The sequence below is a fragment of the Bos javanicus genome, chromosome 21 (genome assembly GCF_032452875.1).
Source record: "Bos javanicus breed banteng chromosome 21, ARS-OSU_banteng_1.0, whole genome shotgun sequence".
Lineage (NCBI taxonomy): Eukaryota > Metazoa > Chordata > Mammalia > Artiodactyla > Bovidae > Bos > Bos javanicus.
This window is the reverse complement of record NC_083888.1, coordinates 47,761,836-47,820,600: the sequence shown is the minus strand read 5'-3', so window position 1 is coordinate 47,820,600 and position 58,765 is coordinate 47,761,836. Positions and strand designations below refer to the sequence as shown.

At 43.4% G+C, this 58,765-nt stretch overlaps 1 protein-coding gene across 1 annotated transcript; it reads right to left on the bottom strand.

The window, feature by feature from the left end:
• Nucleotides 1–31,071: 31,071 nt before the first annotated feature.
• Nucleotides 31,072–35,965, bottom strand: SSTR1 (somatostatin receptor 1). The gene has a single exon (XM_061394969.1). It carries the CDS (start codon nucleotides 34,625–34,627, stop codon nucleotides 33,455–33,457), a length of 1,173 nt encoding a protein of 390 aa, XP_061250953.1. The 5' UTR covers nucleotides 34,628–35,965; the 3' UTR covers nucleotides 31,072–33,454.
• Nucleotides 35,966–58,765: the final 22,800 nt, after the last annotated feature.

Below are 58,765 nucleotides of genomic sequence, written 5' to 3'. Positions count from 1 at the left end.
TAGGCAGGAGTGGGATGATCAACCCTTTTATTTATGGTCTTGACATTTCTTTCAATGATTTGAGACTTCATCTCATTGTTATCTTTAAATTTCCTCTCTGAACTGCCTTTCCCTTTGGATTACTTACTTGTTAAGTCTCATAAAAGTGTTACTTGCTCAGTTGTGTCCAACTCTGCAAACCCATGGACTGTAGCCCTCCAGACTCCTCTATCTATGAAATTTTCCAGGCAAGAATCCTGGAGTAAGTAGCCTTTCCTTCTCCAGGGGATCTTCCCCACCCAGGGATCAAATCCGGGTTTCCTGCATTGCAGGCAGGTTATTAACTGTCTGAGCCACCAGGGAAGCCCCTCCATTAAGTCTGTCATCGTGGTTTAGTCACTCAGTGGTATCCAACTCTTTGCGACCCCATGGACTATAGCCCAACAGGCTCCTCTGTCCATGGAATTCTCCAGGTAAGAACACTGGAGTAGGTTGCCATTTCCTTCTTCAGGCGATGTTCCCAACCCAGGGATAAAACCCATGTCTCCTGCATTGCAGGCAGATTCTTTACCACTGAGCCACCAGGGAAGCCATTAAGTCTGCCCTATCCTAAATCACTGCCACAAACAGAAACCTTATTTCCTTGCTTTCCCCTTTTCCTCTTCATTTCTCTCCTCCTGGAGAGTTACCCCAGCCTGTTATCAGTGTGACCTTCATAACACACCACTGCATCATTCAGCTCTGTGGCTCGAAAGGATGCCAGGCTTTCTCCCTGACGTCCACACTCCTGAGCCTCACCCAGGGCCCCGAGACCTTATCGGGTTGCTTCCTGTTTTATTCTGTTTTTTTTTTTTTTTGCCAAACTGAGTTGCTTAGTGTTGGTTTATTGCAGCTCTGTAATTTTAACAGAAATTCCTTCTACCTGGAACGCCAGCTGGCCCGTGCTGAAATGTGTCCATAGTACAAATCCTAGTTTAAATGCTGCCTCCAGCAAGATATTTTCTCCAGTCACCTGAGGCTCAAACCAATTCTCTGAAATCTCTCATCACTTCATTTAAATCATTCTTATTTTAGCTACCAGTGTACATATTTTTCATCACCTCCACTACATTGTATGCTGTTGAACTGAAAAACTACACCTTACAAATTTTGTAAAAAAAAAAAAATTGCCTTTACATTGCAAGCTATAAATAGAGGTTTTCTAAATAAATTATAAATAGGCAGAAATGATAATAAATTTGTTTAAATGTATCAATTTTTATATTGAATAATCAAGATTCTACTCTTTTTAAATCCTTAACAATAATTTAGTAACTATTATTGTTGTTGTTCAGTCACTCAGTTGCGTCGGACTCTTTTTGACCCTGTGGACTGCAGAACTCCAAGCTTCCCTGTTCTTCACTATCTCCTGGAGTTTGCTCAAACTCATGTCCTTTGAGTCAGTGATGCCATCCAACCATCTCATCCTCTGTCACTGTAGTAACTATATTATGTATTATATTTACTCAAAGCTCTCCCAGATTCCTTATAAAAGTTTTCACTTCATGATATATATGTATTAACTCAGACAAGTTTGAGATCAGGTTCTCTGATATGTATTCCAAAAAGTCTGACTTTCTCATATCCACATATACCCTCCAACATCGCTAAGAACGGAAACACTCTTCCTCCCCAGACCATCTCTTTTCTTATAAAGACATGCCTAAAAGATGAGACATCCAGAGGACATCCGTTTCTCCTAAAATCCTCCAACACCTGCCTGCTTCACGCCCAACATCCTCCCCTCTGAAGATCAGTGTCAGATGTCCTGATAGCTCCAACAGCAGTTTTGCCATTGTTTGGGGGAGTAAAGGTGGGAGCAAATCCAAGGCAGACAGTGACCCCTAACCTAACGGATACATGGCAATGGGCTTGGTCCCTGGGGATAAAATCCCCTGGCAGAAGGACTTAGCCAACAAGATAGTCCCACAGCTGTAACTTGGGGAGAACAGGGTCTCTGGGCACACTGGCTTCAGACACTTCAGAGTCTGTGGAGCTAGGATCTTTAGTGCTCCCAGCCAGCAATACCAGTCCAGACTCAATAACCCAACAAATTCATGATCCAAAGGTTAGAAAAGCAGAAAACAGAAATTAAATTTAAAACAATTTACACATCTGTACTCCTTTTGCTCTCACCCAAAGCCTCCCCTGTTACTGTCTCTTCTTGATCGCCCACTTTTTCACCACCCTCATGTCCCTCTGTTTCATTTCTTGAACCCAAAGACAGACTTACAGATTAAAACTGGAAGCAAGTGAGGAGAATGCTGGTGAATATTTCCAAGCCTTCGAAGCTGAAGGCAGACCTCTGCTCTCGTCGAGACTGCCTTTTGGTCTCAGTGCCAGGACCACAGGTGGTGTGGGGGGTGGCTATGGCTCTGTGCGTCCATGGTCAGGGCCCCAGACCACCAGTCTTCCCAGTGATCTGACTCAGAGTGCCTCCTGCTTCTGCAGGGCTTTATCTTCCCTCTTACTCTCAGGCAAGGTTGATAGAATTAAGAGCACATAGCTCTCTCCTTTTCACTTACCACGATTTTAGTGAATTAATTAATTTGTATGTATTTGTCATCTGTATCACTTTTAATATATAGGTGTGTAAGGGCAGAGACCACGTCTGCCTGTTTTTTTCCACATCCACAGTGTCAGGCATGTAAATGGTACTAAGTCCTTATTGAATAAATGGAGGAATAGGTAGATGGTTTGAAACACAGCTGAAGGGCAGGGCGGGTGGGCGGAGATACTTTTGCTGATCTCTTCTGAATACATTTGCATTTGACTATATATACACAGGTACATGCACACATCTTTTATCTCTATAGCTCTTTAGAAGTTGCCTATGTGCCTCTTCTCTAGACCTCTGTAGTGGCAACCATGCCATTCTTTCAGGGATGCATTCCTTCTGACACTCTCTGTCTGTGCTCCATAGCTCCGTCATGTCTGACTCTTTGTGACCACAGGGACTGTAGCCCTCCAGGCTCTTCTATCCATGGAATTTTTCCAGGCAAGAACACTGGAGTGGGTTGCCATTTCATAATCCAAAGAATCTTCCCAACCCAGGGATCGAACTCTTGTCTCTAGGGTCTCCTGCATTGGCAGGAAGATTCTTTACCACTGAGCCACCAGGGAAGCCCTCTTTAGCCCTCCAGTTATCCTCTGCCCTGCCCTTCCTTTGGATACTCTGGCATCTTCCTGTCCCTTATTATACATTAGTCCTTACAGACAGTCCAGGAGATTCATTAGCAGAAGAGTACATGGGAGGGCAAGGCCCACTTGACAGTGTATTGAGGACTTGTCCTGCTTACCATAACATATGCTGGAAAAGATCAAAGCTGAGCAGAGGTCTGTTTGGGTCTTTCACAGAATGTGGCTCCCCAGGCTACATCTTCATTACCGACAACACCTGCTCTCCAGGCCTCAGCTGCCTGCTCCACATTCTCCTGTAGAGTTCCTCCCCCAGGGCAGATTCAACAGGGCCTCAAATTAAACTCATCACAGGTGTCTTTTGTAACATTTACCTCTAAAGATACAGTGCTTATTTTGGAATTCTAGGCTGGAAACCTCAAATGCCCTTTTCAATCAATTTTTTCTTTTTTTTAAAGATTTCTTTTATATGGACCATTTTCAAAGTCTTTATTTAATTTGTTACAATAATATTTCTGTTTTATGTTTTGTTTTTTTGCCACAAGACAAGTGGGATTCTAGCCTCCCAGTCAGAGATCGAACCTGCACCCCCTGCATTGATTGGAAGGCAAAGTCTTAAACTGGCCAGCCAGGGACATCCCTTCATTTCTTTCTTTAACCTTTAAATTCTCCATCACCAATTCCTGTTGATCCTCCCTTTGAAATATGCATCAGATCTGCCCTTTTGTATTGAGGTCTACCATTGCCATCCCAGCCTAGATTTTTATCACTGTAATCCCAATTTACTCATTTTTTAAAATTTAATATTTATATCTAAACTCACTTAGCAAACCAGTTTAATCTTTCTGCGGCTCCCTTTAAAAAAAAAAAGCAAAACAGCTTATGCTTCTTATTTTCTAGCACATGAAGACCCAAAAATCCATGACCAACTACTCAAAGTGTGGTCCCACGCTATGTACTGGTCCAATCTTGTGTCCCAAGATTCTTGTAGACACCCATCAGGCTTACCTCATATTCCCCAGGGAAACAACAAAGACGTATTAAGCACATGGTTTGTGCCAGGCCCAGTGATTGGCACTGGAGGGAGATAAGGTAGGATCCAAGACAGACTTGATCCCTGTCTTCACGAACCCTGAAGTCTACCTCGGGATTTTCCTTCCTTCTCCAGGTCTGCCAGTAGGGCACTGCTACTGAACATACACTCCTTTGCCATCATACTGCTGACTCTTCATATACTCAGCCAAAGAAGAGCTTCCCTGGTGGCTCAGTGGTAGAGAATCACCTGCCAAAGCAGGAGACATGGATTCTATCTGATCCAGGAGGATCCCACATTCCTCGAAGCAACTAAGCCCATGCACCACAACTATTGAGGCTGTGCTCTAGAGCCCAGGAACCACATCTACTGAAGGCTGGGCACCCTAGAGTCCAGGCTCCACAACAAGAGAGAGGCTCCACTTGCCGCAACTAGAGAAAAGCCTGCACAGCAATGAAGACGTGGCACAGCCAAAAATTTTTTTAAATTATTAAAAAAAAACCAAAGAGTATTTATTAGCCTTGTCATTTGGGGAGGGCACCATGCTAGGCAAGGGAAACTTCAAGTCTGGAAGTTAGAGATTACATCTTCAGGACACACCCAGCACAATGCCTGGATGTGGGTAAGTAGTCCAAAACCTTTGACTTTTATATATATAAAAGTCAAAATATGGAAAATCCCATGGATGGAGGAGCCTGGTAGGCTGCAGTCCATGGGGTCGCAAAGAGTTAGACACGACTGAGCAACTTCACTTTCACCTTTCACTTTCATGCATTGGAGAAGGAAATGGCAACCCACTCCAGTGTTCTTGCCTGGAGAATCCCAGGGACGGGGGAGTCTGGTGGGCTGCCGTCTATGGGGTCACACAGAGTCGGACACGACTGAAGCCACTTAGCAGCAGCAGCTGCAGCATATACATATATATGTATATATACTTTTTGTCCATGCCCCAAGGCTAGTGCCCTGACCAGGGATCAATCTGTGCCCCCTGCATTGGAAATGCAGAGTCCTAACCACTGGACCACCAGGGAAGTCCCTCTATACCTTTTAAAATGAATGACACATAATAAAAGGTTATAAACAGAGCAATCTGAATTCAGAGGAGAGAGAAAGCAGAATGTTGAGGAGTCTGCAGAAGGCTGTGCTTTGAAGGATGTGGGCTATGCACAGAGCAAGGCGTGGGAGAACATTCCAAGCAAGTGAGGTGCCGACTGCCCCAACTACCTGCCCTCTCTGTTTCCATAGTGATGGAGTATACACAGCCCTGCTGGCCCTTGAACTAGGACTATCCGTGCAACAATGTTCTCATCCATAACATGTGAGCAGAAATCATGGGTACAGCGTCCACAGCATCTGCTTTAAAATCAGAGGGGGATACTTTATGCTGTGGAATAAACAGCACAAGGTTATTTCTTGCTCACAAAAGTCTGTTGCAAGCCCAGGGGCTTTTTCACATTCACTCAGGATTCCTGCAGGTTTCCATATCAGATTGTTAACAGTGAGGCCAAATTGAACGTCAGAATTTGGGGCAGAGAAAGGTTTATCACAAGGCCATGCAAGGAGACATGGTGGCTCATGCCTTGAAAAGTCTAGAGCTCCCCAAAGAGTTTCAGCAAAGCATTTTTAAAGGGCAGTTGAAGGGCATAGGTTGCAGGCTACGTGGTCGGCTGTGCACAGTTCTCTGACTGACCGATGGTGAGGCAGCAGGGTGGTGTCCCAGGGGTTTACATCATCAGTCCTTAGGCTCCAGGAGACCTGGGGTATGTGCTTATAGTCTTGAAGAACTTCTTCTATTTGGTGGGGGGTTTTCATATCTGCAAAACAGTTCAAGAAATTTGCATCAAATACTAGTATCTAGGTACTTTGAGAGGAGCTAAAGCAGAGGAGATGGGGGAAGGCCTGTCTCAGGAAGGCCCCATAAGGTCCTACTCTGTACTTAGTAGCTCAGTCTTGTCTGACTCTTTGTGACCCCATGGACTGTAGCCTGCCCGGCTCCTCTGTCCATGGGATTTTCCAGGAAAGAATACTGGAGTGGGTTGCCATGCCCTCCTCCAAGGCATGTCCCTCCAATGGACATTCCCAACCCAGGGATCAAACCCAGGTCTCCCGCATTGCAGGCAGATGCTTTACCCTCTGAGCCACCAGGGAAGCCTTCTCTGCTCAATCTTTGATTCTTTGATTCTCCTCAATCTCGAGGAAAACAGATTTTGAACAAGAAAAGGAATACAGGTTCAAATAAAAAAGTTAATCGTAAACTTGAGAAAGGTACCCCACAGGGTCCTGTCACATCTGCCCATCAACATGTGTTTTGGTCATCCTGGCAAGGGGAGCAGGGGCTGGAGAATCAAGCCCATCAATGGAAATCTTGGCAGGTAGGTAACTCATGCTACACTAGCTCCTGTCCCTCTGGTCAACACTAGTCACATGGCTGTGCCTAATCACACGAATGAAGAATTGTAATCTTCCATGTGCCTATCAACAGAAAAGAATTGGATACTAGTAAATACTGTAATGTATATTATACTTACACAAAATGAAGGTGCATGTCATCAATTAATGTCTAGTTTCTGAAGGCTGAGACACATGTATGCATTGACCAGTCTTTGACCATGAAAATGAGGAAACTGCCCTTGAGGATGGTGGAAACACAGGATGAAAGAAATTCAAGTTGATGAATGGTTTCATGGGACAGAATCACTATACCAACCTGGATCATCCACTTCCTGACAACTGTGGGAGAGAGAAATAAACTTCTATCAGGTTCAAGCCCCTGTGTCTTGAAGTCTCTCTCAGCAACTTAGCCGAAACTCCCAACCAATACAGGCAATGGCATTAACTGGAGTTAGTGTAAGTAAGGGAGTAGTATTGTTGCTTTAAAATAAACAAAAAGAATGACCAGGGAAAGTCCAATGCATGTAGCAGGGCACCCAAAGCCAGGGCTCTGGAACAAAACCAGAGGGATAGAGTGGAGAGGGAGGTGGGAGGGGGGTTTGGGATTGTGGCTGAGTCATATAAATGTATGGCAAAAACCATTATAATATTGTAAAGTAATTATCCTCCAATTAAAATAAAGAATTAATTTTTTTTAAAAAGGAACAGCAAGACACATCTGTCTGTTCCAACCCAATGATAAGCTTTGAGCTAGTATGAACTAAAAACAGAAAACTTTTTTCTGGTTTCTTTAAGATCTAGCATATTTCTACATTCAGAGGGTATTTTTTGTGGATAATTATTGGCTGATTGATAGTAGGAAGAAACAAAAATACGAGAAATCAAAGCTCTAGATCTAACTATACTGAAGGCAGTTGAGTCTCCAAAACATAGCACACAGCCTCCAAACTGAGAAGGACATATACCACCTTGACACAGAAAAAGGTTTAGACAGTCTTCTAACTGAAAAGGAAGGAACACTTCAGTGAAAACCATCCATTGCTCTATTGCTTCTCCAAAGGTACAATGTGAAATGGCTTTAACCCTTTGAGCCACTAGAGAAAAAGAGCATGACTACATAGGAGAAAGCATTTTTTGTTTGTCAAGTTTTATTTTATTTATATTATTATTATTTCTTTTGCTTTTTAAGTTGCAACAATAGAGAGTGGTTAAGGATTCTCAATGAAGACGTGTTTCTTTTGATTTTTCTTCATAAGTGATTTTCTCTTCCCCTTTTTAATGGTATGATTAGGGAAGGTATTTGTTTTGACAAGTAAGGTCATAATTACACCCAACAATTTTTTTATACTCCATTTAAACATGCAAAAGTTTCACCTGTTGGTTCATTAGAAATATTATATTAAAAATATTAATGTTATAGTAATAATAAAACAGACTATAGTGTCTTCTTAGTCAAGATTAACTGAAATATGCATCAGCCACAAGAGGGTTAATATCCTGACCTCATATCCAGATAAATGTCAGTGAAATGATAGCTTTCAAGAGGCTGCATGAAACAATCTAAAATAAAATGCAGAATTAGAGAACTGACAAAATAATTGGGGGAAAAGTAAAAATGAACATGATAATAAACAACATATTTATAACCAGAGTAACTCATAATGAGATATTTATATTTATTTTAATCTGATCATTACCCAATTTTTCTATAATGTTGGTTCTATAAACATTTATTTCACTAGCCTCATGATGAAATTATTATAAATATGACTTTAACCAAAATCGGTGGAGGAAAATCACGGATCCGAGGACAGTCTTGCCCCTTGCAGCCCCGGGTTGGGGTGCTGACCGTAGGAGAGGCAGTTCCAGGGTATCTGGGAAGGTAGTTGGGGTGATGCTGACTGAGGTGTGCACTTGACCCTGGAAATCAGAGCTGGATCTTGGGGAGGCTGGAATTCTAGTCCCTAACCCCGACCAACTGTGGAGCTTTGGTGTTGAGATACAAGGGGCCGAAGCTCACCCACTTACAAGCCAAGTCAAACAGGAAGAGGAATCAGAAAACTATTTCCTTTTAAACTAATGAAAGACAGGGCTGCCCTCGTGGCTCAGTGGTAAAGAATCTGCCTGCCAATGCGGGAGTCACGGGTTCCATCCCTGGTCCAGGAAGATCCCACATGCTGAGGGACAACTGAGCTCATCCACAACCACTGAGCCTGTGCTCTAGAGCCCACAAGCCACAACTACTCAACCCACGTGTCCTAGAGCCCGTGATCTGCCAGGAGAGATGCCACCAAAATGAGAAGCCTGTGAACCGCAACCAGAGGGTAGCCCCCACTCTCCACAAGTAGAGACAAGCCCGCACAGCAACGAAGACCCCGCACAGCCAAAAAACTAAGAAAAGATAGACATGTGTAGGCACCATGGCCCTGAAAATATGGAACCTGAATTAGACAACCCTGCCTCATGATACCCAGTCAGAAGCCCAACTAGCCAGCTGCGGGCCTCCCACAGCAAAGCCTAATCCCGCAAGCTTGAGGGGAGGATGAGCAGAAGGCACACGCCCTGTGACAGAGCCCCAGCTAAAGAGGGGCTGACGGCTGAACCCACACACCTAGCTCCTCTCCAACTCACTCCAATCAACTCGCTCGACCTCCAAGGGGAAATAAGAAGGCAGGAGTGCTTAGGAAAAATTCCCTTTTCAAAGAACGTGGAGGCGTGAAGAAGAGACCCCTCCCAAGGTGAGTCCCTCAGCTGTATAAACCTGAGTTTTCCATTTTTGAACTAATATCTCCAGTGTATCTTTTCACTCTAATATTTATGATTTTTAAAAGTCTTTGAGAGGCATGTATGTACCTAGGACTAGAGTATGAAGGACAGCACTCTTGTGGGTCACTTAGAATGGGGAAGGTGTTCCTGACCTAAGTATATGAAATGTATGCCATCATATGGCTTTATTATATTTCAACAAATATCTATTGAGTACCTTCTATGTGCCAGTGAACAGAGTAATTAAAAAAAACAGATCAGATCCCCACCTGTCTTCCCAGAGCTTACACTCTAGTGTGTTTGATGTATGGGTGCACGAATAGTTGTGTCCAACTCTTTGTGACCCCATGGACGGTAGCCCACCAGGCTCTTCTGTCCATGGAATTTCCCAGGCAAGAATACTGAATTGAGTTGCTATTTCTTACTCCAGGGGATCTTTCTGACCCAGGGATTGAACTCACATCTCTGGCATCTCCTGCACTGGCAGACAGATTCTTTACCACTAGCGCCGCCTGGGAAGCCCACACTCTAGGGAGGAGAGATATTAAATAAGCAAGCCCATGAAAGTACAATTACCAAATCAATAAGAGCTTTAAAGCAAGAAAAAGTGGAGGGTGGTAGTTGGAGGAAGGACAAGAAACAAACTTCCAGGCAGAAGGAATAGCAGGTGCAAAAGGCCCTGAGACTGGGATGGATACAGCACTTTTGAGATGTTAGATGAAGACTGGCCAAGAGTTCATTGAGGAAGAATCTGACTGACACAATTTGCATATGGTAGTACCAGGCAGGCAGGACATTATAGAATATGCCAAGGAGCTTGGATTTTATTCTGAGAGAATGAAAATCTAGTGAAGAAATTTAAGTTAGGGGAAAATATGCTCTAAATTATGACGCTAAAAATGACTAAACTCTGTGAAGAATAGATTTGGAAGCATTTAAGATCAATACCCCCATGAAGTCAGCGAAGGCAATGGCACCCCACTCCAGTACTCTTGCCTGGAAAATCCCATGGACGGAGGAGCCTAGTAGGCTGCAGTCCATGGGGTCGCTAAGAGTCAGACGCAACTGAGTGACTTCACTTTCAATTTTCACTTTCATGCATTGGAGAAACAAATAGCAACCCACTCCAGTGTTCTTGCCTGGAGAATCCCAGGGACGGGGGACCCTGGTGGGCTGCTGTCTATGGGGTCGCACAGAGTCGGACACGACTGAAGCAACTTAGCAGCAGCAGCACCCCAATGAAGTAATATAAGCCACCTGGCAAAGTCACAGAGGAGAAAGGACAGGGTGTCCTTTGGGGCTCTGGAGTGTAGCCCCAGAGCTCTCGTGTCACAGTCATCACTGGTAAGAGCTCTTGCCACCTACGTGGGTCATTAGAGCCAAGTTGGTTAATAACTGATGGTTGGTGAGATGATATTAACCTATCATTTTATATACTAGTGTTAACACTCTTTAGTGCTTCATTCAAAGGAGTAAAGGTGAATTTTTATCCAAGGGTCCCCCAAATAAAGTTCCTAATAGATATTCTCCCCAGTGACTCAGTGGTAAAGAATCCACCTGCAATGCAGGAACCACTGAGACCAAACTGGCTGTCTAAAGTGTATGTGCCTGGATAAAGTTCCTTTGTCTTGGTAAAAGAAGGGGTAGAAGAATTATTGGGGAGACGATTTTTTTAATTGAAGTATAGTTAATTTACAATCTTGTGTTAGTTTCGAGTGTACAGCAAACTGATTCAGTTTTATATATATATACACTTTTTTAGACTCTTTTCCTTTATAGGTTATTATAAGAAATTGATTACAGTTCCCTGTGCTACACAGTAGGTCCTTGTTTACCTATTTTATATAGAGTGGTGTACATGTTTTAATCCCCAACTCCTAATGTATCTGGGAGAAGATGGTTTTTATCTTGAGGTTGTACTTCAGACCTTGAGTTAGTTACCTTTATAAGCAATAGCTAGAGGTAACACCTCATTTTACCTCACTGTGCATGAGTGTTAAGTCACTTTAGTCATGTCTGGCTCTTTGCGACCCCATGTAGCCCACCAGGCTCCTCTGTCCATGGGGATTCTCCAGCAAGAATACTGGAGTGGGTTGCCATGCTCTCCACCAAAGGATCTGCCCATCCCAGAGATCGAACCCACGTCTCTCACATCTCCTGCATTGGCCAACAAGTTCTTAACCACTGGCTGTCCCCAAAGTACTATTGAGTCACCAATGGCAAAAAAAAAAAAAAAGTGCCTATAAAGTAGAAAAATAAAGAAATAAACAAAAGTGAGAGCCTTTGTTTACTACCTTGAGCTCCTCCTTAAAGGAAGCACTGCTAGGACAGCACTCCTGCAAGACAGGTCACCGGACTCTAGGCTCCTGGAAGCTACAGGTGGGAGGTTACCTCTGGTCGTTCCCAGTCCTGAGACCGCCTACAAGGAACCCCGACTCCGTTTATTTAACTCATTCACTGAATACTTAGAGTGCCTCCAATGATCCAGGCATCAGTCAAGAAAAAATGTTTTGGTTTTTTTTCCTGCAAAGAAACACAGCTTAACTGACTTTAGAGAAAAGGGAGTTTATGGGTTCATGTAACTCAAAAGTGCAGAGTAAACAAAGCCAGCTTCAGTCAATACTGGAGACTAACGCTCCAATGGTTTGAGCGGGGGCGGGGGGGGATCCATTCTTGGTTCTGTTTTCTTCCATGTTCCCTGCATTCTCATGAGTAGCTCTCCTTAGAGCTGATGGTCCCCAGGCTGGCTCACAGTATAACAACTAAAGTGAAAGCTGACTTTCCCCTTCACAGTAGGAACAAAACCCCTAAGATTGCCTCGAATTAGACCACCATGTGCAGATCTGAACCAATCACTGACAGAAGGGGGCTGGCCAGTGACCTGTGTCACTTTGACCCATCGAACTTAAGTCATGTCCTTATCCACATGGGGCAAAGCGGGGAGGTTCATCACCATCCAAACAGCATGGCCCAAATTAGAAGACTGCAAAGAATGTGGCTTGGTGATTCCCTAAAGACACCTTTGTTAGAAGAAAGATGATAGCAAGGCAATAGATATCCACAAAGTATTTAAACTTCAGTGACACGAGGTACAAAACAAGCTTGCCCTCACAAACAATGCAGGAAAAGCATGATTCCACCACGCAATGCCATACATAAGGTAATTACGCTGATCACACATCTTGGCTAACCAAGGCAGTCATAGTTTACGCCTGGTGTCCCAGCATAATTATTAACAATGGACTGCCTTTGTCTCAAAAATGCCCTGGTTTGGACAATGTGTTTTGTGGCCACTCTAACAGTAACTGATGTATCTTCAAATGTGCATGAAAGAAGGACAAAGGGATGACTGACTGGGAGAGAGGGGGCAGCAGTGGATTGGAAAGGCTTCATAAGGAGGGCAGTGCTTTCCCTGCACATTGAAGAATGTGTTGAAATGCTCCAGAGGCTCTAGATGCTAAGCAAGTCCAAGCACCAGGAAAGGTGAGGAGGTATGAACAATCATTTGGGGTGGAGGAATTGCTCCCACACCTCTGTGATCCAACAGGATCAAAGATGTGCAGAGGAAAGGGTTGGGGCAAAGGACAGGAAAGGTGAGCCAGGTAACTGGCCTCTGACCAAAAGAAGAAGCACCACATAAAATAAAATGAGGGACTTCCCTGCCGGATCAGTGGTTGAGAATCCACTGGCCAGTGCAGGGGACACAGGTTCGATGCCTGGTCCTGGAAGATCCCACATGCCATAAGCAGCTAAGCCTGTACGCTTAGAGCCTGTGATCCATGATGAGAAAAGCCTCAGCAGTGAGCAGCCAGCACACTGCAACAATGAGCAGCCCACGCTCGCCCCAACTAGAGAAAGCCTACACACAGCAACGAAGACCCATAAATATAATAATATAAATAATTTTTACAAAAATAAAATGAATTATCCAAGCTTATCAAGTCTGGCAGTAAGCTAGACTTCCATGGTTTAGAATAGAAAGACAAAAATCTTCCTTTGATTTCTGGTCCCTTGAAACACTCTGGAAGTATGCTGAACCTGAGAAGTGAATTTAGAAGCTTGTTTCACCTCACTTAGATTCATAACACCTGCTGCTGAAGATGTACCCTGGACTCAGAAGATGAAAAATGTCCTCTGTCAGGCCCAGACATATGTCACTGGTTTGGATCATATGTCATCTGTGCCTCAGGTAATCACGAACGCGAAAGGAAGAAACAAACAGTTGTGTTGTATAATATGTTTTCTGCTTATCCTCCTTGTGAGATACATTATTTCAAAAGGACAGATAGAAATGGATATATCATAGGGTATCAACAGAGCCAATACATTTGGCTTAAGAGAAGTGTGTATTTTAAGTTGTTCCTATAAATTTTACCCCAGATATAATGATAATTTTGCATTATTAGCTTCACACAGCCAAAGAGAATGTTCATTCTTTAGTGTTAAATTGTTATGTTCACAATTTGAGAGGGAAAAGGAAATTATAAATATGCAATGTAATCTATGGGAATGTAACTTCTTCCTAGTCTAGTATTTTCTAGTAATTGCTTCACAATTCTTCATACCTCCCTACAATGTCAAAGTTTCATACAAGCAAATCTTAAAATGAATAATGGAGTTGAATATACTATAATTTCAAACACTTGTGTGTTAAACAGCTAGTTATTCTCTAGAGTACCTCTGAGAATGGGTGAAGTTAAATGTCTTTATGTAATATAATGAAAATGAAACATGAGTGTTAAACTCTAATCAATCCTATCCCTTTCTAGCTATAGCTGTTGGGGGAACAGATATTATAGTGTCCACATGATATCACTTATTTAGATACAAAGAGAATAACTTAGTCATTAATACTGATAACCCTGGGGCTTCCCAGGTGGAGGTAGTGGTAAAGAACCCACCTGCCAAAGCAGGAGACAAGAGAGATGACGGTTCAGTCCCTGGGTCGGGAAGATCCTCTGGAGGAGGGCATGGCAGCCCACTCCAGTAAATTCTTGCCTGGAGAGTCCCCGTGGACAGAGGAGCCTGGCAGGCTACTGTCCATAGGGTTGCAAAGAGTCAGACACGACTGAAGCAACTTAGCAGGTCTGCACGCACAGATAACCCTTGGGCTTCGGTAGTGAGGTGGGTGTCCCTGTCCTCTCTGTACGTGTCCCTCCGGAAGCCTTCAGTCATCTTTGCAGTTCACGTCAGACTATCTCACCTGTCTTGTGGCTGCCATCTGCGGACCTCTTGGTACCTTCCTTTGTTCACAGAAGATGTCAGTATGTGAATCTGTCATCTTTTCTGCTCCTCAAGCTATTATCTTTATTGATGTCTTCAAGATCCTTGAGAAAAACTCATTGCTCACATGGCCTTGCCCCTCCTCACCTTCAGTGTCCTTTCCCCCTATCTTCTAACACCACCCACCCCCACAGGTAGACCCTGGACCTTGGTATCACTGACTACTGTACTGTCCCTGAGTTTTATATCCGATTGTTAAACCTGACTCCCCTTCACATTCTCTCATCCCTACTCCGGCTGTGCTTTGATCACACCAAGTTCTCTAAATCATCAGTCTTTACTCTTGTTCATTCTTCATGATCTCTCTCACTTTTCTTTATTCCTTATTCAACTATATCATCCTATATCTATGTGCTTTTTTATTGGGGTATTGTTGCTTCACAGTGTTGTGTTAGTTGCTGCTGTACAACAAAGTGAATTAGCTAAATGTATAATACCTATATCTCTTCCCTCTTGGACCTCCCTTCCACCTACCACCCCATCCCACCCATCACAGAGCACCAGCAGCTTCCCATTAGCCGTATATATGCCAATCCCAATCTCCCCGTTCATCCCACCACCCCGCCACCTCCTGGGTCCACACATCTGTTTTCTATATCTGCATCTCTATTCCTTCCCTGCAAATATGTCCATCTGTACCATTTTTCTAGATTTCACATATGTGACTTAATATATGGTACTTGGTTTTTTTTTCTTGCTGACTTACTTCACTCTGTATGACAGTCTCTAGGTCCATTCACTTTTCAAAAGTTAACTCTCTTGCCCTCTTTTTCTTCCAGTTCACTTTCCCCCAGAGAACTCTAACCCTGGTTGTCCCACTAGCTCTTACTCCACACTGGCCGCAGAACAAGTCTGCAGAAAAGCATGTGCTTTCTGTCTACTGATTCCAGTTTAAATTCATGATCATGTATCCTTACTGGGTCTTCAGTACTGCTTGGTTACCTTAATACTTTAATAGATGCTCACTTCCCACTCTTCGCGATGAGCCCGTGTCATGATTTTCCTGTCTTCTCAAACCGCCAGTCTCCACCCCAGGGTGCAGCGCACCCTCGGTGCACCTGAATTCTCGTGCCTTCCTTTGTAAGAGAGGAGCGTGCCAGCTTCCACCAAAGTCACCACTTGGGCACAAGCTCTCCAGCCCGTGCTTTGCTATTCCAGGACCCTCTTCCTGGAATATTCCTGCTTTTCATCGCTTTATCCTTCTGGACTTAATTACTCCCACTAGCATAAACAAGTTCTCGATTCCTTCCTCCAGCTCCTGCTATGTTTTTCAGCTCCTTTTCAGAAGAAAACTTTCCAGAAGGGTTGACTGAAGTTGTCTCCATTTCCTCTCCATTCCTGTCTTTCCTCAGCCCACTCCAATTGGCCTTTATCCCCATTCCTTTGAAACTGTACTGTGTCGGGTCAACAACAACCTACGTTCTATCCAATTTAATGGTCCCTTGATCATCCTTTTCTTACTAGATTTCTCATAAGCGTTTGGCACAGGTGACAAATCTTTATGGAGACATTTTCCTCTCTTGACTTTCCTTTCTCACTGGCCACTTCTCCTCTCCTGCTCATCCTCTTCTGCCCAGTCCCAGTGTGTTCCCAGAATACGGCATTCCCATATTAGGTCCTCAGCTGGGAATTCCCTTTCCTTCAATATCCCACATGTCATTTAAGTCTTATTTAAATAGAAGCCCTGCAGAAGGACATTTTCTGACAACTTGATTTTAGTTTTCCAGAAACTCTATCTTGTCTATTGTAATAGCTCTTAACGTATTTGTTTATTGTCTCATCCCACTAAAAATTCCACAAAAGTAGGGAATTTGTCTATCCTGTTCACGGTTCTATGCAACTAAAAAGATTTCTTGTGTGAATGAAAAAATTAATATTGGCTTGCACAGTAAAAACTAGTACTTTTTCATTAACAACTACATCTTCTTTGCATTGCTATTATTGTCAAAACATTTGATGCCATGTGAATGGAAATTTTTTCACTCATCCTCAAAATAAGATTGGTTTTCTTTTCCATTTAAACTCGAAGAGGGTCTAGAATTCAATAAAGTTTTAGAAATCACTGCATTTACTTCAATCTTTATTTTTAAATACTAACTTAGGAACTGTAATGCTTATCCTTTATAGGTCAAGACCCACTCTTAAAAAAGAAAAGCTCTTCGCTAGCAGTGACAGTGTTATTGTTGTTGTTCAGTCACAAAGTCAGGTCCGACTCTTTTTTTTTAATATAAATTTATTTATTTTAATTGGAGGTTAATTACTGCAACCCCATGGACTGCAGCACACCAGGCTTCCCTGTCCTTTACCATCTCCTGGAGCTTGCTCAAACTTATGTCCATTGAGTCAGTGATGCCATCCAACCATCTCATCCTCTGTTGTCCCTTTCTCCTTTTGCCTTCAATCTTTCCCAGCATCAGGATCTTTTCCAGTGAGTCAACTCTTCACATCAGGTGGTCAAAGTATTGGAGCTTTAGCTTCAGCATCAGTCCTTCCAGTGAATATTCTGTGTTGACTTCCCTTAGGACTAACTGGTTTGATCTCCTTGCTGTCCAAGGGACTCTCAAGAATCTTCTCCAGCACCATAATTAAAAAGAATCAATTCTTCAGTGCTCAAACTCTCCCATCCATACCTGACTACTGGAAAAAACATAGCTTTGACTATATGGACTTTTGTCAGCAAATGATATCTCTGCTTTTTAATATGCTATGTGGGTCATAGCTTTTCTTCTAAAAGGAGTAAGCATCTTTTAATTTCATGGCTACAGTCACCATCTGCAGTGATTTTGGAGCCTAAGATTTCTCAGTAAATCATAGACAAATACACCACAAGGATGATTTTCTCTACTCCAAATTAAAGCTTAAATGTTAAGATTTAAACTTAAATATACTTATTGAAGTACAGTTCTAGATTATTTTTGTGGCATTGTTTAATGCAAAGCATATTAATAATATATATTCCATAAATTATGTGAATTCTTTCTTTAATTTATAACTTTGATTAATCATTTCTCTAACTCTGGACACTGAGATGGAAAATAAATTCTAGAAATGAGAATCTAGAAAACTTGAGTAAATTTTTAATTTAGTTTTTCTTCAACCAAAATTAAATCAACTAAAATAATCTGTCAATCATTAATTACACAATTCATGAAATCCAGAGCAATTTTTCATGATAACCTAAAGACTCATGTGCCCTTATAGAAACCAGAATTTGCTTAATAAAGATAACAACACAGGGTCATGCCAAATATCTCTCTTAATATGTGAAATAAATGTGTATTTCTCAACGTTGTCTCATTTTCACACCAAAGAACTGCTGCATCTGAGCACTATACACAGGACAACTAATATTCCACCCTAAAAAAGGCCTTTTTGGGCCAATATAGATGATGACTCGCACTGGTTTCATTAAAAAGTCAAATACCAAGGTAAAAATATATATATACTTTTAAGGATTTTTTTTTTCTCATAACTCCTCAGCGATGAAAAGTATTATTAACCAATATCACTTGTCTAGGGTTGTTACAATAGGGTTGTTAATCCACAGGTAGGGCATTAGTCCAGTGAGGAAATAAATTGAATACAATCTTTTCAAACAAGATACTAATTTAAGGATACATATTTACAAATTTGCTGTCAAAATTTGTCATTTTTCTGAAAGAAATGAAGCATGGTTGAGAACAAGCGATTAAAACAAAGATGCAAAATCAGGCTATTTACAAAGTCATGTTATCACTAATCTTTGATTTCTAAGAATAATATTTGAGCTTTTAACTTACTGGACATAATATGTGTTTTCTAACTCAGAAGTAGCCTTCAAATGGTGACAAAATATGATCATCAGTTCACTTCAGTTCAGTCGCTCAGTTGTGTCTTTGCGACCCCATGAATTAAAGCACGCCAGGCCTCCCTGTCCATCACCAACTCCCGGAGTTCACTCAGACTCACGTCCATCGAGTCAGTGATGCCATCCACCCATCTCATCCTCTGTCATCCCCTTCTCCTCCTGCCCCCAATCCCTCCCAGCATCAGAGTCTTTTCCAATGAGTCAACTCTTCACATGAGGTGGCCAAAGTACTGTAGTTTCAGCTTTAGCATCATTCCTTCCAAAGAAATCCCAGGGCTGATCTCCTTCAGAATGGACTGGTTAGATCTCCTTGCAGTCCAAGGGACTCGAAAGAGTCTTCTCCAACACCACAGTTCAAAAGCATCAATTCTTCGGTGCTCATATGATCATAAATAGGAGTAAATAGATGTGACTTTTGAAAAAATATATTCCAGTACTAAAAAGTCATTATATATTACCAAAGAATTGAGAAATAAATTAAATCAGATTCTTAAGTGCTTGTTTTCTTTCTGTAATATTTTTGACCAAAAAAAAAAAAAAAGATTTCCTATTTCTAGAGAGTTATTTGCAAAATGCCTTCTATTTCACACTATTTCGTCAATGTTTATTTTTCTAGTGTTATGCAGCTTATGGGAAACAAATGAAATACTACATTTATTTGAATTTTTATTCAGTGTTGAGTTATACTCTTATACCTCAGCTAAATATTGTTTTGATATATTAAATGTAGACCTCTACACCCTCCTTTTATAGTCTTATCTGTCATTTGATTTTTTTCCAAGTCATTAGTCCTTCATTTCATTTTTTCTATCATGGCTTTAAATATCCAGTGAGACCCTATGATTTTTATCTGAACACTAATAAACCACTTCTTTGAAGCAGCTTCTACTATAGCCAGGAAGTCATAATAAGGATAATAAGTCTAATAAGTCGTAATAAGGATAATGGAGCAATAGTCACTGTCTTCACCACCACATGATTCCTACCAGTCACAAGCACAGCTTCCTCAAGCCCCAGCACCGTCTCCATGTTAATAATGGTTAATGAACTAAAGTATTGAAGACACATACTCTCCGTTTGCTCAGGGATTTTGTATTGTATATGCTAATCATGTGAGAGAACTAGAGGAAGATGCAGTAGAAAAGGTTATGATTAAGAGTGTTATGTATTCTTCTTCTTTTTTTTTTTCCTGATTTAAATAACTGCTGAGGCACAAACCAAGACCCAAGGGAGCTACAGAAATTTACACATTTACAAAACTGGGTTCCCACGAAGAGAAGTGTCTTGCAGGAAGAATGTCAGGATGAATATTTCCCATCACATTTGAAAAGGATACCATTAAAAGAGGGGTTGGCAACAATGCTCTTGTACTTAGAAGAGCTACAGAAGGCTTCTAAAGAGCCACCGGAGTGCCAGGCAATTCTGATGATGGTGTGGTACAATTTGAAGGACTAGAGAAGGTCCCATATTACAAAATATACCTCCACCACTTAAAGGCTGATCTGCTGCTGCTGCTGCTGCTGCTGCTAAGTCGCTTCAGTCGTGTCCGACTCTGTGCGACCCCATAGACGGCAGCCCACCCGGCTGTCCCTTCCCTGGGATTCTCCAGGCAAGAACACTGGAGTGGGTTGCCATTTCCTTCTCCAATGCATGAAAGTGAAAAGTGAAAGTGAAGTCTCTCAGTCGTGTCCAACTCCTAGCGATCCTGTGGACTGCAGCCTACCAGGCTCCTCCATCCATGGGACCTTCCTGGCTAGAGTACTGGAGTGGGGTGCCATTGCCTTCTCTGAGAGGCTGATCATTGCACCTTAAATTTATTCACTGGAAATACAACACTTTCCTTTATGAAGTCTTTTAAATCTGTAGTTGAGATTCAATACCAGTTAGTGAAACCACCTGTATCAGAAACCTTGTTTCCAAATGATGCTTGGGCTTTATTTTCAAGTTTCCTAAACTGGGCATTAGGAATGTATGGTTTTCAAAGTCTTAAGTGTGCTCGCTGTGCAGCCAGGTTCAGGAACCATTGTTATTATCTCCCATTAGGAAGCCAGCATGCTTAGGATTAGGGAATTCATAATAAGCCAGTCATAACTTGTACTTTAGAAAGGATGGTTGAGGGATTTCATTGGTGGTCTAGCGGTTAAGAATCTGCCTTGCAATGCAGGGGATGTGGATTCAATCCCTGGTCAGGGAACTAAGGTCCCACATGCTGTGGGGCAACTAACCCCAAGTACCACAATGAAAGGTCCCTCGTGACACAACAAAGATTCCATGTGCCGCAACTAAGACCTGATGCAGCTTAAAAAAAAAAAAAAAAAAAGCTTGTATTAAAAAAATGATTTAAAAAGGAAAAAAAAAGGGGGGGGGGATGGTTGGTCAGTGAGAGTCCAGAAGACTAAAGGAAACCCTCAAGATTTAAGTAATGGCCCCAATTACCAAAATCAGTGACTTTAAGACTTTACATTGTCTTAATATATCCATCAATTTAATGTAATGGTATTTTGCTGAACGCTTAGAAAACTCATATGTGCCAAGTCTTATTCTGAGTACTCTACAAATATTCATTTATTTAATCTTCATAAAAACCCTATGATGTATGTTCTTTTATTAATATTTCCCCTGTTTTACAGATGAGGAAACTACAGCTAAGGTGAAGATATGAAGTCATTTACCCGAGCTATTAAGTGGATGAGCTTCACAACTCCATCTCCTAGTGCTGGGTCCTGTGACCGTTCAGATGGCAGGCTAGGCTCTGAGGAATCCAAGATGAATGGCTCAGAGGGAACTGTAGACTGCTGCTGCTAAGTCGCTTCAGTCGTGTCTGACTCTGTGTGACCCCATAGACGGCAGCCCACCAGGCTCCCCCGTCCCTGGGATTCTCCAGGCAAGAACAATGGAGTGGGCTGCCATTTCCTTCTCCAGTTCATGGAAGTGAAAAGTGAAAGTGAAGTTGCTCAGTCATGTCCGACTCTCTGCGACCCCATGGACTGCAGTCTACCAGGCTCCTCTGTCCAGGCAAGAGTACTGGAGTGGGGTGCCATTGCCTTCTCCGCAGACTGACTAATGGAATACAACTGAGAAATCAGGTTCCCGCCATCAGAGCTTTAGGAAGAGAGGTCAAGATTTAGGTCTTGCCCAAGCAAATCCTGGCTGACTTTATCTCTCCTCATGCTACTCACCATCTTTGTAAGAATTCGTCACTTGGCTTACCAAATGCGTCTCCTTGGCTTCCCCGGTGCTTTTTGCTAGAAAATAAATGATAGGAAAGCTTGAATATACATTCAAGTGGAGTTGGTTTTATTTCCTTTTGAAATGGGATGTAACTGGATATTGGTTGTGATGATTCTAGAGATTCTCATTTTGGAGAAGGTATTGCCATAGGAGTAGGATTGGAATGGGTGCAGTCATCAATTTAATTCTTTATAGATCCAGCCTTGGTTTGCAAATGAGATGAGAGATGCAGCTGCAGGTGAGAGAGCACTCATTTAAAAAAAAAAAAACAAAAAACTTGGCAGACCACAGCTTAAAAGTGTCCACAGCTGTTTGAAATTGTGCTTTGCCTATTTGCCTCTTTTGTTTTGCATGCTACTCCTGCTCATGGATTCAATGAGATAATTTACAAGAAGAATTTATAAGAAAATAAGTTGTTTTCTTTTTTATAAATCACTTTTTAATATTTGGGAAGAATTTTTTTCCTGAGTCTCTCATGTTTCCTTAACTAGACTCTATCATTTGACTAATTCAGGGTATTTTATTTAATTGGTATCCTGATAAATGACATGACCTCTAAATTGGCAGAGTACCAGATTAAAAGATTTAGTTTAATGCTTTTCAATTACTTTACACTATTGTTACAATGGAGCAGCTTACCAGTTTAAATAGAGAGGGAAAAAATTACAACTGTTAACTAATGTCCTAAAAGCGATTTGGGCTATTAGCAGGTGGTGCTAATGGTAGGGCCTCACCTACCAACACAGGAAACATAAAAGATCTGGGTTAAATCCCTGGGTGGGGAAGATCCCCTGGAGGAGAAAATGGCAAACCACTCCAGTATTCTTGACTGGAGAATCCCACGGACAGAGAAGCCTGGCAGGCTACAGTCTGTGGGGTTGCAAAGAGTCATACACTGCTGAAGCAACTTACCATGCATCTTATAATTGCTTTAATGTTACTTAATTGTATAATTCCTAATAATAGGAATATGTTTAGTGTATCTTCATAAGTGAAAAGAAAACTGTTTCTTGTTTTCATTGTTCTTGAACTATCATTATCTCTGATATTTATATAAATGAGGATTATTAAAGTGTATTAAAAATGCTGAAAAGACTGTCACTTTGCTAACATTATGGGACAGAAATTGTTTTTATTCCTATTTTTTAAATTAAGATATATGAGGCATGAGTGGATAACCTGCCCGAGGTTCCATAACCACTAATATTCAAAGCAAGGATTCTAACGTAGACATTCTGATTTTTAATTCCACCTACTTCATTACAGCTCTCTCTTGGAGCAGTTCTTGACATGGCCGCATTTAACTTAGAGGTGAAACTGGTGTTTCTCATATGCAATCTGATGGTCTCTGTGAGGAGAATTCGGTTCTTTAATATTTACCAATAATTTATTTCATTTCTTTTTCTCCTTAGGTACAGACTGTGAGTAGAGTGGAACATTTTGACATTTGATTTTGGACACTATGATTTGTAAAACTGGAGGCAATAGTCAGACTTTTCCCATTTCCATGTAGTTTGTGGAATTGAATCTGTGTGCCATTTAAAAGGATATTTTTTGTGTGTTTCTCTCTCTATATATATTTGTTTTGTAAGAGAAATAGAGACTTCCAGTTAATAGGAATCTTGGTGAAGACCCAATGAGATAGCATGCAAAGCATCTGGCAAAATGTATCACTTACAAAGTAGGTACTGAAAAAAATGCTACTTCTCTTTTCTTTCCTGCCTGCTCTGCTGCTGTATTTTAAATTCTGGACACTGACAGTTTTATGTAACTGCTATAAAATCTGAGGGGAACTGAAACTGTCAGTTTAATTCATGGGCGTTGGTTATCGTCCTGATGGTATTTCAGGCCCCAAATATGTAGCATACATATATTTGTTAGCTGCAGTAAAACAGAAGGGAATCCAAATATCTGGATATTATTTACTAATCATGGTACCCATTTCTGGCTGTGGTGGGCAATCTTATTTCTATTACCTAAAACTGTATTTAAAGCAAACATTTTCCCAATTGCTGATTATAGAATATAGCTTGAGCCAGCCTCCAGACCTTTGTATATCACTCCATGTTATTCATATGTGTTCCTGATCTCAATACGATCTTCAATATGCTTAACTGTATGCTCTGCATTACAGTGAAATGCCTTTATAAGTTGATCTTAAAATATATTTAAATAATGTTATTAATCTTATGGGAAGGCAATAAATTGTTACTAATCTGGATTGCTATCTAGTTATTCTCGTTCTAAAGATGTAGGATCTGATGCACAGGGTGATAAATTTTCTTGAGGTCATATGGAATCCATGAGTATAACTTGTGAAATACATTGAATTTCCCAAATAAATAATATGATGAGTATTCCTTATAATTTCATTACATAAATAAAAATGAATTTTGCTCAGCTTTCATATGTGCTTGTATTTAAAGAAATGAAGTAAAGTTTTGTATGTTTAAAGTATTTGATACTTAAATATATGACTAGATCAAACAGAAGACTTTTAAAACCTGAATCACTTATTTTCTACTTTCTCTTTCAGATATAATAGAATTTGATATCCATATATATATGTTGTTGTTCAGTTGCTCAGTTGTGTCCAACTCTTTGCAACCCTGTAGACTGCAGCACACCAGGCTTACCTGTCCTTCACCATCTCCCAGAGTTTGCTCAAACTCGTGTCCATTGAGTTAGTGATGCCATCCAACCATCTCATCCTCTGTCATCCCCTTCTCCTCCTGCCTTCAATGAGTCAACTCTTTGCATCAGGTGGCCAAACTATTGGAGCTTTAGATTCAGCACCAGTCCTTCCAATAAATATTCAGGACTAATTTCCTTTAGGATGGACTGGTTGGATCTCCTTGCAATCCAAGGGACTCTCAAGAGTCTTCTCCAGCACCACAGTTCAAAAGCATCAATTCTTTGGTGTCCTGCCATCTTTATGGTCCAACTCTCACCAAGTCTGTACATGACTACTGGAAAAACCATGCGTGTGTGCCAAGTCAGCTTCAGTCGGGTCCGACTCTTGCCCACCCCATGGACTGCAGCCCACCAGGCTCCTCTCTCCATAGGATTTTCCAGGTAATAATACTGGAGTAGATTGCCATGCTCTCCTCCAGGGGATCTTCCCCACCCAGGGATTGAGCCCAAATCTCTTCAGTCTCCTGCGTTGGCAGGTGGGTTCTTTACCACTACTGCCACCTGGGAAGCAGAGGTGGAAAAACCACAGCTTTGACTATACAGACGCTTGTCGGCAAAGTGCTATCTCTGCTTTTTAATATGCTATCTGATACATGCACACACACATATCTGGGTCCTAAATCTGTGCTAGACAGCTGTCGATTTTTATTTAATTTTATTTTTGCCACATAACGTATCTTTCATCATCTACTTGGGGTAATTGTATACAACTTTTCTTCTTGAGATCTGTCCCGTTGTCCCTCCCTCTTCTGTGAGGGACACTCCCAGCTCCAAAAGTAGAGTGTATCACCCAGGCCCAGCCAACCATAATCCCCAGGCCTAGCTAATGAGTGCAGTGGTATATACTATCAGGATCTGGAAGTTTAGTTTATTCTACTTACAAGTTAGTAAGTTGTTCTGTTGCTATTTCATAGAGGCCAGCAGAAGACACAAGATTTCTGGGTCAGAGACAGAGAACATTATAACTCAGGGTACAGCCGGTAAGCAACATGATTAGCAATAGTTCATCTGTCCTTGATTCTCACGGGGGTGAGGCAGTGTGAGCCCAAATGGATGCTGTGCAGTGATGGGCCTGGGTCACAGATGAGGAACACTGATCTTGGGGAAACCATCGAATTGTAGTAAGCAGTAATCGAGCCTTCTCTTTGCCTTTACTCAAGATCGCTTGCTAAAAACAAAACTCTGAGAAATAATCTAGGTAAAATTGGTCAGCGTCTCGTATTCTTGCGTACCCAGCAAGGAACACGGAGGATGAGGGACACATGGAGACATGCCTCTCAACAGATAAATGATCTGAGTCTAATCAGGGAGAAGCATTTGCACTCTTTCCCCTGAAATTTGAACCTGGAAAAATATCATTTCAGTTTTCTGCAGCTGTCTGTAATTACGCAGGAATAGCCAATCTGAGAATAGAGCCAAGACTGTGAAAGTCAGAGATGAGAAAAGGAAACTGAAAAAAAATATATTGTACTGAGTTACAGATCAAGTACACCATGAGTTCTTCGTTAAGAATTTTCAGTTATGTGAGCTAGTTAGGTTTTCATTCCAGTTTGGCATTCAACATGGGTTGTCTCATGATATCAGGTAAAGGAGGTATTATCGTCCTGATCTTACAGATGAGCACAATCTGAGTATGGAGATTACCTTGCCCATCATCACCCAATGAAGAAAGCAGAGCTACAGCTGCTGATGGCAAACTCCATGCTCTTAGCAGTTAAACTGGTAGTTCTCACACTTTTAAGTACTTTAGAAATACCAAGGTTCATCCCAGACCTAATGAATCAAGGTCTCTAACATAGAGCTTAGAGAATATGCATTTTCATAAGTTCTTGGGTGATTCTGATGCAGGGCTGTGGGCCACTTGTTAAGAAATGTTTGCTTTGGAAACAGATGTAATTTCAAGGATACAGCTGGCTGCCTGACCTTCTGATACTACGTCCTTATTAAAAACCCTTGCTTCTGGAAAATAACACCCGAAGCCTTGTCAGTGAGGTAAACTACAAATCAAAAGAAATCCTTTTCTGAGAAAAGCTCTATTGGGAGAGGTGAGGAAAGTCAAAAAAAGAGTAGTAGGCTGAAGGGAGAAGCATTAAGAAATGGGAACTTAAAAATGAAAAGGAGGTGGTGGGCAGAGGTTTGAAGCTCTATTTCACCAATTATTACCTAAGAAATTTCTTTTGGCTTCATTAATTAGGTTGTGTGTGTTTAAGTTCAGATTCCACACAGAGTTTATATAGGAGACCTGAGAGTCTATTGCAAAAGATGTGTAGACATCTGCTTGATTTGCTAGTTACAGTGGCTCACTGGACATGAAGGAGGATGTTTAACTTAATTATTGACTTTGAATAGACATTTTGCCACTGCTAATAATATTAGCTAGATTAATGAATTGTTCAAGGGTTATAGAGACAGAACACTATTGAGAGTTACTGTTCATCAATATTTGGACAACCTTTCCTAGAAGACTCTTGCCAGTCACATGTGTTATTGTAAAATATTTTCCTGCTTGCCTATGATGTCTTAGAATTTTTTTCTCTCCCTCTTTAAATGAAGTATTAGTTGTCTTTTGATACAGATATTATTGTGAAAGTCAGAACTTTTTCTGTACATGTTATTCTACAGCATCTCCATAGTATGTCTTCTTCCAAGTGGACTCTGATACATGGTAAGTCTTTCTTAAATTTTTAAGGCTGGGAGCACTGGAGGTCATCATCTGTGTCTGGTCTGGGCATGTAGGTGCTGAGGAGGGGCATAGAGTCAAATTCTACTGCAGAGATAATGTGGTAGCTGATGGCATTCCCTATTTCTCATTTTCTTTTATATTTTTTGTCCAATCAAAACAGAAGACTTGAATCAGTCTGGCTTAAAGAGGTATTTATTTTTAGAGTTTTAAGCTCATTATTATTCCAAAGAATTTTAGAAGCATGCCTGTAATCTCAGCCTTAAATAAGTATAATATTTCCAGCTTTAGGCCAAGAAGATTGCATTTGATATATGTTTTGACAATAGTTAAGTTCATCATCAAAGTGAATGTTTTACCAAAGGGCTTTTAAAAGCTGTAACTTCCTTTGCAATGATGTTTTTCTCCACCCAACAGTTTGACAAGCAGGTGTTTTGATATTTTTGTTTGAACTAGTTGCTTCTGTTCACATGCTTTCTCAACTATATCGTCATTGCAGAAACATTATCCTTTTTCTTATGGGTAAAATCAGTAGCTGGATTTTGCTTCCAGAAGTACACTTACCCCATCTCTAGATAGTCAGCAAAGCAGTAAATAATCACTTACAACATTATCTCAGCACTTGCCTCGCTCTTGGAAGCCATGCAACAATCCTGAACCTCTCTGCCTTCTTTTAACACCAACAAATGAAATGTGTTCAGTGAAAAGCAAGATACTCATCTGAATATGTGGAAGAGGTTCTTACGAGCTCAGAGGTGTATGGTGCAACGAGAGAGCAGCTTTGTGATACCTTGTTTTTAAAGCACACACCACTGTAACAATTATGTGATTGCCTATCAGTCATAACAATTAAGGACCTAACCTGTCTGATGTGGCACACTGGAATAAAGAAGGGATGAGCAAGATAAGATTGGCAACACATAACCCTTCTAATGAAGCATTTTTTCAAACACTGATATGAGTATGTCATCTCTATTAGTTGTTTAGAATAAACTGGGAATATATCACAATTTTTTAAAATTTATTTTCTATATTGTTCTCCAGGAGAACTCCTTGCTTTTTTATTTCTCAAGCCCAAACTATACATTCAGCATTTTTCAATCGTCACTGTTAAATTGGATGAGGCATCAAAGATTTTCAAATGTGATCCTATCTTGGGGTATTGTGGGAGAAGATGACCTCAGACATTCCACCCTGAGAACACGGAGGTCCCCAGGAAGAGAGAGCGTGGACATTAAACTGATACATTTTATGTTCCTCCATAAATCATGTTTCATTGCCTTGTCTCACCCTGAGGTGAGGCTCATCACCAACTTCTAGGCCATGCGAAAAGGCTTGGAAATAAAAGGAGGCTGTGGGGGTGGGGGTTGCACAGAGATTTGCCAAATTCTTTTTCTCCTGCCTCAATATATTAATGTGTGCATGCTCAGTCGCTCAGTCACGTCTGACTCTTTGCGACCCCATGAACTGCAGCTGCCAGGCTCCCCTGTCCATGGAATTTTCCAGGCAAGAATACTAAAGTGGGTTGCCATTTCCTACTCCAGGGATTTTCCCAACCCAGGGATGAAACCCACATCTCCTGCATTGGCAGGCAGATTCTTTACCTGGGAAGCCATCACAGGCTAAAACTAACTGCATCCCTATTACACTAGAGGAAAAGCACAGGGCTTGAGTCCTTTAGTCTTAGCAACACGTCAAAGGCTAATCAATCTAAAGGACTCAAGTCCTATGCTCTTTGTCTAATGTAACAGGGAGGCAGGGTGTATGGAATGTTTTTGATGAGTGAGGTTGACCTTTGTCAGGAGAAATGCAAAAGACCTGAGACAAAGCCACAGAAAAATTTACCAGCCCGAGGAGATCCTGAGGGTCACCAGTCTAGAGCCACTGGATTCCCTCTGGTCACTGAGCCAAGAGGCTCACCAAGAGGCTGCCTGCTGTGGCAAGGCCAGGCCACTGCTTGGCAGAGGCAGAGTCTTGGCAGAGACCCCAGACTGGGAGGCTATATGAGGACCCCTAAGACCCTGAGAGGGCTGTAGCCCAAAGGAGTTGAAGCATGACCCTCGCCAAGGTGAGAAGTCAGATCACAGGCTCCAGAAGCTGCAGATTGAAACAAACTGCAACCAGGATCATCCCAGTGGACAAATGCCCTCTTCCCAGAGATCAAAGGGCAGACAGGACCCCTTTCCCAAGGACCCCACCTCATTCCCTCCTCCGTTAGGACACGAAGCCTCTCCCAGTTCACTCTAAAGCCACTTTTAAGATAACAAAAGAGGAACGGGAACCCAGCGAAGAGACTGTTGAAACATGTTTAAATAAAATTTTGAAATTATCTGAAAATGGCTAAATTATCAGCTCAGCTGGATGTTTGAACAGTTATTTAATTTTTCGTCCCAGCTAACCGGCTGGAAGGGGCTTGGATGGTCAGATGAATTAAAACAAAAAGAACAGAATGTTTTCTCTGCACATCGGAGTTATGAGTTCAATTTGCCACCTTGCTATAGCTTTTAAAAATAGTGAAAAAGCAACAGTTCAGCTATTTTTAATCATACTGAGATTATGTGTAGAACTGTAAAGCCTAGAGTTACAAGGCAGTTGAAGGTATTTGAAGCCCACAACCCCCCCACCCTGGTTCTGGAATCACTGCTTGGAAAATACTCCTTTTCCCTTATTTTGCTGTGAAAATAAAATGTTTAAAAAAAAACAAACAAAAAACACTCCTTTAGTACCTTCTTAAATTCTTCCAGGGATGGAAACGGCCATCACTGAAAAAAGCACAAAATATGTCTTTCTGTACCATTTTTCTAGACTCCACATAGATGCATTACTATATGCTAGTTTTCTCTTTTTTACTTACTTCACTCTGTATGACAATCTCTAGGTCCATCCACATCTCTGCATATAGCACAATTTCATTCCTTTTTATGGCTGAGTAATATTGCATTGTGTATATGTACCACATCTTCTTTATCCATTCCTCTGCTGATGGACATTTAGGTTGTTTCCATGTCCTGGGCATTGTAAATAGTCCTGCAATGGACATTGGGGTGCATGGATCTTTTGGAATTATGGTTTTCTCCAGGTATATGCCCAGGAGTGGGATTGCAATGAAGTGGATGGCTGGTGAGGGCCTACTGTATAGCATGGGTGGGGGCGGGGAAGGAGGGGTACAATCTGTTTCTAAGACATGTATTGAGGTCACCTTAAAAATGCACTCCAGTATACATTAGGTGAGACAAATACTGTTTGATTCCACTTACACAAGGTACCTAGAATAGTCAAATTCATAGAGTCGGGAAGTCCATCAGTAGAAGCAATGGGCCAGAGGATGGGGGTGGGTGGGAAGGTGGGATGAGGAGTTAGTGTTTCCTGGGGACAGAATTGCCATTTAGGAAGGTGAGATGATGAGAGTTGCATAACAACATGATGCCATCAGAATGGTCCAGTTAAATATGGTTAAGATAGTATGTTTTCTATTGTGTGACTTTTCCACAATTAAAAATATTTTAAAACATCTTTCTTCAAGTTGAGATCTGATTTTTTGTATTTCCTTTATCCATTGCCCTTTGCAACATCTTTAGGACATCACTTTTTTTCCCTTTCCACTACCTTTCCCTGGGATGTAAATTAGCAATTACTTACTCCCACAGCAAAGTCTGAGGTCATAAATGAGGGCAGCCAGTAGTTTAATCTGTGAGACATTGTGATATCATCTAGTTCGTCTGGTAACCACAGCAAACTACAGAGAGTGCAACCATAGGGGAAGAAGGACACTTTTTCCTATTCATACTGACTCAGTTTTTTTCTTTCTCAGAACTAACAGACTTCAAAAAATAGGTAAAGTTATAACCTCAATCTTGGTAAAAATTCCAAAGGTAATCAGAAATCTTACTTTTTAATATCTAAATGAAACATAGAGCAACTAAGCCAATATGTGTGTGTCTTGAAGTAATCTGTTGAAACAGGAAGATTCAAATTGCAAAGTCAGACAACTTGCAACAACATAATACATTTGTTTATTTAGTTAATATTACAATGGAAACAGGTTAAGAGCACTAGATTTGTGTCCTCAGAAGAGGATAATGATCAAGACTTTTATTTGTAAATTTCATTGTCCTTAACTATTAAAAATCTATTTTCCAAAGGAGTAATAATATGCATGATTTTTAAATGACAGATCTAAACTTTCAAATTTATGACCCAAAGCATATTTGTTCATTAAATAAAACTTTAAAGGACATTGTAACTCCTGGTTACTGCTTTCAGGAAAGCACAATGTTCTCGAAGCAAATATACACAAAACATCTTTCCATAGTGATTTTCAACCATTGTGTATCATGTTGATGTAGGAACCTGAGAACCCCAGATGTTGAGAACTCCTGAGTGTTGTAATACACTCTGGTTTACTGAAACAGTCACAAACATGTATTTAATGCCTACTATGTATAAGCCAGCAATCTAAAGCAACCCAGGTAATACAAAGAAGTAAAATTATTGGTTTTTGCCCTGCTCAGGCTTCCAATGAAATTGGTCAGATAAAACACAGACACAAATTGATTTATTTTCAATGTCTTCAAAAGAAGTGCCGGTACTACCTAGATTGTATGTTAGAATCACCTATGCTGCGAACCTAGAAGAAGCAGGTACATAATTTATGCAAGGACATCCTCAGTGCCTGCTAAAGTCTATCTGAATCAGGCTGTGGAGTTCCAAGTTTGAGGGGAGGCTATTTGAACCCTCATATCTAAAAGTATTCTAGCCAGTCTCACACCTGTTGTTTGGCAACTGCTTCATGGACTTATGACAAGGGACCAAGATAAATGTATCTAGTATGTGAGTCTATTTTGATTTGAATATATGTATATATATACATATATATATTCAAATCATATGTCGGGTGATGTTGAAAGCTGGGACTTTCCACTCTGCATGGGAGGAGGCTAAACCACATTATTTAAAACAAGAGACTACATAAGAAAAGTAGGAACAATTCTGCAAACTTCACTGACGACAAGCCAAAACAGAAAGGCTAGAGGAAAGAATCAGAGAAGAGGGCCTAGCAAAAAGGAGAGGTTTTGAGGGGACCTTGGGGGTCCCCTGCCACCTCCGGGCCGGCCCCACCGCCAATATCCTGAAGAAAAGGCCCTGGGCTAGGGCAAGTAGAGAAAAGGAAAGCAGAGACCACGTTTTTCAAACACCACAAATAAATAAATAAATGTTAAGCAAGAGAATAACTTATTAGGCACCGCTTGACAGGCAGCAGCCCTCAGGGGTCGGGCAGGCCGCACCCTCTAGCCTGTAGGTGGCGGTGACACGGTCGGGATGGGCCGAGACTGGGAAGGCATCACCCGAGGTCCCCGCCCAGTGCCTGTTGTGACTCTTGGATGGGCACCTCCAGGAGCTAGGGTGAGGGAGAAGGCCGAGTGGAGCTGCACCCACGCTCCCGGGCGTCCCCCGGGGCAAGCGCACCCTGTCCCGCCTGGCCCCGGAAGTCCCCCTGCGCTTGGTCTTTGAAACCAAAAGCGCCCTTTGTGAACCAGGCCGGGAGGGTGACTTTCATTAAAGCCTTCCTCCCCCATCAAACTCCGGAATCTTTTTTAAAACCCCTAGTCACTTGTTCTCAGCTCCTTTTTGCTCCAAAGAGGGGGTCTGGATAGGATCGCAGAATGCCTGGGGGGCTCGAAGCGCGGGACCGATTTTACTAAGCACCTGGCTCCGCTCTGGGTGGATGGGGAGTCGGGGGTAGGTTTGGGGATGGGATGCGCGCACCTTCCTTCACTCGAGAGTGAGAGGAAAGGCCCGCTGCCTAGATCCTTCTCCAGTCCGAGTTCCCTGAAAAGAGGGCTGCGGAGAGGGAGAGCGAGGGTTCGCCAGGCTCCGCTAGGGGCATCAGGCAGAAACCTGGCGAGCGAGGGGCGCCGCAGGGCGCGGCTGAGGGCGAGCTGGGTTTTCCCGAGGGAAACCTGTGGCGGTAACCTTGGCTCAGCTTAAACAGAAACAACGGCTGACGGGGCTGAGGGTCCGGCCGAGTTGGAGACGTTTATAAGTTCACGACCTGCACCTGCAGGACCGGGCGGAAAGAAAGACCGAAATTGCCTTGGGCGGGGGGAGCATAGAGGGATGCAAAGATGCAAGCGCAGGGGAGGAAGAAGCGGAAGAGGGGCCCGCTAGTCTTCCAGCTTATAAACAAAGCTCCGGGTCCACGTTGTCTCGCGCCTTTCCCGAGTCTCCACCCGAAGCGCACAGTGGGCCCGAAGGCCCCACTTTTATTCTCGCACCCCGACGCCGGGGGTCCTTTCGCCTCTCGCATCTGGCCTCCCATTCTCCTCATCCTCCCCTTCTCTGGGCTCAAGGCCCCCCGGCTCGGACCCGGGGCTCAGAGGGTCGTGATCCTGGACGTGCAGGTGCCATTACGGAAGACGCCGCCGGACTCCAGGTTCTCGGGCTGGAAGTCCTCCACGCTGTAAGCGCGGCTCTTGAGGGCCGTGGCATAGTAGTCGACCGGCTCCTCGGCGGCGTTGTCCATCCAGCTGAGGCAAAGGATGCGCTGGAAAGAGCGCTTGAAGTTGTCTGAAAGGAAGCCGTAGAGGATGGGGTTGGCGCAGCTGTTGGCGTAACCGAGGATGACCGACAGCTGGCTCACCGTGGCGTCGTCCTGCTCCGCGAACACGTTGACTAGCTGCACCACATAGAAAGGCATCCAGCAGATGACAAACACCATCACCACCATCATCACCATCAGGGTGATCTTGCGCTCCGAGCGCTTGCGCTGCTGCCAGCCGGCCTTGAGGGCCACCATGCGCATTTTGGCGATGATGAGCACGTAGCACAAGCAGATGGCCCCGACGGGCAGCAGGAAGCCCATGAGGAAAGTGTACAACACGAAGCCCACCAGCCAGCGCTGGGCAGGCTCGGGCATGAGCATGTTGCAGGCCACCGTGCCGTCGCTGTTGGCCGCCGTGCGCGAGAAGACCACGATGGGCAGAATGACGAGCAGCGACAGCACCCACACGCCCAGATTCACCACCTTGGCCACGGTGGGCCGGCGGTAGCGTGCGGCCTTGATGGGGTGCACCACGGCCACGTAGCGGTCCACGCTAAGCACAGTCAGACAGTAGATGCTGGTGAACATGTTGACTGCGTCCACGCTGAGCACGAGGCGGCAGAGTAGCGCGCCGAAGGGCCAGTGGCGAAGCAATGTGGAGGTGACCAGGAAGGGCACGCTGAGCATGAGCAGCTCATCGGCGATGGCCAGGTTGAGGATGTAGATGTTGGTGGCCGTCTTCATCTTGGCGTAGCGCAGGATCACGTAGATGACCATGGAGTTCCCACAGAGCCCCACCAGGCACACCACGGAGTAGATGAAAGAGATGAGGATAGCGCTGCCCTGGCCCTCGCTCAAGGTCCCGTTCTGGGACGCGTTTCGCCCCGGTTCTTCCATCCCGTCTGCAGCGCCGGCCCCGGGGCCCCTGCTGCCGCCGCCTTCGCCGCAGCTGCCTGGGCTGGGGCTAGGAGAGGAGGGAGAGGAGGCGGTGCCATTGGGGAACATCTCAGCTGATGGGGGCCGGTGGGGCTGCCGGGGCTAGGACTTCTCCGGGAGACCCCCGCCGCTGGCGCCGTCACTCGGCACCCCGGCGGTCCGCCCGCAGCTCGCAGTCACCCGGCGCCTGGGGGAAGCGCTCAGCGACTGCAGGAAGCGCAGCTCCACCGCGGCCGGCGGAGCGCATCGCCCGGCAACTGCCGGTGCGCAGCCGCTCGCCGCTCCTGGGCGCCTGGGCACACGCGAGCGTGGAGAGGGGAGGCCGGGAGACTGGAGCCCGGAGCGGCACAGCCATTAACTGCCGCGGCTGTGGGCTGGCGAATGATTAATAGCCACCACCAGCGCGTCAGCAGCTACGAAAAGGGAGGGGGGCGGGGGGCGGGGGGCGGAGAAAGCGAGGAAGGTAGGCGATAGAGGTGTCTTATCACCCTTCGCCCAATTTTTCCTTCCCAGTTTTGAGCTCCAGTCGATTAGAGCAGCTCCTTCCGGGGTTCCCCTTTACCCATCCTTCAGGGAGACCTGGGGGGTGCCTCCGCTTTCCTGGAGGGTGGGTGGGGAACAAAGCTGTAGATGCTGTCCCATCCCACCGGGCTCCTAGCCAAAGCAAAACGTGAAGCCGACCTTAGGCACAGATGATGTCTGGAGTTCATCTCAGTTTCTCTCAGTTGCCGCCCCGCCCTGAGGGACCCCCAACTCCACGCGGATCCAATCGTCCGGAGCCCTAGCCACCGCCTCCCACCCCGCACCGCCCCCGCCTGCCCTTCCCCTCAGACCCGCTGCGGAATTCCTTACCCAGGGCGCGCTGTCTCCAGACCGACGCGCAGCTGGCCCGTGCAAAGTGCCGGTTCGGTCTGGTAAGCGCGGTGACGTTCTCCGTGCGGTCCCTCTCCTTTCTTGGGGCGGGACCCCAGCACAGGCGCCCACTCAGACTCTGAAGAGTCGCGGAAACTGACCCTAAGCCGCGAGCACGAGGAGGAGGAAGGACCGCAACCTTGCGTTAGGGGCTTCTGCCTTATAACCCCGCAGGCAGCTCTTGGCGGGCGGGAGTGTTCCGGGGCCCGGAGAAAACCCACTGCGAATCTCTTAATACAGCTGGTAGTGCCCAGAGCCCCCTGCGTCTGCCGAGCAACAGCGACTGCCGAAAGGAGGACGCGCTGCTGGGAGCGGAGGAGCCGGAGCCTAACCGCTCTCCCGCCCTCCCCCATCCAAACGTGCCAGGCGCGGTATTGAAAATCCATCTAGGTGTTCGCTGGGGATAGATACGGCTGCGCCGCCTGGAAAGGCTCCGCCCGCGTCCCTGCTGTACTTTGTACCCTGTAGAGTCGGCGGGCCCAGGGGAGGAGAGTGTGAAGGCCTGGGCGAGCAGGGGTGCCATTCGGGGTCCGGCCGTGCAGGTGATCGGACCTGTCACCAACTCCAGGAACAGCAGGAGGACGGACCTTGTTCAAGACTTACCGTGAAATACCTAAGATTTCAGCCTTTTTTGAGCCCCCTGGATGTGTGCCCCGGCTGCTGTTTACGTTCCTAAACCCTTAAGAGACAGAAATCGATGTAGGCACGCCTAAAGCTCGCTGACTTTATTTAGGAACTGAACAGTTAGTAAACGAACGAAAAACAGTTCAGTTATCATGACTTTTAACGATCTGTTAGGACTTCCCACTATCCCTAATCTGGGTTCCCTTGGGCTTTCCAATTCTTTCAGTCCAAAAAAGTATCACTCCAACTCCCCAGTTCTTTTCAAGATCCCCTTAAGTCCTTGTCTGAATCGTGTGGGTTCCTAGGAAAATTGACCTGCAGCATCCCAGTGCTGCGGGGGCTCTTTCAAGATTTAGCTTTGTGTCCAGTTTTTGTTAGTTCTTCCTCTCAACCAGGAAGCATCCACTGTCTTGTGAGTCTCATCATCCCTTCGATCAGTACCGTTTACAATAAGCAGAGGCAAATGTAAAGAGAAACTAAACTCCTCATCAAGGATATTTGTGCCAATGTGGAATGCAGAAATTGAAAGGGAAAAAAAAAGTATAATTTCTATTTTCCCCTCGCTTTATACAGGTATCATTTGCATATATGTTTTAGTTCTCAAAACTAAGTGCTCCTCAAAGGAAAAGAAAACCTTCTGTAGTGTATTTGTGCCAATGTGGAATGCAGAAATTGAAAGGGGAAAAAAAAGTATAATTTCTATTTTCCCCTCGCTTTATACACGTATCATTTGCATATATGTTTTAGTTCTCAAAACTAAGTGCTCCTCAAAGGAAAAGAAAACCTTCTGTAGTGTGTTGATTATAGCAATCAGAGATAAAAGAAAAGATGACAGACTCTCACAGGAGTGTGTGCAATGGACACTGAATTATTAATGAGAAATGTACTGGGAAGAAATTCAAAATTTCCTAAGAAATTTCCCAAGCTGTTTAACTCATTGCTTTACCTCAACAAATTACTTTATCTTAAGTAGCATGTGGAATTTGTGGTTACTTTTATTTCATTGTCCTTAAAAAATACAGCACATATGGAGAAAAAAATAAAAATGTTCATTGGGTTGTTTGTTGTTTTTTTATAATGGCTTTTATTTTTTTCTCCAGAAGAGCTTTTAACAAGCCAAACCTCATAATGATTTAAATGCCTCTTTGCTGATCACTGACTAAAGACACCTGGCTATTACTCAGGAGGCTGACATTTCCACCATCATCACCTAGACCCCTTGGTGTTGATCATGGCTGCTCCAGTGGCAGTGGGTGATGAGAGCCTGTGAAGCACAGCTCTACTGTTCAGGATCTCATATGTTTGTTTTGCAGTTCATCTTAGGGAAATCTCCTCTCAATTTACTGGTAACCTCACACACAAAAGAAAAGAAGACCTGATGTGAGCCTGCTTTTTTGTTTCTTTGTGAAGTAGTTTCTATGATGAATTTTTAATCCATGAAAAGAGGTAGACAGTGAGGTGTTACTTTACGCCCCCTAGGGTGGCTATAATAATTTTTTAAGGAAAAGAAAAATAACAAATGTTGACAAGCATATGGAGAAGTTAGACCCCTTATATGTTGCTGGTGGGCATAAAGAATGATGCAGCAACTTTAGAATACTTGATTCCTTTCCTCAAAAAGTTAAACTTAGAATTATCATATGACCCAGCAATTCCACTCCTAGATATTTACTCCCGCAAATTGAAAATAGACATTTGAACAAAAACTTGTACATGAATCTTCACACCAGGACTATTCATAATAGCCAAAAAGATGAATAGTACCAATATCCATCAACTGATGAATGGATAAAAAAAAGTGTGGTATATCCTTTTATGATCCATCCATAACAAGGAAAGTGAAGTAGGAAATGGCAAACCACTCCAGTATTCTTGCCTAGGGAATCCCATGGACAGAGGAGCCTGGCAGAAATACAGTCCATGGGGTCACAGAGCAGGCACGATTGAGCAGGCACTTAGCTTAAAAAGGTCTGAAATTTCAAAACATGCTACAACATAGACAAACCTTGAAAATATTATGCAGAGTAAAAGAAGCCAGGCACAAGTCACGTACTGCATGATTCCATTTATATGAAACATCCAGAACTAGCAAATTCAGAGAGACAGAGCAGTTTACAGGTTGGCCGTGGTTAAGGGGGAGAGAGAGGGGAAACAAAATGCTTCATGGATATTGAGTTTCTTTTTGGGGTTATGAAAACTTCTGGAACTAGATAGTGGTGGCATTTGTACAATGTTGTGGATGTACTAAAACCATTGAGTTGTACACTTCAAAATGGTTAAGATTATGAATTTTATGTCATGTGAATTTTACTTAAATAAAAAGAGAGTTTGAGATAGACAGGAGCCATGCCATGTTATCAAATCTTTTTAGCTATCTATTTCTTAACATTGTATCTGTGAGCTAATCCGGAACAAACAAAAACACCAAGCAAAAGTCAGCATGTTTCCGGGCTAAACAACATGTGTTTGGAGTTGCAACTGTTTTAAAATTACATTAAGAGAAGGAGCCTGGTTAGGAATCTGCCTTCCTCTCAGACCTCAATTTAATGTAAATGTTTCTTAAAGACACAAGAATGCTACTGTAGTCATTGGATCACTATAATGTGTAAAGAACACAGCCTATGTTTCATGTTCTGATTAAAAACTGCCCCCTTAATTTATTACATCTCTAAAGGCTTGAAAAAGCTTAGAATAAGCTTGTTTTCTCTGAAAGAGTCACCTGTCTTTCATTTCTCCCTTATTTGCTTACTATCTTTCCTATGCCTGTGTGATCTGAACGTTTCTCCATATGAGAGGAGAAAGAAGATGGCTTTCAAGAAGAGAATGAAAGTCCTTATTTAGGAAGTTGCACATTCTTAAGCAGACTGATTTTCTTCCCCCACCTCAATTCTCTCCTACAAGGCACACTCTACCGTGCTGTCAAGTACCAGGTGTACACTTTGATTACTGTGTTTATCACTTTGTACTATGATTTTTGTGTGTATGTACTTGTCTGTCCCCACTTCCCAATCTGCAAGCTTGTTCAGAACAGTGGCTACGTTTTATCTTTATATCTGCAACACCCAGCACAGTACCTGGAAAATTGCCTAGTACCTCCTTGTTCTTTTTTTCCCCATAGCATTCCATGGATATAGTACCTTCTTTTTTCTAATCCATGAACTGTAAACACAAAGAAATGAACTTTGGGTCTCTTGCAAGAAGAGCTTTAATATCGGTATAATATCACCATCTGTAGTAATTCCTTATACTTTTCAATCTTCTAATTTCAATTTGCATGTCCTATATCAACAATGATCATGCTGATGACTCATTCATTGATCATTCTTGGTCTTAAATTTGCTGGCAGAGAAAGGGCTCTGGAAAATGGGTAGTATGTACTTTAGTAGCTAATGATGGTTATTTAATAGTATCATGCAGTGCGAAAGCCATTATATGTGGAAGATTGTTTCTTTCTAATTGCGGCTCTGTGTCCCAGTTGGTTTGGTGAAATAGTAATTATCAGGAACTCAAATTCTGCTTCTGTCAAAATCGTTACTAATATGTTTTTTTTTTTTTTTCAATTGTAGCCCACGATGATCCTCAAAGGAGCTCCTGTAATCCATGCCAGTGGTAAAGGGGCTGGCTGGGGCCAAGGATTAAGGGAACAAACGCTTCCTGGAGCATACTCTGTACTGGCATCATCAGAATTGTGTTTACACACACCTGTCTGGGCAGATGGGCCCAAGCTGGCTATGAGGGGTGAGCACCACTCAGCAACATGACCCACAGAAGAGGTGTATGTCACTTAAAGACCATCTGTCATTAAGCAGTTAGCATGATGACAGTCTAATAAGAAAGTCACCAGAGTGCAACAGTAGCTAGAGGGCTAAGCAGCGATCCCAGGCATAATTTCCCAGCAAAGCCCCAACACTTCTCAACAGCCCCGGTGGCCTGTGGTTCAAATCATCACCAATCTCAGCAAACCCGCCTTAGCTGGATGATGATTTTCCTGTTGCCTCTTGTGAAACAGTAGGGCCTTGTCTTTTTTTGTGTGCTCTCAAAAACACACACGTGGTGCATGCATCTTTGCCTTCTGCTGGAGGCAGGAAGAGCAGGCGTGAGTGGCGAGCTCAGAGCCAGTGGGAGCCAGTGGGAGCCAGTGGGAGTGGTCCAGGAAGGGAAGCCTGCTCACTCCCTCCTCCTAAGGACCTGCAGCCTCCCCTACACCAGGCCCTGCCTCTGTACCCCCCTTTCTAGGCAATTGTGAGGGTGGGGATAGGGGCCAAAGCACTTTACCTAGACCTTGAGGAAGCAGTCTGTGCGACTGCCTGACTCTTCCTTTCCTGCTAGGAGAGACAGGTAAGAAGAATACACAGTCCAGGTAGGAACCCTGGCCTGAACAGAAGTTACCATTCTTTGACAGCTGTCTGGGTGAACTGAAATTTCACTACTTAAGCAATTAGCTATGGGTTTCCCTCATAGTTGGTAAAGAATCTGCCTACAATGCAGGAAACACAGGTTTGATTCCTGGGTCGGGAAGATCCTCTGGAGAAGGAAATGGCAACCCAATCCAGTAGTCTTGCCTAGAGAATCCCATAGACAGAGGAGCCTGGCAGGCTACAGTCAATGGGGTCACAAGAGTTGGACACAACGTAGCAACTAAACCACCACCACCATGCAACTAGCCAGAGCACTGGTTTCTGATACTATTTCCTACTTTTTTTTTTTTTTTATCATAGGAGTAATATTTAGACTATAGTAGAAAACAGACATAATCATGTAATTGTACTGTATAGGGCTGGGCTTCCCAGGTAACCCTAGAGGTAAAGAACCTGCCTGCCAAGGCAGGAGACGAAAGAGACAGTTCAGTCTCAGGGTTGGGAAGATCCCCTGGAGGAGGGTATGGCAACCCGCTCCAGTATTCTTGCCTGGAGAATCCCATGGACAGAGGAGTCTGGCGAGCTACAGTTCACGGGGTTGCAAAGAGTCGGACAGGACTGAAGCGACTTAGCATGCACACATTGTGTGTGGTCACTCTTGGTTCCCATTTCTTAGTGAGGAAGAACTGGAAATTAATATCAGAATTCCATTATGTATGAATAATGCTGTATTTTTAATCAAAACTAAGTAATTTATTCATTAATTTAACAAATGTTTATTGAGTGCGCACTGAGTAGCAGACACTGTCCTAGGCATTAGAGATACAGTGGCAGAGACAGAACTAGTTTCCAGTGGATTTCTAGCAAGGCAGGAGAGTCAACACTGGACAAATGGATGATGTAATTGCATTTAGTGATAAATTCTAAGAAGATAAGTAGGGACGAGGGGCCAGAGAGTGCTGGAGAGGTGGGTGTACTTGACCTAGGTTAGATCAAAAGGTCAGGGAAGGTGATGACAAGAACAGCCCCAGAGGATGAGAAGGTGAAGGAACACGCTTCGGTTACAGCCGCATGTGTGAAACGGCAGTGGTTCGGCTGACGTCCGTGTCAGGCACGCTTCAGTTACACCCCTGTACCCCTCCTTTGTTTTGTTTTGACTTCCTAAAGTGACAATAACTTAGAGAACACCTTTAGATCTCATCTGGACTTCTCTTTGAACCTGGTGAACCCCAGTGACTATTTCCACTGAGTTTTCCAGGAAAGTAGGCTAGGGAAACAACAGCCTCCGTAGAGCACTGCCCCTGCAAGCTTTCTCCTCTGGAGCTGTGCTCCTCATTACACGGGCATCTGTGAGTGGATAAGGAAGGAAAAGGCCAGGAGTTCAACATGTGTGAGAGCCAATGCTAGAACTGAGAAAACTTGAGCATCTCTTCTCAGTGAATTTGAAAAACTCCTTCCTGAGCGGTGAGGCACAACCACACATGCTCCGGATCATCTGCCAGTGAAGAGCATGGAGACCACTGCACTCATCCATGAGAAGGGGCCAGTGTGCTCACGCCCGCAACTTCAAAACAGATGAGAATGAGGATCTGCTTCAGACCAGAAGTGTATGCAGATAAGCATATTAGATGGTAGGTTGAAGGCAGGCAGGCTAGGGGGCTGGGGTGGGGAGGGGCAGTTTCTAGAACACGGGGGGTCAGGTGGGCTTGGTGTTATCCTCTGTAATCACACTTGATATGCAACTGTCTAACAATTCAGAGTGAAAACAAAATCCTGGTTTTCAGTCGTCACGTCTCTCTCATCAGTGATAGTGCAAAATTCACACATGAAATAACAAAGACTCAGGTGTTGATAATTAATGATTCGATGATGAATGATTAATCAACTCTGCACTTCCAAAAGAACACAGTCCCTATGACTTCCTGCCCAGAGGTCCCAAGCCCACTTTTGGGGCCTGTGTGGCTAACTGCATGGCAGGTACACATACCTCTAAGCTGGAGGGGAGGCCGAGGGATGACTGTCTGAGGGAAGATAAGGCAGATGAGGAACGAACTTGGATGTGGGGACCAGATGTGTCTACTCACTGGACAAGACAGAGCCAGGGGTGAAAACTCAAGTGGGCTGGGCTGCTGGTGGGCCAGGTTCCAGGGCAGAGCTCCTGAGGTGTGCAGGAGTCTACATTTGATTTACCAGATCATCAGAAAGGTAGGATGATAGCACATATTAATAGATTCTGAGCTGGATTTACAACTCTTAAGATAAGCCAACCAAAACAAAACAGTAAACAGTTGGGTCTCTGGGAAAACTGTGAACACAGATGTTCCACCCAGGCCACTGAACATGGAGAGCGGATGCCCCAGCAGCTATCGCATCCTTTTCTGCCCAGTCCCGTGGCCCTTCCCCATTCCAAAATAGAATTTGACTCCTACTCTAGTTGAAAAGCAACAGATTACATAAATAACCATTGACGCAAAGAAGTAACAGCCCAAAAGGAGGTTCAGGCCCTTGGAAGAATGATCAGGAGTGAGGTGTCCTGGAAGTATGGTTGACATCTGGGCCCCAAGTTTGCCAGTAATCAACAGCATGGCACAGCCTTAACAGTGAACATCTTTCATGGGGCAATGCATGCTAAGTTGTTTCAGTCACGTCCAACTCTTTTGTAACCCCGTGGACAGTAGCCTGCCAGGCTTCTCTGTCCATGGGATTCTCCAGGCAAGAATACTGCAGTGGGTTGCCATGCCCTCCTCCAAGAGATCTTCCCAACCCAGCGATCGAACCGGCATCTCCTAAGGCTCCTGCACTGGCAGGTAGGTTCTTTACCGCTACTGTCACCTTTGAAGCCCTGAGGGGGCAAAGGAGGCATTAAATATATTTCCTGTACGTAACACAATTGAACAGTAATTAAACACTAAAGCTATTGTTGCTGATGAATTTTCATAGACACAGAAAGATATTCAAAACATTGCTGTGTAAAAAATCTATTTCAAAAGTATATGAGCCCATTAAATACACACACACTCCCCAACTGAGTGTATGTCTGCAAAGGCCTGAAAGGACAATTACTAAGGCATTGAAAGTGATTATCATGAAGCAGTTCGGTTATGGATGTCTCATCTCCCTTTTGTACATAGAGATTTTCTAATTTTTCAGCCATGAGTGTGTATTGCTTTTGAATAAGATAAAAGTAATAAAAGCTTTTTTTTTTTAATTAAAAAAAAAAAAGACTCTAGGCCATAAAGTGGCTGCTCTATTTTATGGGGCATTTACCTATTTATTTCTTCCGTAATTATTTTTGCTTTCAGAAAAACACTGATAAATTTACTCTAGAAATTAACATATTGTGATGCAAATTCAATAGCAAACAAAATGCATCGGGTAGAAGGTGATAGAAGGAATGGAAACAGGAACTGGAGTAGTATACTGTCTTCCAGAAACCCCTATAGCCCCATGGCCACGTGGTCTCTCAAGTGTGCCTGAGTCTGCTGCACGCATCTCCTGGAATTGCTATTGTCATGTAAATCACAAGAGAATGTTTCTGAAAACAGGGTACAATTGTCTACTGCCAAACTTCTGAGTGTAAATCATGTATTTTCCATGAATTTAACCTTGTGCAGATTATTTAACCTGTTTGTGCCTCAGTTTCTTTTGTAAAGTGAAAATAATGCATCTACCTGAGATGATTGTTAAAGAACTAAATATGTTCAAAATGTTTAGAGCCATGTCCGGCATGTGGTAAGCATTAGCTAAGTATTTAGTAGCACAGGATTCCCCTGCTATCTGAAAGAAGAGCATTCCTTTGAAACCTTTCATAAGCTGAAATGGCATAAAGCAAAGAAGCAATTACCTTAAGACACATCTTGCTAACCGATGCACAAAATAAATCAAGATAAGACACAGGTGCTCACAGACACAATTCAAAGCTAGGGTGCCTGATGCTGGGATGTTGAGTGTAGTTCCCAGGGAAGGACTTTGGCAGTTGTTCCCCCTGTTCTTAGTCCTCTGGGTACATGGTGCCTCTACAACCATTTGTTGCAAAACAAATACTGAAAGCAATTATAGTTTTGCTTTTTGCCTTTTTTCATAGAAGCAAAAAATCCTTTGCAGATTCCTTTCCCTTACAAAAATAGGTACAAATACAGGTCTTTCATAAAGGTAATGTGGCATAAATTGAACTTTCAAAATGCAGGGGGTACCCGTATATTAGTAAAATTATGTCTTAAGTATGAATTACAAAGCAACATTATTTTTTAATCAGTCAAAAGAACGTAAAAATTTTGTTTTTGCCTCTTGCTAAGAACTTAATACAGTAGGTCTTCTGCTGCTGCTGCTGCTGCTAAGTCACTTCAGTCGTGTCCGACTCTGTGGGACCCCATAGACGGCAGCCCACCAGGCTCCCCTGTCCCTGGGATTCTCCAGGCAAGAACACTGGAGTGGGTTGCCATTTCCTTCTCCAATGCATGAAAGTGAAAAGTGAAAGGGAAGTCGCTCAGTCATGTCCAACTCTAGCGACCCCATGGACTGCAGCCCACCAGGCTCCTCGGTGGGGGATTTTCCTCGGTCCATGGGATTTTCCAGGCAAGAGTACTGGAGTGGGGTGCCATTGCCTTCTCCGACAGTAGGTCTAGCATGCACCTATTCTGAAATATTTACTGAGCAATGACTCTGTGCATGTTACATATTCTTTCTTTTCCCTCCTGCCTACACAGTCTCATAATTCAGCACTGTGAACTGTGTCCCACTTGCAGGCTTTTAGGGCATGTCACACATTCAGCTAAAATAACTCCAAAATGTTAGTCACTTCTATCAACATTATACCCACAGTGAAGCCAGTTCATCCACATTATAAGGCTTTAAACTAACCACTGCATTCATTGCTTCAAACAACCCAATTATTATGCAGGGACAGTCTGACTTGACTTTTCTTTTTGTCTCAATTTGCAGAGAGACCTCCAAGCCCCCAAGCTGATAACTATAGTTGGAAAATGCTTTCAAATTCTTTTCTTTTCTTTCTTTTTTTTTTTTTTAAATGCTGAGTTGAAAGGCATGTAAGATTCTAGTTCCCCAACCAGGGATCAAACCCCTGCAGTGGAAGGCTGGTGTCTTAACCACTAGACCATCAGGGAATTCCCAGAAAATGCTTTCAAATTCTGAAGAGAAGTGCTGGCCCACCCCTTTCAACCATCACTCCCTCCAGACTATATCTAAGAGTAGAAAGGAAGATCGAGGGAGATTATTCTCTTAGAGAGCTCTGTCAGAATGTTGTGCATTTCCCTCCCACACAAGATGGAAAGTGTCTTCTCCCTCAGTCAGTAAAGCATAGGGGCCTCTATAAAACCCCTTGGGGAGCTTGTCGGGTGTCCCCTGAGGTTGGTAAGACACAGAGACTGGTTGTTGTTGTTGTTGTTCAGTCACTCAATTGTGTGTGACTCTTTGCCACCCCTCGGACTGCAGCACACCAAGCTTCCCAGTCCTTCACTATCTTCCGGAGTTTGCTCAAACTCATGTTGGTTGAGTTGATGATGCCATCCAACCATCTCGTGCTCTGTCACCCCCTTCTCCTTCTGATTATTATTTGGAAAATTTGGAGGTGAGCAGGAGATCTGGCAACCCACTCCAGTGTTCTTACCTGGAGAATCCCAGGGATGGTGGAGCCTGGTGGGCTGCTGTCTATGGGGTCGCACAGAGTTGGACACGACTGAAGTGACTTAGCAGCAGCAGCAGCAGCAGCAGCAGCAGGAGATCTGCTGGAACTTCTTCAGATGATAGAGTGACGAGGAAAGACTACAACTGGAGAAAGCTGAAAGTGAGGTAGAGGCAGTGTTTCCAGTGACCTGGGATGGACAGACAGGTGGGAGCACCAGGAGGGACTCCGGGTACCTGGTGGAGGGAGATGACCTCAGCAGGAAGGTATGTACCAGGAGGAGGGGCTGGCGGGGGTGGGCACATGACCAGCTGGTGAAGATTGCTGGGCAGGCCAGAGAAGGGCATGGGGAAAATCTCCGGAAAGATGTGAGGGTGATGCTGAAGAACCCACCAAGAAATCCCCCAAGAGAAAGAGCCACTCCCAGTGGTCACCCATGTGGCGATTAGAACTGCCAGTCAAGGAAGAGTTTTCATGTCCGTCATGTCTGTTACGGCTCTTCCCCCTCCTTCACAGGCACCAAAGGCAAAAAAGGAGTCAGAGAAAGTAATGTAAAGGAATAATAAAGACTCTGGGAAGCTGTGAGGATATTTTGTACAACATGGAAAACATAGCCAATATTTTATAATAATCGTACATGGAGTATAACCTTTTAAAACTGTGAATCACTATGTTGCATCTCTGTAACATATAGAGTAACATTATACATCAACTATACTGCAATTTCGGAGAAGGCAATGGCACCCCACTCCAGTACTCTTGCCTGGAAAATCCCATGGATGGAGGAGCCTGGTAGGCTGCGGTCCATGGGGTCGACTGAGCGACTTGACTTTCTCTTTTCACTTTCATGCATTGGAGAAGGAAATGGCAACCCACTCCAGTGTTCTTGGCTGGAGAATCCCAGGGACGGGGGAACCTGGTGGGCTGCCGTCTATGGGGTTGAACAGAGTCAGACACGACTGAAGTGACTTGGCATAGTATAGCATAGCATACTGCAATTTAAATATTTCTTTAAGAAAGAAATAATCAAGAATCCAACCACTCGCCTCTTCTTTATTATAGAATCCAACCATGGAACAGGCTGAAGCTGGTACAGGGACAGGAGCTTTGAGTTGAACCAGAAATTAAAGTTTCAATTTAGAAAGAATTGTTTTATACAATGTCTGAAAATGAGACTGCTGATATCTGAAAGTGAATAAAAAATTGATGGGATCCATGCACATTAAGACTTTCCACCCAGTTTTATGGTATTTAACCCTTCCAACCACACTATGAGGAATTTTCTATTCACTGCCCTCATTTTGCAGATGAAATCAAAGCTCAGAGAGGTTGAATAACAGGCTCAAGTCACACAGCTATAGTCAGAGCTAAGATTTGCTCAGAAATCTAGCCAAGGGCTTATCCTCTTATCCACCATGCCACATTTCTCTTGTCTTAGGGCTTACAGAGGGGTTTTCCAGGTAGGTCAGGGGTAAAGAATCCACCTGCTCAAGCAGGAGATACAGGTTGGATTCCTGGGTCAGGAAGATCCCCTAGAGAAGGAAATGGCAGCCCACTCCGGTATTCTTGCCTGGAGAATCCCATGGACAAAGGAGCCTGGCAGCTACAGTCCATAGTGTCTCAGAGTCAGATAACTACTTAGAGCCTGAACAGCAAAACAGGGCTTACAGAGCTCACTCCGTGAAAATATGCTTTTGACATCCAGAAGTTACATAATCAACACACCTGTAATTTTGTGACTTCTGTTTTCCTCAATGAATCCAACAATTACTTCAGTTTTCCCCTTTATTTATATTGCCTAATTGTTTGAAAATAACAAATGTGCCCTTGATTAGAAATTTAGGATAATGTCTTGAAAAAATTAGCCTTAAAAAAACGTTATTACAAGCCATTTACGATTGAGCCATTGATATGTCTGCACCAAAGACAATGCATTTTTTGTTAAATGCTGGCCACCATTTCTCAGTTCTAAATGTGTCATAGCCAGCACTATACGTAGCTTAGCGCTTGTTTTGCTTGAGAGTTTCTGTGCAGTTTTTCCCTGCTTTATTCTTGTGTTCTTGCCCTGCCTTACTTTTGCCCAGCCTCAGGCAAATGTATACCAAGCAGTGGGTCAGCAGAGTCACTAGATTGAGGGGAAGCACTTGGAGCTGCTTTGAAATTTGTACTGACTCCACAAAATTACAGCCAAAATGTATTCCCAGGACAAGGAGTGGGATTGCTGCTGAAAGAAAATCAATTAAAAAATAAATAAAATTTCCTTCCCTAGAGCAAGTGCATGCACATTTCAAGTGGTCTAGGGGCTTTGCACTTGGACTTTGGTTGACTTGACTGACAGCTGTAATAGAATTGAGAATATACAGATGCCAGATTCATTCTGATGGGCACATTCTTTCCTAACTGAAACGTTAAGCTTCTCTTCACTAACAAGTGGGAAATCAGAATTTTTAGTCCATAAAAATGCCTTAACTGACTACAGGGTAGCCACAGAAGGGGAAACAAAAAGTAAAATTCAATATTCACACTTGTGCCTGAGACAACAGTAAACCAAAACAATTCTACTTTAGCACTGGAATTTTTTTTTTCTGTTTAAGAGTTTAATTGCTATGTTTTCATCTCTAAACTTGAGATTCATAGATCTGCTTTTCACATTTGCAACATTTTAGCATCTATTTATTTTCTTGGAAAATTCTATCCCATTCTCTTCATGAGAACACATGCTTTTAAAATCCACCAGGGGGAGATTTTAACACTGAGAACTTCAACAGAGAACTTCTGGGTTTGATATAGTTGTATTTCAGTTGACAGCTGGAACCACTTAAATTTTGAACTAAGCCTCTTCGATAAGATTTACTTACATCTTGATAAAGCTACTCAAGATATTCCAGCTATATTAAAACCAGAGCTGAGTGGCTAGGGAGAACTGATGAAATATTGCTCCATCTTGTCAGAGAATACACAGGTGTCTGAGTGTGTGTGGGCAGGGGAGCTGGCTGTGGATGGGATGAGCCCTTCTGTCTCTAGAGGGGAAATCAGAAGACAGAATAATTTCCGGCCACTGCCACTATGCACACGGTCAGTAATTCCTAGTTTCTGCTGATACATAATGCCTTGATTCGGTTTCTCAGGGCAGGCTTTGACACTGCAGTTCTCTACGAGAATGATAAAAAAAGAAATGAAAAATGTATATAAGGGATATTTTTGAGACACATTTTTGAGACAAATGTATATAAGAGATTTTTGTTTTACTTGGAGAGATATGATATTATTGCAGAAATCTGGATAACCAACATCACTGTGCCTCATCCAATCACTTGTTTGTATCAAGCAGCAATAACCTGCTGCCATCAAACTTCCAGTTAATTTTTAAAAATAGGTCATCTCTAGAAAGAAGTCTGTAACATGAGTTGAGATGTAATGTCTTCTCCAAAGTTTGATTAACTCCTACTAACATGTAAGGATGTCCCTAATGCTCCATTTTACAACTGCGGTTTTATAGATTTTTTTTTTTTTCAAATTGAAAAACAGGATATAAAGACCACTAGTGCTAGTTCTAATACAGATATTTCCCTTTCTGCCATTTTCAGAGGTGAATTTCTGCTGCATATAAATGTCTCAAACATTTCTGCCAATGAATGAACTTTTTCATACTCTTGAGTGAAAAAAAACAAATATACATATATATAATATATATATATATATATATTCTTTTCCCCAAGCAGTATAATAAACAAACTAAGCACATCTTTTAAAATATTATGTGAGTGGGTTTTCTGGTTTTTGTTTTTGTTTTTTTTTTGAGATTTGAATTAATGTTTTATCCCTTTATTTCCTCAGCTCAGTAGACAACACACTCTCAGGTTCTTGCCTTGGTGTGGTATGTGGCTGGCTTTCTGGCTTTTATTCTGCAGGGCTTAGGCCAACTGAGAGAATATGGTTTGAGAAGAAATATTTCTCCAGAATGAAAGGAGCTCTCCAGCACCATGATGGGGTCAGGGCAAGGGAGAGGTCTGTGAGTTCCAAGGATAGAGAGGCTTTGTTCCTGGCAGAGCTCGATGAATACAACAAGACCTTGGAGACATTGGCCAGATCCTGCAGAGTGGAGGCTTGAGTTTGGATCTGGGGCCGCCAGTCTCCCCTGTGAGTGTGCGCTTGGAACAAGCATGGGAGGAGCAAGGTGATGGACTGTGAAGGCTGCTCCCTGGATGACTGAGCTGTAACTGATGGTCACCAACAAATGAGGTCCAGAAGGGTCTCTAGATACTTTAGATCTGGGTGAGAAATCACAGCCTTCAAGGGAAAGAAGCACCGGGAAGAGCAGGAAGGATTTCTCACCAACTTTAGAAAAATCTGGGCCCTAAACACGAGCACCAGCATCCAGGTGGTCGATGTCTTTGTCCTACCCTGCATGTTCTTCAGGTCAGAACGCCCAAACGTCAGCCCCTCTTAACGTAACTGCTTTCCCTATTCTGACCAGACCCAGGATGCCTTACTCCAGACACTTTCTCACTGGTCCTCTCCATGTCCCGGCGAATGTGGATAGGATTGCACAGGGTGAGAATTTTGCTGGGCATCTTCTGCAACTTCCCAGCCAAATCCCCACCCTCTGCAATCCTATCCACATTCTCTGTCTCCAAACCCAAGCTCTGAGTGGCAACTAGAGAAATTCCTCAACAGCACTGGACCGGTACTACTGACAATCACGTTTCACCTCAAATTGGGCCTGTGACCTTCCCTGACAAGCTTCTGATCAGTCTCTACACAATCCCCTTTCCTGTTCCCCACAACTGCTACTTCAGATCATGCTACTCCTTTCTAATACCCCACTTCACCCTGTCCTTCCTTAACTCTCACTTTCTGGACCTCTGATTTCATTTTACAGAAAAAACAGAGTTCTTCCATGAGATAGAAACTCCCTCATGTTCATTTGACTTCCCTGGTGGCTCAGATGGTAAAGCGTCTGCCTACAATGTGGGAGACGTGGGTTTGATCCCTGGGTCGGGAAGATTTCCTGGAGAAGGAAATGGCAACCCACTCCAGTATTCTTTCCTGGAAAATCCCATGGACAGAGGAACCTGGTAGGCTATAGTTCATGGGGTTGTAAAGAGTTGGACATGACTGAGCAACTTCACTTCACATGTTCATTCACTCTACTCCCCAAACTTATTAACATCCAAACTCATCTTTCTCTTCCTTCTCCTCTTGGGGGAAAACATTTGTCGTTGTTCAGTTGCTAAGTTATGTTTAACTCTTTGTGACCCCACGGACTGCAGCACACCAGGCTTCCTGTCCTTCATTATCTGTTAGAGCTTGCTCAAACTCATGTCCATTGAGTCAGTGATGCCATCCAACCATCTCGTCCTCGATGGCCTGTCTCCTCCTGCCCTCAAGCTTTCCCAGTATCAGGGTCTTTCCCAGTCAGTGGGCTCTTGGAATCAGGAGCCCAAAGTATTGGAGCTTCAGCGTGAGCGTCAGTCCTTCTAATGATCCCTTTCTTAAGCAAATCCTCCGCTTTGCTTTGGCTCTCTTTCCCTTCAGCTTCTTCGGGGAATTCCTTTACAGGCTGTCCCCTGTCATTCTTACGTGGTAGACTTTCTCTTTACTTTTCCTCCTTAGCATCAGCAAGGACCACTGCTGCTGCTGCTGCTGCTAAGTCGCTTCAGTCGTGTCCGACTCTGTGCGACCCCACAGACGGCAGCCCACCAGGCTCCCCCGTCCCTGGGATTCTCCAGGCAAGAACACTGGAGTGGGTTGCCATTTCCTTCTCCAATGCATGAAAGTGAAAAGTGAAAGGGAAGTCGCTCAGTCATTTCTGACTCTTAGCGACCCCATGGACTGCAGCCTACTAGGCTCCTCCATCCATGAAATTCTCCAGGCAAGAGTACTGGAGTGGGGTGCCATTGCTGTCTCCGGCAAGGACCACAGTCGATAACATTTATTGGTTTTAGGCATTCTACATACTGCCAAGGACTTTCCCTAATTTCATTTTATTACTTTTTTGTTCAAGTTTAATCTTACTTAATTCTCACAACCGTAGGAGGTGGGTACACGAATCTCTCCATTTAACACATGAGAAAACTGAGAATAAAAAGATTTTTTTTGCCCAGCATCTCATAGCTAGTAAATAATGTGTTTCAATTCAGTTGTCTTTATTCCAAAAGATGCAATGTTCAGTTATACACACATACAAATATTCTTAACAACCGTGCTTTTCACTTAAAAAAATCCTCCATTGACCCTTCTCTGTGGCCCTATATTTGGCACCATATTTCCTTCCTTCCATTCAGGACCAACTCTTTAGAAAGAACAATCAACACTTGCTATCTCATTTTCTATCATCAGTCTGCTCTTGTTAAGGTCATCACTGTTTTTTTGCTAAATACAATGAAACATTTCAGACTTTGTATTAGAGACTTTCCAGTTGCTTATGAGAAGGTTGGTATTCTCTCCTTCTGTATGATTTTTCCTACCAATGTCTCCTTGATATTCTCTTGCCAATTTTTTCTCTTACCTCTCTTCATGTCACTTAAGTTGATGTTCCCTGAGGTTCTTCCCTCAAGCATCTTCTCCCTCTGTCCACTCTCCGAGGAAAATCTCAGGCATTATCACAACTGCAACTTTACCTTTAGGCTGATGACTCACATGTCTGTATCCTTACCTGGGTCTTTCCTGAGTACCAACTACCTACTAGACACCTTTATGTAGATGGTTTAAGTGCATATCCAACTCAACATTTTCAAACCTGTACCAGTTACCACCTTCTTTTCAAATCTACTTATCATAAATTTATTCTACTAAAATGCATTGATCAGTTAGTTTATGCCAGGTAATTTTCTAGGGTCACAGCAATGAACAACAACAAGAAAAAAAAAAAAAACCCAAATGGCTGCTTTATGTAATCTACATGCTAATGGGAAACATTGTATTTCCATCTGTGTCTGCTAGGATTTGATCAAGGAAGTAGAATCTATAAATATTACAGATTAAGAGGTTTATTATAAGTTCCCCTGGTGGCTCAGCAGGTAAAGAATCTGCCTGCAATGCAGGAGATGTGGGTTTGATCCCTGGAGGATCCCCTGGAGGAGGAGGGCATGACTACCATCTCCAGTATCCTTACCTGAAGAATCCCATGGACAGAGGAGCCTGGTGGGCTACTCCATGGGGTCACAAAGAGTCAAATCTGAAGCAGCTGAGCACAACACACAGGGGTTTATTATAGCTATAATACCTTACACAGTGATGGAGGAAGCTGGGAATACTGCATTCTGAAGGAGAGAGTTGGAGGAAGTTGAGAAAGTTACTAAGCAGGACTCCTGAAACCAGACCCATCCACTCGTCAGAGTAGGACCTTAAGAACTCATGCATCAGTGGAGGGACAGCTGTTGCCTCTTCCCTCCCTGCGTCTAACCTCCAGGACCTTCAGAGAGTAATTAATGGCTCCTGCTTCACTTCTTCCCACTTTACCTTGACAACCTATAGCAACAGGTTTGAAAGTGAAAGTGTTAGTTGCTCAGTTGTGTCCGACTCTTTGTGACCCCATGGACTGTACCCCACCAGGTTCTTCTGTCCAAGGAAATCTCCAGGCAAGAATACTAGAGTAGGTAGTCATTCCCTTCTTCACATGATCTTCCCAACCCAGGGATCTAACCCAGGTCTCCCACTTTGCAGGCAGATTCTTTACCATCTGAGCCACCAGGGAAGATTCAAACCCAGATCCATCTTCCTGTCCCCAGCTTTTGTGATGTTGGACTCTAGCATTCAGGTGAGAATCTCACAAAGAGAAGAGCACAGTCTCTTCCCTTATTGCTCCTCCCCAGCCCAGCCTCCACCTTTGAAGCTCTCCTCGTCCACCTTGAGCGTGTAATCCTCAGGGGTCTCCATCAGGCTGAAGAACTTGCACCTGGTTGGGGGCAGGTGGCATCTCCAACCTGGGTGGGGCAGAGAGGAGTGCATAGACCCTGGCTGGGTGCCTCCCTGTCCCCTCAAGCCTCAGTTTTCTACCCAGGACAGTGGGGTGTGTACAGTCTTAGCTCAGCTAAATAGACACAGTCCAAAACCACCACACTCTCATAAATAATACATAGCTAAGTTTGCCATTGGTGTTTTAAATCTGCTCTGGAAATTTCTATCTTTTATAGCTAGGGAAAGAGAGAAGAAGAAATATCCAGGATACACATCTCAAAGGAGGATATGTTTTTCACACAAACATGGAGGAATGGTGGAATAATAGCGAGGAGGGGGCAGTGGGAGACTTGGAAGAAGAGAAGCTCATCAGAGAGAAATTTACGGTCCTCCGTGTAGAGCCCAGTGCAGTTATGGCAAGAATAGTAGCTTAAACAGTGTTTAACCAAAACTGAGGTCCACCCAAGACCTCAGCATGTGATCTTATTTGGAAATAGGGTCTCGTCTCTGCAGATGTAATCAGTTGAGAATCTTGAGATGAAATCATCCTTACTTAGTTGGTGGTAATGTTCAGTCACTAAGTTGTGTCAAACTGTTTTTGACCCCATGGACTGTAGCACACCAGGCTCCCCTGTCCTTCACTATCTCTTGGAGTTTGCTCACATTCATGTCCATTGAGTTGGTGATGCTATCTAACCATCTCATCCTCTGTCTGCCCCTTCTCCTCCTGCCCTCAATCTTCCCAGCATCAGGGTCTTTCCCAATGAATCAGCTCTTCACATCAGGTGGCCAAAGTTTGGAGCTTCAGTTTAGCATCAGTCTTTCCAATGAATGGGTCCTAAATCCAATGATTAGTGCTTTTTAAGACGAGCAAGGACACAGAGAGATACACAGGCAAGATGGCCATGTGAAGACAGAGGCAGAGATTGGAGTCATGCTGCCACAAGCCAAGGAACACCAGGAACTGCCAGAAGCTAGAAGAGGTGAGGGGGGATTCTCCCCTAAAGACTTCAGAGGGAGCACAGCTCTGGAATATCTTGATTTTGGACTTCTAACCTCCAGCCTTCTGACCTCTAGAACTGTAAGAGGAGAAATTTCTGTGTTGTAAACCACCAAATTGTAGTAACTTGTTACAACAGCCCCAGGAAACTAATAAAGTAAGAATAATTCTGCAAGCATATTGCATCTGTGTGAAGAGGGTTTTTATAACCTTTCTTTAGTTTTTAAAATATTTTATATAAAATACTTGCCTTCTTTATTTTTAATAAGTCCATTTTCTCCTTAGATTAGTAAGAGAGGATTCAGCACTCAGAACCCCGGTGATACAGATAGAGGAGCCAAGAGTGTAAGAAAAAGTGCAATGGAATTGTTTGCAAGAGGCTGTTTAATTCTTTAAATCCCTGCCATGCTAATTAAATAATGTTAGACTATGAACTTAAAACCTACCTACTCTATCTTACTTACGCTGACATTTTCTTCCACCGTATTAAAATAACTCTACATTTTAAATTTGCTGATTGCATATGCTCTGTGTAGATTAGGGAAGAAAAGCCACAGAGGAAAGGAAAGGCTGTGTAAACTGTGTACCTCTGGAAGAGTAATATTCCCCACCCTCATCTACTTCCTGTGTTGTGCCAGATGACCGAGAGCCAGGAAAGGCACAGAAGTGTAGAACCTCAGAAAGAGAAGCTGCTGGGAAAACCATCTAATGAATGAAAGCGTTAATCGCCCCATTGACTCTTTTCGACCCCATGGACTCTAGGCTGCCAGGTTCCCCTGTCCATGGGATTCTCCAGATAAGAATGCTGGAGTGGGTTGCTGTTTCCTTCTCCAGGGGATCTTTCCAAGCGAAGTCTCGCACATTCCAGGCAGATTCTTTACCATCTGAGTCACCGGGGAAGCCCACTATCTGATACTTGTGATAATTTCCAAATTTTACAGTCTGGCGCTGCTAAAAACCACATCTGTCTTCCTGAAAAACAGCACTTGCACATTTAAACTCAACTGTCATTTCCACACCAATTCTTCTCTTTCTCGGGCTTAAGGCTCCATTTTCTTTGACTAACTTGATTTAACTCCCTGCCCCCTTTTAGGTTCATCTCCTCTGGCTGTGCTCCTGTTGGTAAGACTAACGGTTCTCTCAAAGCTGAAGGACTTATCCTCCCTTGATTTCCCACAGTGACTCTAAGCAGGGTGTGTATTTCCTCCCCACCCACAGATTCTATCAGAACTCCCTTCTCCACTCTTTAATAGCTTTAGTCCAATAGCTTTTGTATTGCTACAATGTATATTTCAGTTCCTACCCTGCCTCAATTGGACAGTAATCATATGAAGGAGAAGTATAATTGATTTTCTATTTGAATCCTCAGTAAAAAAGAAATCACATTCCTGGCCACATAACAGGGTTTAATTACTATTTGAAGTGCAACCAAAAAAAAAAAAAAATGAATGGATTGTAAAGATGTTCTTAGGAATGGTCTTTGGTTACTGATATTTCTCATGAAGGGCTTCCCTGGTGGTTCAGTGGTAAAGAATCTGCCTGCATTGCAGGAGATGAGAGTTCGATCCCTGGGTCAGGAAGATCCCCTGGAGAAGGAAATGGCAACCCCCTCCGTTATCCTTGCCTGCAGAATCCCATGGAGAAAGGAGCCTGGAGGGCTGTGGTCTGTGGGTTAGCAAAGAGTCAGACATGACTGAAGCAACTAAGCACAGCACAGATACCTCTATCTGTGAAGTGACTAAGGAGTCAAAAAGAATCCAGAGTCATATAAAACCAAAACTTTGGTGTGTTGTGTGATCAAACTACCTCAAAGAACTCAATAAGAATCACATTAGAGAAAATAAGCCTTAGCTCTATGGAAGGATCAACTCCGGGTGGGGAGGACCTGGACTGGACAGGGTTGTCCTGGTGCAGACTGGAGTCTAGATATTGCTCAGGATGGCACTTCTCTAACAATGGTCATACATCCACCAAACAGGTAGATTAATTAGAGTTGACCCTTGAACAACACAGGTTTGAACTGCACATGTCCACTTATACTGGAATTTTTTTTTTCAATACTAGAGGATCCATAGATGGTTGAATCCTTGGATATGGAACTGGGGACCTGGAGGCTCTGTGGATATGGAGGAACCGTGCCATGTAAACAGCGGGCAGGCTATTAGTTATACTGGATTTTTGACTACACAGAGGGCTGGTGCACTTAACCCCGGCTTTGTTCAAGGTTCCACTGTGGTATGGAGGAGAGCACCAAAGTAAATGATTGCAACACTGAAGGGCAGTGGGTAGGTGGCAGAAAGTTACAGTGTGAGATTTAAAGTGGAGGTTTTCTTGAAGCAGCCAGGAGAATGGTCCAGAATGGCAGCAAGGAGAATGGAGAGCACCTATCCCACTTCTAGGTCCAGAGATTAAAGTGGGAGAGAAATAGCCACTATTTGCAAAGGTTCCAAAGTAGAAGTGTTCTTGGAAGAAAGCCAGGTTTATGTCAAAGCAGGGTGAAGATCTCGAAAGACATGGAGGAAACAGGGAATGTGGTGTTACAGGGAGCACAGACCCCAAGACCACCCTCACTTCTGAGACTAACAGTAAGTTCAGAGAGTTCCCCAACCACCATCAGTTCTGAAAATTCACCCGAAAAGACTCACAGAACTTATTAAATGCTGTTATCCCAGGAATGGTTTATTACAGGGAAAGGATAAGATTAAAATCAACCTAGGGAAATAAGATCAAACTAGTCAATCCTAAAGTAAATAAACACTGAATATTTATTGGAAGGATTGATGCTGAAGCTGAAGGTCCAATGTTTTGGTCACCTGATTTGAAGAACTGACTCATTGGGAAAGACCCCGATGCTGGGAAAGATTGAGGGCAGAAGGAGAAGGTGGTAACAGAGGATGAGGTGGTTGAATGGCATCATTGACTCAAAGGTCTTCCCTCATAGCTGAGTCCGTAAAGAATATGCCTGCAATACAGAAGACCCAGTTTCAATTTCTGGGTTGGGCAGATTCTCTTGAAAAGGAAATGTCTACCCACTCCCATACTCCTGTCTGGAGAATCCCATGGACAGAGGAGCCTGGCAGGCTACAATCCATAGGATCAAAAGAGTTGGACACAATTTAGCAACTAAACCACTACCACCACCAAATCAATGGACATGAGTTTGAGCAAACTCCAGGAGATAGTGAAGGACAGGGAAGCCTGTCATGTTGCAGTCCATGGGTAGCAAAGAGTCGGACACAACTTGGTGACTGAACAACAAGCAAAGAAGTATCTAGGGCAAAGTTCAAGAAAGTACAAAACTCGGAGCTCCTAGTTTCCTCCCATTCAGTCATGGCCAGCTTCACTTTCCGAGAACTGATGTCTGATGATAACATGGAGCATTGCCAGGCAGGGACACTTACCCAAGCTTTGGTGTCCAGAGTTTTTATGGGGACTCTAAAACATAAGGTTGGTTTACTGACCCAGTGGCTGATCTCCAGCTCCAGCCTCTCAGAAAATCAAGCTAATATGATGTGACCCAAAGCCTGCAACCTAAATCCCACTCCTATTTATCTGACTTGCCCGAGGCCAAAGTGAAAGAAAAGAGTGAAGTTGCTCAGTTGTGTCCGACTCTTTGCGACCCCATGGGCAGTAGCCTGCACCAGGCTCCTCCGTCCATGGGATTTTCTAGGCAAGAGTACTGGAGTGGGTTGCCATTTCCTTCTCCAGGGAATCTTCCTGACCCAGGAATCGAACCCAGGTCTCCCGCATTGTACACAGACGCTTTACCA

Excerpts from the sequence above, each read along its gene's own strand:
- SSTR1 (XM_061394969.1), bottom strand. The coding sequence starts at position 34,627 with ATGTTCCCCAATGGCACCGCCTCCTCTCCCTCCTCTCCTAGCCCCAGC.